The following is a 71,854-nucleotide window of genomic DNA, read 5'->3' as shown; positions in this document are numbered from 1 at the left end:
AGGGAAATTAGGTAATAAACAAAGTCTTTGAAAAAAAGACAATTTCATGGAGTAGCAGTTCCATCTTATGGTCTTTTAGTATATTGCAGCTCAATACTTTTAATGTCATGTTGTTTTCGTGGCCATAGGCCAGTATATTTTTGTATTTCCCCTATTGACCAGACATAAGGTTAGGGGCTAAATCTTCCCAATAGACCAGAGATTTACAACCCTTAACATAGATGATTGGGCTCGGCATAGTGGTAAATGCCTATAATCCCTGCTATTGGGCATACTGAGGCTTGTGGATCCCTCAAGGTGTGATTTCTGAGCAGGAGGCTAAACAGATTGGATAGATGCACCGAGTCTAGCACCAATATGGTGAATCTGTAACAGTAAGGAGATCTTTTTAAACCTTCCTGATTGATTCATTATCACACTCACCACAGTGACGATTATAAACGTTTTCATCTCTCCTCAAATCCCCCTCTGCCACTTCAGTTGAAGACCTTGTCTCATTCTTCACCCAAAAAATGGAGTCCATTTGTCAAGAGCTCCCTCCTATCTCCTCCTCAGCTTACAGGACTGAGATGTCTTCCTTAACTACCTCCACCTTCATTTCATCCTTCTCTTACAAAGAAGTGGCCCTTCTCCTTGTCAAAGCTAACCCATCTACCTGTACCATTGACTGACTTTTCATGCCATCTTCTCCAGCAAATTGTCCCCTTTCTCATTTTCACACTCTAATTTTCAGGGTTTTTTTTCCTCTCTACTGGCTGTTTCCCTGATGCCTACAATATACCCATGGGTGCCCCCATCCTTAAAAAGCCCTTAGATGCTCCAACCATACCCTCCAGATATCATCCTATATCTTTCTTTTTCACTAAAATCCTTAAGAAAGTCATCTAATAGGTGTTTCTACTTTTATAGATGAGAGACTATCCAGGAGAAAAGGGTTTTCAACATCATCAAATGCTGCAGAGAATTTGAAAAGGATGAAGACCGAGGAAAGGCCATTGGGTTTGGCAATCATGAGATCATTGTTAATGTTGAAAAGTTTCAAGTGAGTGATAAAGTCAGAAGCCAGAATGCAAGGCATTAAGAAGTTAAATGAGAGGAGAGGATGTGGGAGCAATGGGTATGAAAAGGTATTTAGGAGTTTGGCTGGGAAAGAAAGAGGTATAGGATGATAGCTTAAGGAGATTGGTCGGGTTAAATGAGGATTTGTCAAGGATCAAGAAGACATATTTTTAGACAGGTGAGAAGGAGGAAGTAGCTAGGGAAAGATTGGAAAATTAGAGAAAGGGATTGATTGTAGGGACAATCTATGAGAGCAGATGGGAAGGGATGGCATCAAGAGCACAAGTAGTAGGGTTGGCTTTGGCAAAGAGACTAGAGTAAAGGAGAAGGGAATGGGAGGTGTTGTCGAGGGGCTTTGAGAGCTCAAATAGAGGAGAAGACATCAAATTGCCTCCATTTTCTCAATAAAATATGAGGTGAAGTCCTTTCCATACTATGCCACCTGCAGCTCCAGCCTCCCCTCTGCCTCCTCCTGGAACCCGAATTTCCACACCTGTGATCCAGGGTTTGGTTTGGTTTGGTTAGCTTTTGTTTTATCTAATCTTGATCTCAGGCCTAGCATGCCACTTTTGGGCCATCTCCATGCTATGCTTTGCTACACGTACCCCTAAGCCACTTTCCATTTTTAGCTATAGACCATAAGCTCTTTGAAGGCATGACAATCTTACTTGCTTGTATGTATTGTTGTTTGTCCTTCATTTCTGAAGAGGACCTATGACACCATGGGGTGATGTCTTGACTTGTGTGTGAATTGGATTTAAGTGAGGCAGAGTTGCACAGTCACCAGCCTGACTCTTCCAGAGTCATCGAAGTCCAGTAGCAAGACAAAAGCAAAGACATCCACGATGGCCAGAATAAAGGCTGGGATGCACCTTGGTGTCTTTGATGTCAAGCTTTAAGTGTTCCATGACACAATATGGGGCATTCAAGGAGGACCAGCACCTATGGTGTGAAGGCTTGCCAAGCCCTTTTCATCCACCTTTGGTATCCACCTGCCACCAGCTCTCAACTGTGACTCCAAGAAGCTTGTAGCATGCCCATTGGCCATATACTGCTAAAACCACATCAGCAGACAGGCTAAACCAAGTTGAGCATAACCAACAGGCCTCAAATCTGTCTGTGAGTTTGTCTACTCAAGCATGTGAAGACTTCCCCCAGTGCAATGGAATAGGTTTGTGTTTGTATAATCAATACTTAGCACAGAGCCTGGCACATGGCCAGCACTTAATAAATACTTTTTTATTCTTTCATTTTGCTGAGATAATAGGAAAAGGGTGTGTTGTAGGGGACTTGAGGAGAGAAGAGATGGTGTGCAACAGCTTCTTTGGAGAATACAGTAGAGAATCAGTTAAGATTAAGTTAAAGGATTGTCTTGAAGGACTGGGGGCTCAGTTGAATTTATACCACATATATGGTCACTATGCTAGCTCAGGTCCTTAGCACCTTTTCCCTGGACTCTCTTCATTAGTCCCTCTTCCTCTAGTGTCTCTATTCTCTAATCTATTCGTCAGAGTGGCCAAATAGGTGTTCCTAAAGCACAGGTCTGACCGTGTCACTCAAGAGGTAAAGAAGTTCTAGTGGCTTTCATTTACCTCCAGGATATCATCCAAAGTCCTTTGTTGTATGTTTAAAGTCCATCATACTGCGGCTTCAGCTTGTCTTTGCCCTCCCTCCTCACTGCCACCTTGTCCAATCCCTGGCTTCCTTCAAGGTTTTGCTAAATGCCATCTCTATTGCAATAACAGTCTGGATCATTAAATTGCTTCTGCCTTCTCCTACCCCCAAGATAGTACTTTTATTTTCTTTTGGTGTACACATATCTGTGTATCTTAAAAGACTGTTTACAACAGATGTCTCCACTTTCTCTTTTCTCACTTTCTTCTTAACCTCTTACAATCTGGCTTCTGACCTTATTCCACTGAACCTGCTCTCTAGTGATCTCTTAGTTGCCAAATCCAATGACCTTTTCTCTGACCTCCTTCTCCTCGACCTCTCTGCAACCTTTGACATTGTTGATCATTCTCTCCTCCTTGATGCTCTTTCATTTCTCAGTTTTCCAGATGCTACTCTCTCTTGGCTCTCCCCTTACCTATCTGGCTGTTCTTTCTCAGTCTCCTCTGCTACATTCTCATCTGGACCATGCCCTCTAACTTTAGGTGTCCCTAAGGGTTCTGTCCTGGGCCCTCATCAGCTCACCAATCACCATCTATGTAATGGCAGTTCTCAACTCTTCTGTGACCTTCAATTTTACATCTCCAGGTGCCTTTCAGATATCTCAAACTGGATATCCACTCGACATCTTAAACTCGATTTGTCCAAAATGGAACTCATTATCTTTCTCCCTAAACCCTTTTCCTTCCTACCTTCCCTATTACTGTCAAGGGCAACATCGTTCTCTCAGTCCCTCAGGCTAACAACTTAGGAGTCATCTTGGACTTCTCCCTGTCTCTGACCTTCCATTTCCAACCTGTAGCTGAGGCCTGTCAGTTTGACCTTTGCACTGTCTCTTGGATATGGACCCTTCTCTCCTCCAACACTGCCCCCACTGTGGTGCACATCCTCATCACCTCCCGCCTTGGTTATGACAATAGCCTGGTGGTTGGCCTCCCCCAAGTCTCTCCTTACTCCAATCCATCCTTCACTAAAGTAATTTTCCTAAAGCTCAGGTCCAACCATGTCACCTTTCTTCTCAATAAACTGCAGTTACTCTTGACTGCCTCCAGGATCAAATACTAAATGTTCTGTTAGGCATCAAAAGCCCTTTATATACCCTAGCTCCTTCCTACCCAGACACCTACTATTCCATCCTGAGACTTTGGCTGTTTCAGGAACAAGATATTTTATCTCTTAGCTCAGAGCTTGCCTGGAACACTCACTCTCCCTGTTCTACTCTGCCTACTGACCTCCCTAGCTTCCTTTTAAACCTAATCAAAATCCTTTCTTTTACTGGAAGCTTTTCCCAAACCTTCTTAATTCTAGTGACTTTCCTCTATTAATTACTTCCTATTTATCCTGAACATAGCTTCCATGTCATCTCTCCCATGAGATTATAAGCTCTTTGAGGGCAAGGACTGTCTTTTGACTCTTTTTCTGTATCCCCAGTGCTTAACATGTGCTTTGCATATAGTAGGCCCTTAATAAATACTGATTGATTGATAGTGTGTACAATGTGTATGTATATACATATACACAAATATTTATGTGTGTATGTGTATGTGTATGTGTGTTTATAATCCCTGTCCCACAGTTCCCTTCTCCTGGAGAGGAATGCCCTACCCTTAGTGAGCGGAGATTGTAGTTGGAGAAAGGTGAGAGAGCTCCAGCCTTATCTAGTCCCTTTTGGAACTCCTGGAGCCCCAGTCTTCTTCAGGACTTTTCAAGCAAAGAGTCACTTTGGGTGCTTCTGCCTTCCAGCTTTGAGAGAGAAGATGGAAGAGATCAACCCCATTTCAGGTTACTGGAGGAAAGAGTGCTGGGAAGACATGAGAGGAGTAGTTGGGCTCCATCATGTCCCTATTCCCAACTAGCTATAGTAGAAACTTCGGGGAGTTTCCCCTTGGGTGGGTGAGATCTAGGACACTCTCTTGGTTGAGCTGAGTTATCTCACATCTAATGGGAGTGTTCTTTCACTCTGTATTATTTGGTATATATTCTCCTATATGCCTTCTCTGATTCCTGTTTTGCCACTGATTTGGATAAATGAGCATCTTTGCTATTCTCTCTGTGTGGAGATTGGAGACGTAGTTCCATGTATGAGGAAGAGAGAGATGACCAGTTTAGCTAGACCATACAGAATGGGGGAGAGGGAGTAATGCTCAACGAATCTGGAAATATAGATTGGGCCCAGATTGTGAAGGATTTTAAAAGCTAAATAGAGATGTTTATCTTTGATCCTACAGGCAACAGGGAACCACTGGAATTTATTGAGTAGGGAAGTGACGTGGTCAGATATGTGCATAAAGAGAATTGACTTTAGCAGCAATGTGGAGGACGCACTGAAGTGGGAAGAGGTGAGCTAGGGAGACAAATTATGAAGCTGTTGCAATAATTTACGTGAGGGGTGATAAATGCTTGAACTAAGGTAGTAGCTCTGTGAGTGCAGAGAGAGGGACAAATGCAAGAGATAAAGATATAGAAATGGCAAGATTTGGTTTTGAGGGTGAGAGAGAATTGAGGAGTTGAAGATAACACTATAAACATGGGAGACTGGAAAGAATGATGGTATTTTCCATAGAAGTGGGGAACTTTGGAAGAGGGGTGGGCTTGTAGAGAAAGATAATTAATTTAAAAATGTTAAGTTTAATATATTTAATATTTTATTTTCTCCAGTTACATGTAAAAACAATTTTTAACATCCATTTAAATTTTTTTTTGTTTCAAGTTCTCTCCCTCCCTCCCTCACCTTCCCCTCATTGAGAGGGAAAGCAATTTGATATAGGTTATACATGTACAGTCATGTAAAACATATTTCCATATTAGTCAGAATATGTTAAGTTTAAAATGTATTTCTCATACCTATTCTGATACCAATAAACAATTGGTGATAGTAGATTGAAGCTCAGAAGACAGACCTGAGCTGAATATGTAGATCTGTAAGTCACTGGCAAAGAGATGAAAATAAAACCTATGGGCACTGATGATGTCACCAAGACAAGGAGTATAGAGAGAATAGGGACCTATGATAGAGTCTTGGGCAACACCCACAATTAGGAGGCATGGTATGGATGCTGAACTGAAAAAGGAGATGGAAATAATAATCCAACAGGTAAGAAGAGAACCAGGTGAGGGTAGTATCATTGAAAATCCATAAAGGAAAGAGTTTCCAAAAAGGATGAAGTGGTCAGCATTGACAAATGCAGCAGAAAGGTCAGGGATGAGAACTGAAAAAAAAAAAAGATCATCAGATTTGGCAATTAAGAGATCATTTGTAGCTTTGGAGAAAGCATACCACAGGAGAAACAATGCATTTCAATAAGCCAAAGATGATAAATTACTTATAGAAAATTTCCTATTTGACAAAAATTGCTGGAAAAGCTGCAAAGAAGTTTGGTAGAAATTAAATTAGGCTACTAACTTATACCACAATAAACTCAAAGTGGATAATTAACCTAAATAATGAAAGTCATAAGAAATTTAAAAGTGAACCACATCAGATACCTTTCACAGGGTAAATTCTTCACTAAACAAGAGATAGAAGTGATCATAAAACACACCATGGATAATTTGGATTTCATGAAATTGAAAGACAACCGTAGGAAAAAAACTGTCTTAAATCACTAATAATTAGATGAATGCAAACCAAAATAACTTTGAGGCTTTACCTCACAACCAACAAATTGTCAAAGATGACAAATGATGGGAAGTAGTCAGTATTTCGGGAGATGTGGGAAGACAAGCACCCTAATGCATTTTGGTGGAGCTATGAATTAATCCAACTATTATGGAAAGCAATTCACAATAATGTGAAGAAAATGACTAAAATGTCCATGCTCTTTGACTCAGAAATTCCACTAGTAGGCATATGTCACAAGGAGGTCTATGACAAAGAAAAAAAAAATTCTTATCTACACCAAAATATTTATAGCATCACTTTTTGGAATAAGCAAAGAATTGGAAACAATGTGGACAGATGTCCACTGAGGAAAAGCTAAACAAATTGTGGCACGTGAATATAATGGAATATTACTACATTGTTAAACATGATGAATACAGGGAAAACATAAACTGATTCACAATGGAGTGAACAGAACAAAGAGAAGTTAGGAAAACAATATACATAATGATTGCAACAAAATAAAAAGAAAAACAAAATGTGAAACTGTAACAAAAGATAAAAAGTGATACTGAAAAGCATTTGCAAGAATAAAATTAATGTAATTAATATATACAAAAGGATACTGTCAATTGAGAAAGATTCTTTATATCACATATATCTATTAATTATATCCAAACTATAGGCAACTAACAATTATGTAAGACCAGCAGCCAACCTCTTTATATAATTGGTCAAAAGGAATATGAGCAAATCATTTTCAAAAAAAAGAATAAAAAAGCTATTACCAATCATTTGGGAAAATGGGAAATGTAGGAGATATAAATACAAAAGATATCAATAAAATTTATTTTTACAACAAAGATGATCACTTGGAACGATTCCTCCAAGTTACCAAACTGCATATCCTTTGACCATTATTAGGCCTGTACCCCAAAGAGATCAAAGAAAGAGGAAAAGGACCCATATGTATGAACATATTTATAGCAGCTCTGCATGGTAGTCCCAAAATGGAAACAAAAGGGGTCTGCCTATTAAGCAAAAGTAAAGTAATTCTATTATATCATAAGAAATGATGAAATGAACAGTTTCAGAGGAAACTGGACAGATTTGTATGAATTGCAGAGTGACGTTAGTAGAACTATTAAGAACAATTTTTGTACAGTGACAACATTACAAAGGAAAACAACTTTGAAAGACTTTAGGACTGTGATCAATGCAATGTAAAATACAAGTACAAAGGACTAAATATGAAATGTGCTACTCACCTCCTGCCAGAGAGGTGATGGACTTAAAATTCAGAACAAGCATACATTTTTGAACACGGCCAATGTGAGGATTTGTTTTGATGGATTATGCATACTTGTTGTCAAGGTTTTATTTTGCTTTTTCATTGTCTAATTGAATGAACAGTGGGATGGAGACATAACACACTTGTATAAATAAATGTAAAAAGAAAAAAGTGATTTTCAGGAATTTTTCATGCATTTATTATATCTAAAAGCACCAACTACCTGAGTAATGGGGGAAAGGGCTCCCTCTGCTGTCCAAGTTTAGATAATCGTAATTGTACTGAAACCTCTTGGGCAAATGAAAGAGAAAGATGTCCACCTGCATCGTCACACATGAACCCTCCTTATTTTTAGGAGTTTAGGGTGACAGCGTCCTTTGATCTCAGTTTCTTTGGGCTCATAGGAAGGTCATGGGTTGATTCAAGATGAAACCACAGATCTCTCTGGTGAAAGAAATAGCCCAAAGAGAGTAAAAGTGACTACAGGGAGAAAGAATCTGTCACAGGGACGACCGAAGAGGGAGGTTGTGGGTAATAGTCGTAGTAGTTCTCATGAATGGACATTTCTTTACATCAAGGTTAAAACTGCTCCACCCCTACTTCTACTCTACTTGGCCCTTGGGCGAAGCCGAACAAATCTAATCTCTCCCACAAGAAAACCTTTTAAACACTTGAAGATCTCTCTTCTCTAGGTTAAACATCCCCCTCAGTTCCTTTAAATGATCCTTATGTAGAATCCTCGAGACCCAGAGGTATATTCTCTCTCTCTGAGGGGCTTCAGCCGCGGGGCTCACATGGATCAAGATCATATACTGAGGAGGGAGAACCAGATCCAAAAGGGGAGTCAGACTTTGTTTCCTCTTGAGTCATCTGTTTTTTTATGCCTCTATCCTGCCCCCAGGCAGAATCCAAGGTTCAGGCTCAGTCCTATCTGGACAAACACTAGTTTTTCCTGCCACGTATAAATGGCCACTAGGTGGGGAGAGAATTCTCTCCGGGGAAGTCTGAGGAAGAAACCCACTTTGTTGATTGAGGAGGAGAGAACAAGAGTGCAAGTTGTCTCTTAATTGTCTCTTCCGATTTGAAATTTTGTGATTAAGTTGAGAATTTACTTAATATCCTGTTTTACTCCTCATCTTCCACTATTCAATGAAAATATACATCTACAGCCAGGCCATAGAAATAAAGTATACAAGAAAGCAATTTGACTCCCCTTGTTTATTTTAACTCTTTGGTCACATTTCCTATCCCTGCCCCGCTGCTTTAAATTTCATTTTAGCCTTTCACCTGCATAAAAATGTTGGAGGGGACATTGATTTGGCGTGTTTCTGTCCCTGAACACAGGTGAACAAATATAAATCTTGAGTTCAATGTTTGTTTCTGGTCTCATTATTTAGCTTAAGAGTTCAAGACGCCGAGAGTTCCTGGGTGAAGGTGATAACAGAGGATATGTCCTGCTACTACAACTTCTCGGAGACGAAGGTGATCACTGACAGGAGGATGGGTCATACACAATTGGCAGAACAGGAGATAGGGGGTTTTGAGTGAGTTGGTCGGACAGTGTAGTTTTGAGGCAAAGATATTAAATGCCATGAAGTGTTTCATATTTTCACCTCATGGGAGACTATGAGGCATTATGCATCACGGTGTCATATTTTAAATGTTTTTCAATGTGCTCTTATGAGTCTTTCGGTTTTAATCATTTCTTTTGTGGTAGAAGAAATAAATAACTGAAATAAATACGTGACCTACTTTGTACATCGAGTACCCTTCTAGAAGGGATTCTGTCAGTCCCTTTTGGAAAGGTGCTGGAAATCAGTCAAACCTAAAGAGATTTTCCCTGGGAGTCTGGGAGGAAAGAGGAAGGTTCAAAGGGTTGTTCTGCACCCATGGCAGCATCACCGTTAGGGAATCAGGAGGGAATTCAGACCTCTAGCTCTAAGGAACCGACCAGGGAGGGACCAGTTGAGCTACGGAAATGCAAAACAAATGGCTAGCCCTGTTGCTTCAATGCTTAAGTTCACCAAGAAGTTTGTCTTGTAATCTCTAGCTAACAGTTTCCCCCATCCCTGTCTCGTCCACCCAGCCGTGACCCCTACCCACGGCTCCCTTTCTGGAGTTCCAAGGACTGCTGCAGCCTGAGTTCCACGGTAGGTTCCAGCGTCAGGACTCACTGGAAGGGCAGAGAATTTCCTCAGGTTTTCTTTCGAAGCCACGCAGCTCCAGGCAGGCGAGAATTTGACGGGAGAGCTCTGAGCTTTGGAGCAAAAACTTCTCTTTGGTGTTACTCTGAGCTGAAAAAATATAGATCTAATACATATAAAAAGAAATCCTGCTGTATTCATGCTACCAGAATGATATAAGAGAAGAAGCTATCGTCTTCCCTGGTGGTCTAGTGGTTAGGATTCGGCGCTCTCACCGCCGCGGCCCGGGTTCGATTCCCGGTCAGGGAAACCGCTTTTTAAGTAACTTTTTCTATCTCAAAGGCCTTCCTGCACTGAATGAGGGAGACTAGGTAGAGGCATTACGAGTATTTCTTCAACTTGCTGAACACAGCACACCAGCAACAAAGTTTCCTAGATGGTACTTTCGATGAACGCTGCCGGAAGGAATCACGGAAAATTAAGTAGTCTCAATTTCTGGCAAGACATTACGGCCTTAGTGGAGCCTGACACCTCACTCTTGAAATTTGGGGGGAACCCAAGCCATAACCCGCTAGGTAGTGATACTGGAGAAGACAGGCAGATCACATACAGGAAAATCTCTTTTTTTTTCATTCTTTCCGGAGCTACAGAAGCAATCGGGGCCGGAGGAGAAATTTTGGACAGCCTGCGGCAACATCTGCCAGACTCCCGAGGAAAGAAGTGTCTCTGAGAGAAGCCTGAGAAAGGGGATGCTGAAGTAAGCTGAAGAAGCTATTTCATACGTAATTATATCCCACCTAGAAAAGGGGGCAGCGTAACCCATAGCCAGTTGAATAGAACGCTTCAATACTAGGGCATCTAATCAGTTCCTCTAGCCTCTGCTGAGTGTCAGATCTACGCTGTTTCGAAGGAGAGGTAGCCTCTGCTGATTCTTCCTCGTCTGTAGGATCAAATACAGACTTCTCAGTTTGACATTGCATTCCCATAACAGTTAGGCGCCAGCCTGTCCTTTTGGACAGCCCCCTCATACACCTCCCATTCCAGTCAAACTAGCTTAGCTCTCCTAAAACTGCACCTCCCGTTTCTGTACCTTTGAGTGCGTAGAACTGTACTCTTAGAATCTTCCCTTCTGGGAAAATTCTTTACTGATACCCCTAGCTGTTAGTACTTTCTTCCTCCTCAAATGATGATGTATCTGTTTAACGGTTTACATATTATGTCTGCCAGTAGAATGTAAGTTATTTGAGGGTGAAGCTTGAGGTTTTTTTAAATTTCTATTTTTGTCCTTTGTCTTCCTTCCTAGAATATAGAAAGTACTTAATGAATGTTCAGTCAAGGATTTATCAAGCTTTTAATATTAGACTGGGCATTGTGCTGTAAGCATTGACATTACAAAGTAAGGCAAAAATCTAATGCTATCTTCAAGCAGCATACTTTTTAAAATTAAAATTTATTTTATTTTATTTTTTTACCAAGAAGATTTTATTTTCTCTCTTGTCCACCTCAACTGGAACAAATAGAAAAAAAAAAGAAAACTTTTGTAACAAATATGCATCCATAAGTAAAACAAATGCCCACATTGGCCTGTGTCCGAAAATGCATGTCTCATTGGGCCCATTTAGTCTATCACCTCGATGTCATGAAATGGGTAGCATTTTTCATTGTCATTCCTCTGAAAACATGGTTGACCATTGCTTTGATGTGAGTTCTTAAGTTGTTCATTTTTACAATGTTATTATCACAGAATATACATTGTTCTCCTGGTTCAGTTTACTTTACTCTTGTTAGTTACCAAGGTTTCTCTGAAACCACACTGTTCCATTGTTTCTTCTCTCTTTTTTTTAAATTAATTTATTTTGATTTACCAACAATCACTTCTGTGATTACCACTTTGAATCACTTCCAAAAGTTAGTGGGACAGATCCAATGGCTCAGGGCCCGCACACCCATTCCTCCTGCTGTAATGCAGCCTTTATATGATATCTTAAAAGGAAATTCAGATTTAAACTCCCCTCGGGCATGGACTCCTGCTGCTAAGGCAGCAGTGTCCCAAATATTCTCACTTGCTGCCCAGGCCCAGACCGCCAGATGGGACCCCAAAGGTAGAATAGAGGTCTCCTTGGTCAATCAACAGAGTCCTTTTTGTGTTATACACCAAGGTCCCAAATTATTAGAATTTGTATATGCAAAGAAGGCTCACAAGGTACTGCCAAATTATTATGAGATGTTAGGGGAACTAGCCTTAGCTGCAGTACAAAGGGCTGTCCACTTGTCTGGACAGCGACCTTTACTTTACTCGAATTTTGAACCTGGACAGCGAGAAGCCATTATGCAAACCTATTGGTCTTGGGCACATTGCTCCCAATGGGCTGAGATAAGTCCTCATTCCTCCTGTCTGCTTCTCCCTATGCTAGAGCAAATAACCTTAGTACCACCCCAACGAAAGGTTATGGGAGAACCTGTTCAAGGCTCAAATGTTTTCACTGATGCTACAAAAAACTATAAGGCCTCTATTTATCATGAGGCCTCCAAGGAAATAACAGTATTAGAAACCCCCTATGACTCTACCCAGAAAAATGAGCTCTTTGCCATCCTCCAGGCTTGCCGTAAATATCCTGAGCCTATAAACTTAATCTCTGATAGTCTATATGCAGTAAAGGTTCTTAAATGCATAGAGGTCGCTGTCCTCCAACCTCAGAAGTCCACCACATCCTCTCTCCTGAGGGAATTACAGCAAATTTTGTTGCAGCGAAAAAACCCCCTTTACATTCTTCATGTTTATTCTCATCAGTCCACCTCAGGAGGCATTTTTGAAGGCAATGATGTAGCGGATCGTGCTTTACAGTGCTCCCTACTGCCAGTCCTCACCCCTCCTGAACAAGCCCATGAATTTTTACACCTACCAGCGAGCTCCCTGAGACGCCTGTACGGTTTAACTCGTGAACAGGCTCGACAAATTGTGAGGCGATGTGTGCGCTGTGTTCCTTTTCTCCCCCCTCCACCCAGTAAGGGAATTAACCCACGAGGTCTTTTTCCCAATGACTTGTGGCAAATGGATGTCACTCATCTTGGCCGTGTCACTATCCATGTCTGCACTGATACTTTTTCCAAATTTATAATGGCCACTGTATCCAGTAAGGAGAACACCCCATCAGTTATTAAGCATCTGTACCATTGTTTTGCCTCTGTGGGGATCCCTCATGTCATTAAAACTGACAATGGGCCTGCCTATTTATCTACACAAATGACTGCCTTTTTTACATCCTTTGGCATTAAGCATGTTACAGGGATCCCCTATAACCCCACAGGTCAGGCTATTGTTGAGCGAGCCCATTGTACCTTGAAAGCTACCCTCAGTAAACAAAAAGGGGGAGTAGGAGGTCGGGGCTCAGGGCGGTGGCCTACCCAAGCAGATGTGGATAAAGCTTTATATACATACAATTTTCTCTGTCTAGATAGAGACACGGGCCTATCCCCTAGCATGCTACAGCTAATAACACCACCCACTTGTAATTCATCTGGCCCTTTAAAAACAGCACTACATGCACCATCCCTTAACCAGAAAGTCCTCTGGAAGGACGATGAAGGAAACTGGCAAGGCCCATCTGTAGTGTTGTGGAGAGGGCCGAGGTATTTATGTCTTACAGATTCTGATGGCCAGAGCCGCTGGGTACCAGAAAGAAGAACAAAATGAGTTGAAGAAGCCCCGGGAGAGACAACAAGGATGGGAGAAGAAACACAGTCAACAGAAAATTCAAAGAGAGCAGAAAGAAAAGACAGTTAGGATGTCTAATCTGAGTAAAACTGTTTTCATTTTGCGCGATCAGGACTTCGCCACAGGTTGCGTCAGCTCCAGTGCCCTGGGACACGAGAGAATGGCTGGGGCACTTGGAGTTGGCAGCATCCATCTTCGAGGAGTTCCAGATACAGGACTTATATAGTGGACAGCAATTGTTTGCCTCAAAAATAGAGGAACTGGCCAATAAATTCGTCCAAGCCCTCCAAGTGCAGGCTGATATTGATCAGCAGCTGGAGGAGCAGATTCAAAAAAGTAGCATTGGCTACTCAGGACATTGGGAATGAACTTATGTGGCTGGGAATTGAGACAGCAGTTGCCATGCGATGGCTGATATTGATCCATTTGTGTAACACCCTTAAACCATAACGCCACTTGCGACACCGTTTCACAAAGTATATGACACTCTCCTTTCTTTTCTATTTGATGTAATGTTACCTGTGCCTTTTCCCAGATCTAGGCTACAAATCTTTCCTCTGTACTCCAGGCTTTACGGGTGTTAATTAGACTGGCACGGAACATATCTGATACTTGGCACCAACACGAGACTGATGATATTGTTCATCACCTTAGCGATTGGATTAAGCATACGTCTTTCCCCATCCCCTCCTTTGTAACCCATTGGGCATTTATAACTCTTTTTGCATTTATACTGTTATTGTTACTACCCACTATTTTAGGAGGTTTTCTTAGGATTCTTAGAGGTTTTGTAGAGGCACTCAGTACCGAAGGCCTAGTATGGAGACCCCGTCTCCACCCCTCTATTAAACAAAAAGGGGGAATTGTGAGGGACTGTCTGATGTTGGCAGCTACCAGGTTGGGTACTGTGGCAAGGGTAGGGTAAGACCTGGGTATTTTGGAAGTCGAGGCAGGGACTGTGGTAGGCAGAGTCGTGTGCACTGGGATGGGCTGGATACAGAGAAGCCCTGAGGCAATTGGGCAGTGCTCTGTGACATAAGCTGGGTACAAGGAAGTAGTAGGGGCCTGAGCTCCTGAGGCAAGGGGCGGTGCCACGTGGGAGTGGGATGGCAGAGGACTGAGTTCCCTCTGCTTAGTCCCCTCCCTATATGCAACGTCATCCCCAGATGCCTCTTGTGACCTTCCTGACCTCCGGGTCCCTTTGTGCAGCACTGACCCAGTCCCCTCCTGAGTCTGACTTCCTAGGTCACGTACTCTTGTCCATGCGTGTGCTCTCCCCTGGCTCCTGCCCTGTTGCTCTGGCCTTGCTGCTTGGGCTTGCTATGATGGTTTGCTGTGTTGGCCTCTGAATAAAGCTCTGGTGTTGGTGCCTCCCGATGGCTCGTCTCTGTGTGGTGATCTGTCTCAGAACCGAAGACCCAGGCGTGGGTAAGACTCTGGTGGTGTACTTCTTTTAAGAGAAGTGGGTACTGGCGCATGACTAGCAGAGGGTCGGCGTGCGGCCCGTATACACTTCCATATGCTTTTGAGTTTAAAATTTTTCTCCCCTTTCCTCCCCACCACCCTCCCCAAGACAGAGCACGATCTCTATACATATACATTCCTATTAAACATATTTTCACACTACTGATGTTGTAAGAATTAGAACCAATAGGAGGAACCACCAGAAAGAGGAAACAAAACCCAACAGAAGAAAATAAAAATAGCAAATAGTATACTTTGATCTGCATTCAAACTCCATAGTTCTTTCTCTGGATGTGGATAGAATTTTCCATCATGAGGCCTTTGGAGATGTCTTAGATCTTTGTATTACTGGGAAGGGTTAAGTTTATCAATATTAGTCATCGCACAACATGGCTATTATTGTACACGATGTTCTCCTGGTTCTGCTCACTTCACTCAGCATCAGACCATACAAGTCTTCCCAGGTTTTTCTGAAGTCGGCCTGTTCATCATTTCTTATAGAACAATAGTATTCCATCACATTCATATATAACAACTTGATCAGCCATTCCCCAATTGATGGACATCCTCTCAATTTTCTTCCATTGTTTCTTAGAGCAGGATAGCATTCCATTATATTCATATACCATACTTTCTCTGGTCATTCCCCAGTTAATGAGTATTCCCTTAGTTACCAATTCTTTGGCACTACAAAAAGAGCTGCCAACAAACATATTTGTACACACTCATCCTTTTCTTCTTTCTTTGATCTCTTTGGGGTATATGACTGGTATTGGTATTTGCTGGTTCAAAGCATATGCACAGGTTAGTAGCTTTTTTTTTTTTTAAGCATAGTTCCAAATTGCTTTGCAGATGGCTGAACCAATTCACAGCTCTACCAATAGTGCATTGGTGTGCCTGTTGTCCTGCAGCCCCTCTAACATATCATTTTCCTTTTTTGTCAGTTTTGCTAATCTTACCCTATGAGGTGTAATTTCACAGTTGCTTTAATTTGCATTTCCTCTAATTACTAGTGATTTGGAGTATTTTTTTTTCATGTAGACATTGATAGCCTAGATTTCTTCCCTTGAGAATTGCCTGTTCATATGAGCTTTTGACTATCATTTGGGAAATGGATTTTTTTTTTATAAATTTGAATTAATTCCATGTATCTTGGAAATGAGACTTTTATTTGAGAAACTTGCAACAAATATTTTCCCCCATTAACTGTTTCCCTTCTCATCTTTGCTGCTTTGGTTTTGCTTGTACAAAAACTTTCTAATTTTATGTAGCGAGAATTGTCCATTTTACCTTCGGTGATCCTCCCTTGTGTGGCCATGAATTCTTTCCCTATCTATAGATCTGAAAGATAATTTCTTCCTTGCTAAGAGCTTAAATGCTAATGAGGAAGATGAAGAGGAGATAAAACTATCCTTATTTGCTGATGATATGATGGTGTATATAGAAAATCTTAAGGAATCAGCAAAGATACTAATTGAGACAGCTACTAGCTTTGGCAAAGTTGCAGGGTACAAAACAAACCTTCAAAAATCAATAGCATTTCTATATAATAATAATAAAATCCAAGAAGCAGTATTAAAAAGGGAAACCTTATTCCAAAGAACTACAAAATGCATAAAATATCAGATCAAACTACCAAAGTACACAAAAGGCTTGTATAGATTTAATTACAAGGTACCCTTAAAGAAATAAAGAACAACATTCTAATGAGGAAAGACAACATGTAAATAAATAGGTACATTCAATATTTGTATAAAGTAGATGGAAAATATTTCTTTGCTATTTGGTGAAAGAATAAGGCTGCAGCAGCAGATGGCGCCATACCTGGAGATTAGAAATACTCCAATGCTGAAATGGATTTGTGATCACACTGGTATGAGTACACTCTCTAAAGATGCAGATTCCAAACCCTCCATGCTTACCTGATCTGTGCAGCTCTCCTCTATGTCCTCCCATAATTTCCCTAAAGGGATTTCACCCAACAGTTTGGGAAACTTCCTCTTGTTTTCTTGGGATTTTGAGGATATCAGTGGAGGACAGGGGCATTCCTTCCTCTTGCTGTATTCTACTAGCCTATCTTTTCACTCATTTGGGTCAGAAACTGGACCAACAGCAGACAGTGCCTCCAGCTGGGAGCAGGAATAAGGGGACAAAGTCAGGGATAAAACATCATGCTGGGAGCAACAGTTACCTGAGGAGAGGCAGCTGTAGGGAGAGTGTCCCTCATGGCAGAGAGAAGCGATGGCTAAATACTTTACAAAGGCATGAACAACACGCAGAGTCCATCAGAGAGTTAAACCTAAAGGGGAACTTCCTGAAGACTTTAAGAAGGGAGAAAAGAAGTCCGATAACTAGAAGCTGTGAGTTATCATTTTGACCACGTGTGTTCTTTATATGGATGCCTCACTCCACTGTCTTTGTACTTTAAGATTGTACCCACTTTCCACACAGACTGAGTATGTATTTGTTTGAGAGGATTAGACTTCAGAGGGGAAGAGAATATTTTTTTTTAGCTACTGTTCTAACTATACCTTCTTAGTAAATGTCCTTGCTAAAAGCTAACTAAGTTTACTGGATGATTATCATTGGAAAGTGTATCCATGTTGGCCTGTGAATGACAGTACTAGAAACCCCCTGGAACTTTGAGAGTAGTAATGAGTTGCACCTGGTTACTTAGCTGACAATGAGTTAGAGCTGGGGAAGTAGCCTTGGAAGGGGTCCTGCATATATATTTACTTATTTATGATAAATACATATGATACTTTACTGATAATTGTGGTTTTTTTCCTGCAAAACTCACACATACAATGTGGCCTCTTATTTGTTGTGGGGGCTTCTGGGAAGTATAATGTTTTTCTAACTGGAAGGAGATATTGAAGATTCCAGAAAAGTTAAATCGGGGTACTGAGGAACTTTGTAGCTCTATAGGGAGGGGCACTGTCAGTGGTGGGAGCCAAATGCAAGTGTAAGGCACTGCTACTCTGATTGATTATAAAATTAAATAATGTATATAATAATGATATTAAACAATGAATACATTTAAATAACATAATATAACAAATAATAACATAATTATGAGTTTTTGGAACCTTATTTGGATTGTTGATCTGCTTAAGGGGTAATTTGCCTTTATAGAAACTGCTTTTAGCCTGAATGTGCCTGCTGCTATAATCTGGTGAATTTATTCATTTTCTACTTCCTCTCTCTCTTTCTCTCTCTTTCCCCCCTCCCCCTCCCCATCAATGCCTGGAGTACTCCAATCTTTTACTCTTTGAGAGTTTCCGGCCCTTCAGAAATCTTGTTTGTTTGTTTGTTTTGTCTGTAACTTTATAATGAGTTTTTTTCCTCCAGATAAAGAAAATCTGTCTTTGTTACATTTTAAGCAAGTGTTTTTGATAGTGGAGTGGGAAGGAGAAACACAGTGGCTGGTGGAGATTGTTTTTTCAAAGGTGTTTTAGAACAGAGAGGCCAGTATCAGCTAGGTCAATAGGGAGGGGAAATATTTCTCCCCTAGTTTGGGGGTTCTGAGCTTACAGAAGTTTGTAAATCATCATAATTAGGTTCCTGAAATATCAGAGGAAAAGTACAAAAGTAAACCATGAGATCAGAAAATGCTCAAGTCTTTGGCAATATAAAGAGGGAGGAAAGATTTTGAAAAACATTTTTAAAGGTTAAGAGAGAGATATTAGATTTCAGATTTAATAGAGAGCCACTGTAGTTTATTAAGTAGGGGAGCAACATGGTTAGACCTAAGCTTTTAGGAAAAATTACTTTGACAACTGTGTGGAGGACAGATTGGAAAAAAGGAATACTTGATTTGGAAAGATCAATTAGAAGGTTATAGCAGTAGTCCAGGTGAGAGGTGATGAGGGCCTGAACTTGGTTGCTGTTGGTGTGAGCAGAAAGAAGGGGACAAATGGGATAGATATGGAAGCAGATTGACAATTGATTAGATATGTAGGGTATGCTAGAGTGAGAAGTCAAAGGTGAGACAGAGACTGTGAACCTGGATGATTGGAAAGATTGTAGTGCCCTTCACGGTAATGGGAAAGTTTGAAAAGTGTGTTTGAATGGAAAGATAATGTAATGAATTCTGTGACTGATCACAAACCCATCCATGCCTACTCACCTTGTACCACTCGCTCTGTCCCACCCAAAATGAAAAGAAAGATGTTGGACTCTTACTTATCCATCAGTGCTACAGAGTATTGCCTGCCCTATGAGGGATATCTGCCATGATCACCAAGTGGGGAGGCAGGGTATGGATATGCTGGACTCTGTACCTGTATGTATATGTAATTTTCCTAAGAGCACCTGAGGTGTTACTACTGTGGGTACCTGATCCTGGTTAGGTTACAAATGTTCTAAAGGCCTATGCCTGACAAAGAAGGGAGTGGGGGGAAAAGGGGAAGAAGTTGGTAGCTTGAATGGAGGAATGGGAATAAGGGGGGCAAAATGTTGGGAGATACAAGTAGTTGTGTCATGAACAAGTCCCATTATTAGCCATCTTGGGGAAGGTGGAATGTGACCCCTACTTCCACTCTCTAATTGGTTAATTACACAACTCTTTGAGATCAGATCATGGTAACCAGGGGACTCTGGTCCTCCACTGGCCTGAGGTGTCTGAGGCCAGGTCAGAACAGCACTAGGACTTTTTCTGAATTTCTAGGCTTTTAGTTTCTAGGTGTGGCATCTGAGGCCTGACCCCAGAGCAGTACTGGATAGATGAGAGGGAGTTAAAGAATCATGGGATCCTAGATTTAGAAATGGAAGGGACTTTCAAAGTCACCTAGTCTGACAATTTTACAGGTGGGGAAACTGAAGCTAAGAGAAGCTTCAGTCACAGCAGAGATGTACCATGCATGTAAAAGTGGGATTGATCAGGGTAATTCCTTGATGAAATTGATGAGTTCTCTCTCCCCTCATGAGCTGTCATAGCTTGAGCCTTTGTGTGGGGGTATCTGGTGACCATCTTCCCATGAAGAGTGTGGGCATGCCCATTAGAACCTGGTTTGGAGGACCGGGGGCACATAACCCCTGATTTCTAGTGACTGGAGCTGCTGCCAAGATGTTTGATCAATTTGCACCTAGGAGGACAGATTTGAATTGGAGAAACCACCCTATGTTGGGCATCCTATAAAAGCGAGCAGATAGACCATTCTCTTTCAACCTTTCTGTTTTCAGATGACTAAGCTGTGCAGCAGAGGACCTGAGTGGGGGCAAGGAGGCAGGGTGGGGAAGTCTCTATGTTCACCCAGCATCCTTCCTCCAGGAAATAGAAATGCCTGGCTTAGGTCCAGAGGACATTGGTGTTATATATGCTTTCATTCTCATAGATTTCTTCTTCACTGTGCCAGAGAGATTTCCTGAGAATGGTCTTTCCCAACCCAAGAAACAGCAACTGAGGCAATGATAGCATTCCTGAAAGACATCCATGTCAGAAACAAAGGTGCTTGTCCATGAGGGAGTTCACCTACGATGTTTTAAAAAGTACTTGCTTGGGCTACACATAATCAATGTTTCTGAACCTCAGCTTCTAGAATAGAGGAGCTGAAGTGATTGTGGTGATGGTGGTGGTCTGAGGTTCTTACATATGACGGATTAAATGCTGGTGAAAGAAGAGTCAGGAAAACCTATTGGGAGACTTGCAATATTCCCAATCAGTAACTGTCGGGATCTGTTTCAGAGTAGTGGCTGTGAGGAGAGACATATGGAAGAAATGTTGCCAAGGCAGGATCAACAGGATTTGATAATTGATTGGATTTAAGAAGAGAGGCAAAATGACTTGTGGATAGAGAGCCTGCCTCTCAAGTCAAGAAAATCTGGGTTTCAATCCAGCCTCTGACACATACATACTGGTTGTGTGACCCTGGGCAAGTCACTTAAGCTCTTAATGCCCCCAAGAAACACTAAGAAACACTAATTTACTAGAGGAAATCCCTTAATTCCATGAAATCATAGACTTTTTTTAAGTGAGGAAATGGGATGAATGAAAGTAAGCCCTAAAGTTTTGAACATGGGAGGCTTTGTGAAAAAATGAATGAATGAAATGAATGGTGTTACTTTAAACATAAAGTCAAGAAGAGTAGTAGTCCCCATGATTAGGAATACAGACGTTAGACAGACCAATTATTTTGACAAGATTCTCCTGAGAGGACCAGGCCTCCATTGGCATCAAATTGTTTAAATGTATTCTCTCTGCTTTCATACAACTGAACTACAAGTCACACACACAGCCCTCTTCTTGGTCGCCCTCCACTCCTCTAGTCAACAGACCCAGAGATTACAAACTCACTGAGCACAATGCTCTTCTGGGTGGACTTTCATCACAATGGCAAAGTGGGTTGGCTCAAGATTCTACTTTCCTTTCTTGGCTCCTGTTTCTGAAACCTACAAAATGGAGACTGATTTGAAACTGAAAATGCCTTACAGAGTCTGGATCTCAAGACTTCTACATTACTGAATATAACTTAGAATGAGGTTTTCGCCGTAGCGTTGGTGGTATAGTGGTGAGCATAGCTGCCTTCCAAGCAGTTGACCCGGGTTCGATTCCCGGCCAACGCAACGAGTAATTTTAAAATTTTAGTTTTGTTCTCTCGGCAGAGTTGGCGCCACAGAGAAAGGGATAATCTTGTAGTTTTTAGTAGTTTTAGGGCTTAAGAGAGAGTTTAGGAAGAGGAAATGCCTACGTAGTGTTCCCAGCCGAAGAACGGTGTGGTGGCGTCCCCGCATGTAGTTAGCCAGAGACCTCGCCTTCTAAAAGACAGCAATAAACCGAGCAGAACCTCCTTGGGTTGGTATGTGAAAGAAGGCCTTACTCGGACGCCTGCAAAAAAGAAACAAATGGGATGTATTTTTTAAACTGAACGGAGGCTGGTTGATACAGTTTTCAAATAAGATTGAGAGTCCAAGAAAAGGAAAGTGCACCATCAGGTCCTGAGAAAACAGTGTGTAGAACGCAGGGCCAGCATCCAGCGAGCTGCTCCCTCCACGAGTGCAAATCGCAACCCCTCTGACACTTAGTAGGCTGTCTTCCAATATCTCTGGCTGAACAATTAATCATCTCGTAGTCAATTTGGTGATAAATCTCTCTGAATTTAGCTAAGCTGTCTTCCGTTGCTGGTACGTTTCCAGCTTGGTAGAATCTTCCAAGGGGTAGCACACGTGGCTGTAGTTTTATAGAAGTTAGGGACATTTACACTCTGCTATGAGGTGTTGGAATAGTTTAGAAAACTCCTTTTTTCCCTTTCAGGTGATTTTTGGATATTTAGGAAGGGAAAATATGTGAGTCAAAAGGTAAAACATTGACAAAGTGCATTATCCTCAAGCGGTAACCGTTCATTCATTCAGGGAGAACGGAGTGAAGGCGGATTTCTGCTTCTTCCATTGGGGAAAGTCGGATTTTCTAATTAGTGTTGAATCATAACATCATTCGAGGAGTCTTATTTCTTCTTAACCTGTCCCAGATCAAAAGAATATAGAGAATGAAATATTGCTATGTACTGGAAGAGAGAAAAGAGAGAACCTGACACATCAATCACGTTAGTTTTCAGTGAAAGAATTCTAAGTCTATCACGAGATTAAAATTGCCAAGCCCTGACTCTACCCAAGACGAGAGCCGAGGTGTGGAATTCAGATGGGAGCCAGGGTCTGAACCAGAGAGGAACTGCCGGCTGGAAAGCAGAAGGGAGTCCATTCTGGGCTGGTGAAAAGGACAGTTTAGGTCTTAGTTCAGGGTCAGACAGGTCAATGATCTAGCTCCTCCCTTTGCGCAGTCGTCTGGAAGCCAAAGTCGGTACTGTGCACGGGATTTTAGCAGACTTTTGGGTGTTGTAGGAAGAAAAAAATCTCTCTCTTTTTTTTTTTTTACAAGATAGCCTTTATACATGGTCTTTAGAAAAAGATTTCGTGATAGAAACCGAAGAAGGAAAGAGCAGGGACAATTGAAGAAAGAACACTTTTTTTTTTAAAGGGGCCGCCTTAAATCATGGAGAAAGACTATCTTTGCAGAACTTTTGCTCGTCTCCTCCGTGGCGAGCCGTGATCGTATAGTGGTCAGTACTCTGCGTTGTGGCCGCAGCAACCTCGGTTCGAATCCGAGTCACGGCAGGGGGACTCCTACGTTTTACGTATTTGCAAAGGGCCATAATCTTCGTCTTTTCCCAGTGTGTACTCAATCACATTTTTATCCACCCCATAGATACATTGGGTACATGTATCTTACAGTGAAGAGGAAGCTGTCCCCATAGCCTCAAGATTTTAGAATGTGGTTAGGAATAATTTTTTTTTTACACTTTTACCCTGTCTTAGGGTTTATTACACGACCAATACACTGGGAGAAAAGCAAAGAAAAATATAAGACGGAAGTTGTTTGGGGTTCGGGTGGAGTGAGACGGGTGGCATGGGATTCAGAGGGGTAAGGAGTTACAGTAAACTAATACGCAATTATATTCGGGGTGACTGCAATGACGGAGTTGGTTTTTGCAGATTCATTTAGCTTTTGAGTTCCCTGTCTTTCTTTTTTTGCTTGTTTTTGTATCGAAGCACGGAGCACGATGCCTGGTACGTGGTCAGCGTTTAATAAATGCTTGTTTCCTTGCTACCTGCCTGCTCTGGGAACCGCTTCCATGAAAGAACCTTTAAAAAGGTAGTAGAAAGCTTTGGGTTATTTTGATGACAATTAGCGCCACGAGGGAGAATCCTCACCAGTGAGAAACTCCATTTTCCTTTGGTAAATTAGAAACTTGACTTGTGGTTGGGCCCAGGAATTTCCGCTACCTACATTCTTCTTTCGGGGTCTCTCAACTCTTTTAGCCTACGGAAGCAGTGCCCCCTCCTTAGTTCCCAAGTGCTTATTCAATGGTAACTGACACATAACTAAGAAGTGAGCCTAGACCAGGCTAAGCAGAATTATTTGGGAGACTCAGGCCCCAGGGCTTTGTGTCGGTATTTCCTGTCTCATTAGCCCCGTTGCAAGGAATGTTTGGCCAGACCGGGACCCTGGAGAAGAACGAGTATCTTTGAAGGTCGATGTCTTTCGTAGGGGTGAAGCATGCGAGGACTCAGAGCCCTTCAGGACGCTGGCCAGTTTTCCCCGAGCCCTTAGCTCCTCCTTCCTGCGTTTGGCTAGCGATCTGGCACAGAAATGCGAGTTAGCTTAGGAGTAAGGGGTGCAGTGAGTGACCCACGTCCGGGTAACGGCAAAACTTCCCATTTCATTCACCACGAGAAAGGCCAATCGCGTCAGCCCTTCTCCAGTACTCCCTCCTCCCAAGAAGAGGCCCCCCGGGCAGCGCTACAGGGTTTTAACGCCCAATTTTAGTGCCTGAGAATCGGCGGAAAGAGGAAGTGAGGTTGGTGATCGCTGCGGGAACTGGCAAGAAAAAATAATGAGGCAGAACGAACCCATCTATACAGAATTGATAAGTATGGGATGTAGAACCGTCCTTTATCCCAGGTTCAGCGCTCCTTCCTCCCTGGACCGAAGCGCTCCTCTCTCCTCCTCCTCAGAGACTTTGGTTCATTAAAGTGCGAAGGCACAGGAAATCCTATTGGGATCTTCCATAATCAGGAAACATGACAATCGAGGCCTGCACGGACCGGTATCATTCACTTAACTTCTTATTTCATTTCAGTTGTTTAAAAAAGTTGTCATCAAGTGGAAGCACTGTCCCGTGCTTTTTTTTTCCTTCATGAACTGTGAAGTAGGAGCCTTATCAGCTTATCGCCCGGCTAGCTCAGTCGGTAGAGCATGAGACTCTTAATCTCAGGGTCGTGGGTTCGAGCCCCACGTTGGGCGTAGTACTTATTTTTTTCCAAAACAAGTTTTCTTTTGTGTTTGCACCAGTTGAATGCAACTTAAGGGTCTACTAGCGCAAGGAATCGTGCTAGGAGCTGAGGATACCTCGAAGGGTCCGTGAGGCCCTGTATTGGGCACCCCCTCCAGTGATTCAGATTACAAGTGATCCATGTCCTCTCATTCTGTGCGCCCTTTGTTTCGGTGCTCCCATAAAACCTCTCAGTGCTGGACAGTGGAAGCTTTCTCTTGTACCTGCATGAATAATAAGGCTCTGCGTCAACAAAGACAAAATCAGACTCTGTCATTAAGTTCCTTACATGAGACTTGGGGATGGGGAAAGACACAGGATGTACTTGTAGAAAAGAAAGACTTGGCTGAGAACGTGCACTTGGACCGAGACTTGAAGAAAGATTTTTGCTGGTGGGGAGTTTTTCTCTTTCGTAGTTACTGGGAGATGTCAACTCGGAAAATGAAAGCAGTCTCGGAGGACTGGAAGGAGGGGTCATGTTTACTTACTTCGGGCTAAGCTGCAATCACACTTAGAGAAAGGAGTTTTGTGGGAGCGGGCTAAGGACAGGAGAGGTTTGAGGGCTCTGCAATAAACCCATAGTAGACTATGGCCACTGGGCGGTGCTGTCAACCTTTCTCTTCTCGAGAATTCAGCTCCTCACCTTCTGGCCAATGGAATGAAGAGGAAACAGGAAGTCGGGAAAAACAGGGTGCAGTCTCAGGGCTAATCAGGACTTTATCAGCCTGGGGTATTTGGAAGTGTTTTGGGGACCTACCAGGCCCTAGCTAGAAGTCCCACCTCGCCATCACAATTTATATTTGTATGAACCCCGCGTTATTCTTTCCGGGATTTTATTTCTACAAAATTTCTGCACATGGGTCTAGGTTAGGGGAGCACAGGGTTGAAGGAAGCCAGGGAAGAAAGAAGGCAACAAACTGAATTTGAAAGAATTGTAAGCAATGATTTTCCACAGTTGAAAGTTCTGCGCCTGTCCAGGCTCAGTGACTCTCGACTGTTACTGTATCCTAAAATACATTTGATGCTATTCTGAGAATATTAAGAAATCCCAGTTTCTATGGGTAGCCTTTTTTTTTTTTTAATGATCAGAATATAGAAATGAGTCTTATAAGTGACACCAGGGCTTTTTACAAGGTGGTACAGTGGGTAGAGCGAAGGTCATAGTCAGAAAGATGTAAATTCCAATTCAGCTTCAGACACAAGCTGTGTGATTCCACATAGAAATCTCAGTTTTCTCATCTGTAAAATGGGGATATAATAATGGCACTTATCTCCCAGGTTTCTTGTGAAGATAATATGTATATCCCTATGTAGCTATCTATGTTTTTTTTCCCCCTTGGGGTTGATTCTCATTTTGAAAGGTTACATTTGTAAGAGGAACAACTTTTTATCCAGCTTCAGTACCCGCTACAAACCCTGTTCGAGTAAGATAATCAACTTTGTGATTTTTTTTCTTTTCTTTATAAGTGCCCAGAGTGAGTTGAAAGCAAAGTCTCTTTGTGTTGACCCATGTGATTTGTAGTGCATTTTTGGTCTGTTTCTTAAGCCCATGGGCACCAAACGTTTTTGATCCCCGAACTCCTGCCAGTTAAGAAGAAATTCAGATCTCGTGTCTGGTCTAGTCTCCTAACTTGATACTTAAACTCATGGGTTTGATGGAGGAAGGCCTCAGCCTGTTTCTCTTTTTAGTGTGCTTCTGTAAGAGTCATATTCTTACAGCTCATGAGTACTGACCAATGTGTTTCATATGAATAATCAGTCAGGAGAAATAATTAGCTTAGGGCAAGGGCATTTTCTAAAATGGCACAGTAAAAACTGTAGCTACAGATACTCTTTCCCATAAATTTGGGTACACTCTCCCATCAATACATGCTATATCTTTGGGAAGAACAGGCACAAACTCATACCACGGTAGTAATGAAGCACACAGATGACCCCACATTCCTCTTGCCCTGGCAGGCCTTGAAGACCTTTCTCTCTAATGTAGTACTGTCTGTAGTCTTACTCTTGAGTGCAAGGACTAGCTCTCTCCTGAGTAGATGGCTGTTCTCTCAGCTGCCAGAGGTCATGCTTCTTGAGGGAGATTCTAGCTTCAAATAACTATCTCTCTGTATCTTTGTCTGTCTGGAAAATATGTCTCTGCTGGGATCTCTCCTGCCTGGACCCTTTTAAGCTCTCAGACTGGTAGATGGAGTACCTTCTGGGTGAATAGCTCCATTGCTAGAGTCCATATCTGAAGAAGATAAGGAGGTAAGAAAATTCACATCCCTCCTCCCAGGTGAAGAGTTGGGTTCTTCCTGTACGGCTGACTTTGATAGTCAATAAACATTTATTAAGTGCACCCTATCTACCAGCCATTGTGCTAATTGTTAAGGATACAAAGAGAGACAAAAGACAGACCCTGCTCTTGAGTACCTCACAATCTAACAGAAGAGACAATGTACAAACTACTATGTGCAAACAAACTCTCTCTCCCTCTCCCCCATATATGTGTGCATATGTATAACTATATGTTTCCAAGTATTGACCCCTTCCACCAAAGAGCTAGCTGTTTTGCAAATGAGAATGTCTATTAGACAAGACAGAGTGAATGAGCTTTCCAATCGGGAACACAATAACTCAGTTCAATCAAGAGTCCTAGATGTTATCCAAGTGGAAATTCTCTACCAAAGTATAACAGATTAGCTGACATATTAACTATATGTAACGATAGCCAAATCATATAATCTTTCAATGTCCCAGATAATTGCCTAAAAGTAACGAAAAGTGTTGAGGTTGATCAGAGAAGATACTTTCAAGAGAACCTTTTGTCAGGCAGGTAGTCGTGGCCGAGTGGTTAAGGCGATGGACTAGAAATCCATTGGGGTCTCCCCGCGCAGGTTCGAATCCTGCCGACTACGGGGTCGTTTGCTCCTTCTTTAGAACAAAATTGTATTTTGAAAAAATATTATTTGGAACTTCACTCCAAAATAGGCACTCAATGAGGTCTTATTTAATTGAATAGTCTCTAGCCAGGTAAAATTAAGGTCACCACCTTCTGGAAAGAGTGAGAAAGAGAAGATAAAGCTATTAAAATATTATCTTTCTTTCACCAGCTTTGAGGGATCCATAAGACTGAATGTCCTGATTCTCAACTAATGCTTGCAATTATTATCAGACTATAACAGTAGTTACTTTGCTGCTTATTCAAGTTTTTCTGTCAGTGTACATTTGTGGGGTGTGTGTGTGTGTGTGTGTGTGTGTGTGTGTGTGTAGAGGAAATAAATAGATCTACATTGAACACTGACTTTCCATTTACTCCTCTCTTTTTCAGAGCCAAATCAAAACTTGAAGTGATTCTCCCCAGAGACCCAGGGTTGCAGGTAAAAAACACAAACAAACAAAACAACAGAGACAACAAAACTAAAACAAAAACAGACACCTTATTTCCTCAGAAGCCAAGCTCACCCAGTATTGACCCTGGTCCATTCTGATGTGGGTCTAGAGCTGGTGGGGTAGCAGAAGGCAAATGCCCAGGATCCACTTCGCCCAGCAGTGATAGTAAGTCATTGTTGCATAAATAATCTATACACATACTCTGTGGCAATAATGGAAACAAAGATGGGAAGAAAGGGGAAACAATCAGACTGGGTCAATGTAAGAGGAAATCCTTGTTGGAATCGGAACACTTGAAGGGATAGGACCAGATGTGTGATTTCACTGACACAGAGAACTTTTCGATTAACTAACTCTCTACCAACACAGGTCAGCATCTTCTCTGCAACTTATAGTCTTAAAGAGCTGTCTAAAGCGCTGAGAAATTAAGTGACTTGCTCTCAGGGTCACATAGCCACAGAGGCAACACTACAACCAACCTTGTTTGTCTGAGTCTCCCTCTCCCTTCCCCCCACCCCCCATAGATGTGTGTATGTGTAGCCACCAGGGGGAGTGCCTGAGCAAAGACTGGGCAGGAGCCGGAGCCCTTACTACCAGTCAGCTGTGGCCTGCATGAAACACAAAGCTCAGTCTTCTGAAAATTGCTTCACCTCTGGTGTCCCTGATCTATCAAGTTAAACAGCTCCAAGGGAAGCTTGTAGCCTCAATATACATTCAGGCAAATTCAGATTTCCATCTTCCTGTTTATGTAGGTTCTTCTAGGTTTGTCTAATGTTTAAATAATATTGAATATATTTGCTAATAAATTGCTAAAGCTCTCTCCACTCCCAGACTGCATTGAGGACAAAATGCCTCTTCTTCCTTTAAGGATTTTTTCCTGTGTGTCCCTCCCCTCATCCCTTTCAGTAAGTAAATGGATCTGGTTGATGCTAGCAAGTTTTTATAACAATAAAATAGAAAAGAAATTGAAAATAAACAGTGAGAAAATAACTTGCCCAAAAGAAAGGAGACACCCCCCCCCCCCATTCTTTTGAATTGAGTGGGGAAAAGTAGAAAGTGATTGACTGGCAGATGGGATAATGTTCTGTTCTGGAGAAATGGGGGAAAATGTCAAAGGTGTCATTAACTGTACTGTTGTTCTTCATCAGCCCCATGGCCTGTTGTCCACTGTCTGCTTTTCCTAGAATGTACCTGATCACAGCCTTGTCCCTCTTGGCTTGTGATTTTATCTGTCCATGTCACTCTGCTTTGCTTGCCTCCTTGCCTTGGTTCCACATGTCCCAATGTGTTCTTTGCTCAGAACATCCCAGATGCAGTCTTGGCTTTTTAGGTTCTATCCCAGTTATTGGTTTTTCCACTATGGCTGCTGCTCCTTGCTCAACTTCCTTCACTGGCAAAATAGTCTGCACCCAGTATGCTACCTGTTAGCTTCTTTTTGGAAGTCTGTCCATGGTCAAGAGCATAACCAAAAGAAGTTGAGCATTATCTGTCTGGCCTCCAGGCAGATACTAATGGTCATGACTCTGGGGAAAGTGCAAGGACAGGGCTATCAGAGAAGGCCAGAGGTAAGGAGCCCCTTAATTGATCCACCAAAGAGTACTAACTTCTTTCTTAATATCCTGAAGGAATTAGGATGATTCACATAAGAGGAGGAGGCAACTAGGCTCAGTAGTTAAGAGCAATGAGCCTGGAGTCAGGAAGACCCTAGTTCAAATCTAGCTTCAGACACTTACTAGCTGTGTGACCCTGAGCAAGTCACTTAACCTCTGGTCCCCTTATTCTACTGGAGAAAGAAATGGCAAACCACTCCATATCTTTCCCAAGGAAAACCCCATGGATCCATGCAGTCATGAAGAGTTGGACATGACTGAATAACAGCATAGAGGTTTGATTACAGAGAATCCTTGAAGGGAGTGGTCAAAGAGGGATTGAATGACTTCAAGAAAAACAATTCTCCAAGGGTTGGAAGAAAGTTAAGTGACTATTGTTCTATTTAATGAAGCAAACTTTTAATGAAATCATTACCCAAACTCTGGGCTCTCAATCAGTCTTGACTATGAAATATTCCTTGTTCAAAAATCCTATAAAGTAGTTCTTCAAAATGATGTATGTGGAGAGATATCTGAGGGTGTGGGAGTGCTCTGTCAGTTCAGATAGTTCCCTCTCTGATCAGAATAAGGCTTGGATTACAATAACAATAAATTAATTTTTAAAAGTAGCCTTCTACCTACAACAGAGTACAGTATTAATACCTTTCTTTGGGGGAAGGAGAATAAGCATTAACATAGTACCTTTTATATGCCAGGCACTTTACATATATTATCTCATTTGATTTTTCACAACAACCCTGCATAGGTAGGTGCTATTATTATCCTCATTTTACAGTTGAGAAAACTGAGGTATAGACAGAGGTGAAGTGACTTGCCCAGGGACAAACAGATAGTAAATGCCTCAGAGTGGATTTGAACTCAAGTTTTCCTGACTCCAGGTCTAGCAAATTATATGCATTGTACCACCTAGCTGCCACCATATCCAAGTGTAATGGGAGTCTGGTGCATATGCAAACTCCATCAGCTTGTCTGGATGATGCAACTACTCCAAGAGGATGGTGCTGGGGAGATATTTTGAGGAAAATCATGATGATGTATGATGAGTTTGTATCATCCGAACTGAAAGTGTTTGTGCATGTGCCAGTCTCCCACTATATATATATACATGTGTATAATATGTATACATACATGTGTTGGATTAACACTCAAAAGATGCAACCAACATAGGATTTGTGTGATGCATTACACTAAGTGACAATCATATCAGACTCCCATCTTTCAGGCTATATATAACTGGACTCTCTCATCTTATTCACTCCTACTTCCAGATTAAAGCAGTCAAGGCATATACTATTATATTTCCTCATAAATTACTAAAAATGGCAACATGTCTTTCAATAATTAATCAATTAGCTTTGAATTACACTGGTTTATTAAGCATAAAATGAACTGAAGAGACAAAACTTTTGTTTATCTCTCTATAAAACCCCTTAATCTCCTAGGTTTAAATAAACGTTAAAGTCTATACAATTCATTATAACATAATATGATATATGGTATATATAATAATATAATATAATAAACAATAAGACATAATTATTTACACTGTTGCCCCTGTGAGAGAGATAACAACCAGTTACCTCTTGCCATTACTGCTAATGCTGATTTCTCAATTCTAGAAATGCAATCCTACCACTAAACTCTCTCAGTATGCTAGTTGTCTTTTCTCAAGAATTCTCATCATGTGGAAAATGCTATTCCAGAGAAAGAACTGTGTAGTCTGAATGCAGATCGAAGCATACTATTTTCTCTCTTTCTTTTTTTTTCTTTTTCATGTTTTTTTCCTTTGGTTATGATTCTTCTTTACAATATGACTAATGTGGAAATATGTTTAATATGATTTTACATGTATAGCTTATTGCATGCCATCTTGGGGAGAGGGGAGGAGAGGGAAGGGGAAAATTTAGAACTCAAAATCTTATAAAATCTTATAAAAGTGAATGTTGAAAAATAAAAATAAAAATAAATAATTTTTAAAAAAAATAATTCTCATCATGTTTCTTCAAAAGATAATAGTTAAATCGTTTCTCTCAGGAAAGTTTTGTCTCCTTGTTCCTCATTTACTATCTCTTCAGTCATAGAACAACATTTAAAGTTCTAGTGTCCTTACGGACTCTACATAGATTAAACTGTAATTTCTCCAAATTCCCTTCCCACTTAAACATATAGTAATGGCATCCAGTCTCTGCTACATTACATATGTACGTATTTGTATAGACACTTTGCACATAGCGATTCACTCAATGAACAATGAATGTTTGTTGAAGGTGAAGAAAGAGAATGAGCCAGGGATGTTATGGAGCCAGCTTGAAGAGCCTTTCCAGCCGATGTTTAAAATTCAGGGTGAATATTTCCATCTCTGAAAAAAAGCAAACAAACGTGCTACAAATGAAGTCTTGATTTATTGTTTTGTGGATTATCTAGAATTAAGAAAGTGATGGAGAAAATGTTAGTAATGCAAGTCACACTTAAAAGTACGTCGTTCCTAAATTCTGCCCTCCCCAACCCCCGCCCCCTATACACCTTGTTAAACATTTGTTATGAATATCCCTGAAAATGACAACTCTTGGAGCTGCTACTCTCACCGTTAGTTGTGAGCAGGCCTGGGTTTGAAATCTATTCTTACTTCTTTGATTCTTTTTCTGGAATCACTTTTATAATCATCTCCCTTGCCCACGCTCCCTACCTCACCTGTAGAGTTTACAAAAAAACTTTGGCAAACTAGTTCGGTTCTTTTTATATCTATAAGATAGATATTACAAGAATTATTGTTTCCATTTTCTAGATGAGCAAAGTGGAGCTAAACTGAAGGGTAAATGAACATAAAAGAACAGAAGGAAGGTTCGAAAGAAGCCCAGATAAGCAGGACAGCTTTGAAAAGTGCAGACTGTATTTAGATATTTAAAAGGAAAACTGTACATAACAGAGATCTTGAGTTTTATGTGCAACCCTCTTTTTCTGGTTTACTCTGTATACGGAAACGCCCATTTTATTTAGCGTTTGTTAAGATCGGAATAAAAACACATTTAAAATAATTTAAGTGGGGTCAAGGGAACGCTATGCTTCCTCTGAGATAGGGAAGCCTGAGGAGCAGCGAGACGGGAATCCAAATTTCCTGAAATTAGGAGAATCCTTCTGATTCCGGAACTCCAAAAGAAGTGGCCCGTACGGGGATCGAACCCGCGACCTTGGCGTTATTAGCACCACGCTCTAACCAACTGAGCTAACCGGCCCCCGCCAAATCTTAAAGTTGAATATAAAGAGGACATTTCCGCCCCAACACGTATAACTGTGTATTATTATTCTCCATAAAATCAGCTGAACACACATAGAAGAACACTTTGGGACTCGTCACCTCCAGGCTCGGATAGGCACAGCACTGTTCCAAGAAGCGCCTCTGAAACCAGAAGCCTCTCCAGCTTGGATTCCAGCTGCTTTCCAGACGGGTCCCTGCCCTGCCTTAGGGGAGCAGCCAACGTGGTCTTGAAGCCGAATCGCCCCCATTCCACACCCACCTCATGCGCTTCTAACAGCTTCGCCCTCCATGCACACTTGCACAAAACACCACACCAATCTCCAGCCCGAGACCAATCACGCTCTCGCCCGGAGGCCACCTCTTCCTGGGCACTGGGCACCCCACCCCCACCTCCCTCACCCCGACTCTCGCCAGCCTTGAGCACTCTAAGCCAGTCCCATCACCTCCGCTGCCGAGCTCAAGTAGACACTGGCTGCTCCAGCCCCCCTGGGTTGAAGTCAAGGGCGAGGCCCAGGAAATGTGCGAGAACACAGATTTTAGAGGAGAGTGGCCGTGAAATTAGAGAGAGAGACAGAGACAGCGAAAGGGAGAGAGACAGGCAGAGACAGAGGCAGAGAGAAAGGGCTCTTAAATCAAAGGGGAGCCCTGGGAAATGTTCAAGAATACAGATTTTAAGGGAGAGGTGACCGTGAAATGAAAGAAAGAGACCGAGACAGAAAGACAGACACAGAAAGGGAAAGAGACAGAGACAGACACAGACACAGACACAGAGACAGACAGACAGAAACAGACACAATCAGACAGAGACAGAGACAAAGACAGAGACAAAGACAGAGAGAACTAGACAGAGATAGAGTGAGAGACAAGGAGAAAGAGAGAGACAGGGAGAAAGAGAGAGACAGAGACAGATATACAGAGACAGAGAAAGAGATAGAGACAAAGAGACAGAGAAAGAACATACACAGAGAGAGAGAGAGAGACAGAGAGAGTGTGTGTGTCATATATGGCCTGACGCTGGATTTGTGACCCTGGGTGAATCATTTAACTTGTTTGCCTCAGTTTCCTCAACTGTAAAATGGGGATCATAAAAACATCTACCTCCTAGGATTGCTGTGAGATAAAGTTTGTAAAGATAATGTTTGGAACATAGTGGGCGATTTAATAAATGCTTATTCCCTCCTTTCCTCTCCTCTTCACTTCCTAGATGATGGAGAAAGGTCTAAGGGGCTTGCTGCCTTTCATAGACTCTCTTCTACTCAACCCATGCACCATATGATTATGATGCACAATGCCTTCTCTGTTTCTGTCTGTTGTGTGCATTCTTTCTAGATTTCAGATGAAAGAACAGCAGAGATGGAATGGATTAAATTTGGACAAGCCACTAGAAGTCCATCAACTGGAATACATAACCATCTTCAGATAATCAAAACAGCTAAGCTTAGTGAAGAGCCAGACCACTTTGACTTAGCCCATTAATAAATCAATCCAACATCCAAGACATGAGTGATTGAGGGACTTATCTACTACACAGATGCCACTCAGAACTGGACTTGGGGGAAATTTTGTAATCACCACTTTAAAATCAGGTCCACACTCCCAAGGACCACCTTGGGAAAATGGTGTATGTCTTGGTTTGAGGTAATTTTGGGGTATTTTTGTTCTTGATATACATTTAGTAAATATCTCTTTGTAAAAGCTAGTTGGGGCAGCTTGGTGGCAGCAGATAGAGAACTGGCCCTAGGATCAGGAGGACCTGAGTTCAAATCTCTCCCCAGGCACTTGACACTTACTAGCTGTGTGACCCTGGGCAAGTCACTTAACCCCTATTGCCTCGCCAATAAATAAATAAATAAATAAAAGCTAGTTGATGTAAATTGGTTAATGATATTGGAGCAATATTAACTGGTGATTGATATTGGAGAAAACACACCCAAATGGGAACTTGTAAGTGATAATGTCAGAATACCCCTCAGGGTTAGAAGCTCAGGAGATGATGTAAGTGGGATTAGAAGAGTGAGCAACAGAGCCTATGCATATATGGAGGCTCCTATGATGTAAACGTTGAGCCCTTTACACCTAGACTGCTGGAGGGATTCTCATAATTATTTTCCCTAGCTTTCAGAATGAGTTAGAGGGGGAAAAAACTGTCCATTTTCCCACCTGTCTTTAAGTTACAATTTTACAATCAGTTTTCCACGTCTTTCTTTATAAGTCTAACCAATCCAATCCAATAAACATATATTAAACACCTACTATGTGCCAGTCACTGTGATAAGTGCTGAGGATACAATTAATGAAATATGATCATTGGAGAAAGTTTTTCTGATGGCCTAGAAAGCCTGAATTGTCAAGACCAGGTGCCTTTATCTCTTTTGGGAGACTCCCAAATGTCCATGACTTGGTGAATCCTTACTTGATAAATCCTTACTTGATTTCTCCTAAAACTGAGCCTACTTGTCTTATTGTAGGGAGAGTTTGAAATTTAATTCAAACTACTTTGGCAGTGGTAGGCATTCTTTTGGGAAGTTTTGGGTGCCTTTTAGTATAAGGACAAATAGGAAAATTTCCTGGAACTCCAAGGGGATTGTCCATGGCATAATGACCTCTGGAGAAATTTTGGTGTGCCCTATGTAGAAAGCAATATATCTGAACATTTGGCAGGATTTCTTTTGGGTTTCAGAGATCTCTGGAAACAATTTTGAGTGTCTTGTGCTATTTGAAGTACCCAGAGGATTTTGCTGTGCCTTATGAGGAGAGGAACACCTTGAGATTTTGTCCAGCTCATTAGTTGGATTCCCTATATGTTTTAGGGATTCTTGGAGAAAAAATATCATGCCCTCTGTGGTTGCAAGACCCCAGAGGAACTTTATAACTCTAAACCCAATTTGTGAGTATGGTTGGGATTGGGGGAGGAGTGGTGGGTTGCCCTTAGTTGAAAAGGCAGAGGGTAAATGCCCTAATCATCAACTAGCTGACCAGTGTTGTGTTAATTTTCTCAATGGCAGACTTGTCCCTGCCAATAAGCCAGCACAGCAGACAGACACAGGAACAGCTGCAGTTTATCACTCTTGGAGCAAAGCCTACACTGAATGATAACCAATAGGTCAATGAGTCCAGAGAACCAGTTTCAGCTACCTCATACAGGATCTGAATACAAAAGCAGAACAGGTACAGTGGAATTTTACAGAGACATGTGTGGGAAGATAAGGATTTCCATATCAGAAAAGAGATGGCAGAAGGAGAAGATAAGGATGGCCATATCAGGAAACAGGCCATATCAGAAAACAGCAGAAAGGGAAGGTACTGATATGTCTATGAAGAAGAGCAGGGAACTAGCTAGTTACAACAGGAGCTGAGGGTCATATCTCAGTCTTGATACTGCAGACTTCAGTAAGGTATGTGATATGCTTATCTTAAGCAGATGGCAGTAGGAAGATCAAGATGAAATCCTAGTGAGAAATTTTCTCACCTCTCCTGAGTCACAGTGTATAAATCTAGAACTAGCACAATTGAGCCCAGAGAGTGAAGTAGGAACAGGGCAATAAATCTACTGGTCAGTTAATCTGCAGCTATTTTTCTTCACAATCTCCTTCTGGTTTACTCCTGTGCTTGGAGAACCATATCTTGGACCAATCCCCTGGGACCTCAACACCTGCTACAAGATTAGACCTTAAGGGAGGAACATGAACAGTTTAATCACCTGTCTCCTTCAATGGACCTCTTTCTAATCATGGATATTCTGCTGGATTCATTCCTTATTGGTTAACTTATCCCCACACCTTCATACTGTCTCCATCCCAGTGATTTGGAATAAACCTAACATTCATACCTTTGCTCCCTCATGATGACACAGCACCCCAGATCACATTTTCAGTATTGGTTGGATTTTCACTCATACTGGTCATGATGAGGAAATCGGCATATTCCTTGCTTCCTATGATCGATTCTAGGCACTTCCTCTACTACCATCACTCAGAAAACATCACTTCCTTTGATGTTTATGCAACATAGATTTATCATTCAATCCAATTCTGAATGGTAATTATCTATCCATCTCTAGCAAATTCTCCTTCCTCAACTATTTCAGTTGGATCACAGTCTTTCCTGTCCACCTCAACTCCTACCTTCATATTAGGAGACTTCAACATATCAACACACACATATACACACATACATATATGTATATGTGTGCTTGCATGTGTGTATACATACATACATACATACATACATATATCTTAACCTTGATCTTAACATTGCCCATTAGATTGTGAGCTCCTTGAGGGAAAGAACTGTCTTTTGCCCTTCTTTGTATCCTCAGTGCCTGGCACAAAATAGACATTCAATAAATGCCTATTGACTGACTGACTCACAAGTTTTACAATCTGTTCATAAACTCTGAAATTCCTTTATCTGATCCTAATCTTTTATCATTCCATATTTCCCTGTGCTTTATGATTCCTAATCCTGTTTTTCATCCTCATAATCTCTAGTGCCTTCAACCCTCCATTATTTCCCATGTCTGCATCATTTTGCTGGCTACACTTTCCTACCTTCCTTACCTTGACCACTTATTGAATCAATTCAACTCTACAGACAAATTCCTTGCTCACTTGTCCTACTGCCAGTTACAACTAGCTAACTCCCAATCTTAGATTATTTCATCTGCCCTTTTTTTTTTAGGCAGTTAGGGTTAAGTGACTTGTCCAGGGTCACACAGCTAGTACGTGTCAAGTGTTTGGTGCTAGGCCAGATTTGAACTCATGTCCTCCTGACGTCAGGGCCGGTGCTCTATCTCATCTGCCTTCTTTAATGGACCTCTTAACAACTATTGAACTTTCTCCTGTTGCTGAAGGAAGTTGGAAAAAATCATGAGCCTGTGCTGACTGAGTAGGCTACAAATTGAAGTTACATAATTTCAAGTAAGACCTCAGTGTGCTAAGGTAATTTCATACCTCCCTAATTGATTTTCCATCTCACCCCAGCAGTCATTTCAAATCTTTTCATCTTTCCTCAAGTTTTTCATGGTAACCCCTCCCTCACCCTTTAAACAGAACTTTGATACATCAATCTTTCCCTCTTGTGTCCTCTTCATCTCCTATCACTCTAATATCTTCCCTCACTGTCTTTTTCTTCATCTTGCTTTACATGAAGATCTAGCTCTCTTTCTTGCAAAAGCAAACCACTTGCTCCCATCCTCTCCCATCTTTGCCAGGAGATTGTTCCCTTTATCATCCCAACCCCACTCCATCTCTCTAATCTTCAATCACTTCCCATCAACTGGTTTACACCATAACCAATTTTGTTAGGAATAATAGAAGAAACTCATCTTTGTATATTGCTTTAAGATTTATAAAACAAGACACAAGTGAAGCAATTAAAGGCCAATACCAGACAGTAGATTGGAGAACAGAGATGGTGAAATGAATCATTGTAAACCATTATCTAATAACTTTGTTTACTGAAATGACGGAATTGGTTTTTGCGTGGAGGTAATTATGTTTGGATGTCATGAAGTAACCAACTTAGTTATGAAACTTGGAAAGTGTAGCAGAGATTTCAGGGTTAGTTCATGATATTAGCCTCAAAATTTTGCTGTGACCTTCACCTAGCATTGCTTGGAGAGATGGAAACAGAGGAATCCAGATCTAAGCACCTCTTCTCTTTGGTTCTTGTTTGTGGCGATTTGACTCATTAAGAAATAATCGGACCCACATGTACAAAAATATTTACAGCAGCTCTTTTTGTGGTAGCAAAGAATTGGAAATTGAGGAGATGTCCGTCAATTGGGGAACTGCTGAACAAGTTGTGGTATATGAATGTCATGGAATACTATTGTGCTATAAGAAATGATAAACAGGTGGACTTCAGGAAAACCTGAAAAGACTTGTATGGACTGATGTTGAGTGAAGTGAGCAGAACCAAGAGAACATTGTACACAGTAACAGCCACATTATTTGATGACTAACTTTGATAGACTTGGCTCTTCTCAGCAATGCATGGATCTAAGACAACTCCAAAAGACTCACTATAGAAAAGGCTATCCACATCCAGAGAAAGAACTATGGAGTCTGAATGCAGATAGAGGCATAATAGTTGATCCCCTTTTGTTTTGTTTTGTTTCTTCTTTCTTGTGGTTTCTCCCATCAGTTCTAATTCTTCTTTACATCATGACTAATGGGAAAATATGCTTAATATGAATGTATAAGTAGAGCCTGTATCAGATAGCTTGCCATCTTGGGGAGGCATGGTGAGAGAGAGGGGGAGAAAATTTAAAACTCAAAATTTTACCAAAGTGAATGTTGAAAACTAAAAATAAACAAATTAATTATAAAAAAAAGAAATAATTGGTCCAGAGGAACTCAGGTTCAGATTATAAAGCATCCTCGATGGTCTTTATTTCTCTTGCTCATAATTTTTTGTTCAATTTAGAAAGTACTGACAACTAGCTCTGTAAGGTTGTTAAGTTTGGAGAACAAACACAGACATTGGAAATGAGGCAACCAGTGATTTTTTGATTGCAGGGAGCAAAAAGGGTCTTTGTGCTTAGCAATGCAGGCCTGGAAAGCTAATCAGCTGCCCTCTACATTCAGAACTGAGGGAAGGGAGAAGTCTCTGAGGGAGACTCTTAACTAAATTGAATTCAGTTCATGCCACAATAGAGTGGCCACAAGTCCCACAGCAGCAATTTCCTAATCTATAGTTTTAGTTGTCTTTCTCGGAGCAAGTATAGACAAAAAAAACCCCACAAATCATCAATTTTTGTAAATAATATAATGATGCACTTAGGAAGAAACAAAATTGTTGCTTCTTTTTAAAATTTTTTTTTTAAAAGATAATATAGAGGGCAGCTAGGTGGCATAGTAGATAGAGCTCCGGCTTTGGAGTCAGGAAGACCTGAGTTTAAATCCGACCTCAGACACATGACACTTACTAGCTGTGTGACCCTGGACTAGTCACTTAACCCTGAAAGACTTGCTGTTAAAAAAGTAACTTGTAAATGTAATGTAAAAACAAAATACATCAATAAGACTTAAAAAAGAGTACCTTAGGGAATCAACCAACATAGATGGTGAAAGGATATGAATAAGCAATTTCAAGGCAAGAAATCCTAGCTAGCTATAGTCATAAGAAAAAATGTTTCAAATAATTAGAAAAATGCAAATTAAAGTAGCTAAGAGATTTCATCTCAAACCCCTTTGTGATTGGCAAAGTTGACAAAAAAAATAAAATGACACATGTTGGAGGGGCTGTGGGGAAACAGCCACCCTGATAAACTGTAGGTGAAACTGTGAATTGGTAATAGGCATTCTTTTGTCACGATGCCCACAAAACGTACTAAACTATGCATACACTTTAACTCAGCTATACTACTACTAGGACTGTGCATAGAGATCAAAGAAAGAGAAAAAAGTCTTATATGTACAAAATTATTTATTTGTTTTTTAAAGGATATTTTATTTTTCCCAATTACATTTGAAGACAGTTTTTGACATTCATTTTTTACAAGATTTTGAGTTTCAAATTTTCTCCCTCCCTCACCTCCCCTCTTTATAAAATGGTAGGCAATTTGACATAGGTTATAGATATGCAATTATGTAAAACATATTTCCATGAATCACAGTTGTGAAAGAAGAAATAGATCAAAAGAAAAAATATGAAAAAAATCAAGTAAGTGAAAAAAGTGTGTTTCCATCTGCATTCAGAGCCCATCAGTTCTTTATCTGGACGTGGATAGCATTTTCCTTCATGAGTCCTTTGTATTTGTCTCAGATCATTGTGAGGCTGAGAAGAGCGAAGTCGTTTAAAGTTGAGCATCACACAATGTTGCTGATACTGTATACAAAGTTTTCTTGGTTCTGCTTATTTCACTTTACAACAGTTCATATGAGTCTTTCCAGATTTTTCTGAAATCTGCCTGCTCATCATTTCTTATTGCACAATAGTATTCCATTATGTTCGAGTACCACAATAGTATTCCATTATGTTCAAGTAGCCATTCCCCAATTGATGGACATCCCCTCCATTTCCAATATTTTACCACCAGAAAAAGGGCTGCTAAAATATTTTTGCACAGGTAGGTTTTCCCCCCTTTTTTATGATCTCTTTGGGATACCGACCTAGTAGTGGTATTGCTGGTCAAAAGGGTATGGACAGTTTGGTTGCTCTTTGGGCATAGTTCCAAAATGCTCTTCAGAATGGTTGGATCACAACTCCACCAACAGTGCATTAGTGTCCCACTTTTCCCACATCCTCTCCAACATTTATCATTTTCCTTTTTTGTCGTATTAGCCAATCTGATAGGTATGTGGTGGTAGAGTTGTTTTGATTTGTATGTCTCTAATCAAAAGTGATTTAGAAAATTAGATACTCCCTACTCAAAAATAGGCAAGCTGAAAAATAGAATTGCCTATTCAAAAGAGTACTTCTTCATGATTTCTTTATCTGAAAACTGCTTGTTCATATCCTTTGACCATTTATTAATTGGGTTATGGCTTGTATTTTTATAAATTTAACTCAGTTCTCTATATATTTGAGAAATCAGGCCTTTATCAGAGACACTGACTGTAAAGATTGTTTCCCAGCCTTCTGCTTTCCTTCTAATCTTAGTTGCATTGGTTTGGCTTGTGCAAAAGCTTTTTAATTTAACATAATCAAAATTATCTATTTTATATTTTGTAATGCTCTTTGTCTCTTGTTTGGTCATGAATTCTTCCTTTCTCTATAGATCTGACAGGTAGACTATTCCTTGAGCTCCTAATTTGTTTATGGTGCCACCCTTTATGTCTAAATCATGTACTCATTTTGACCTTATCTTGGTATTTGGTGTGAGATGTTGGTCTATATCTAGTTTGTGCCCTATTGTTTTCAAGTTTTCCCAGCATTTTTTGTCAAATAATGAGTTCTTATCCCAAAGGCTGTGGTCTTTGGGTTTATCAAACACTAGGTTATTGTGGTCATTTACTACTGTGTCTTGTGAACCTAATCTATTCCACTGATCCACCACTCTGTTTCTTAGCCAGTACAGATAGTGTACAAAAATATTTGTAGCAACTCTTTTGTAAACTAAATTGGTGCCTATCAACTGAAAAATGGATGAAAAAATTATGGTATATAAATATAGTGGATAAGATAGCTAAGTGGTGCAGAGGATAGAGTGTTGTGCCTAAAATCAGCAAGATCTGAATTAAAATTCACCCTCAGACAATTACCACTTGTGTGATCTTAGGCAAGTCATTTACCTTCTGTTTGCCTCAGTTTCCTCAATTGTAAAATAGAGATAATTATGGTACCTATTTCCCAGGGTTTTTGTGAAGATCAAAGGAGGTAATATTTGTAAAGTGCCTGGTACATAGTAGGTGCTGTGTAAATGCTAGCTAGTATTATTATTATTGTGCTATTAAACTATATTTAACTATTCTACTATATTATTAGTATTATACTAATAGAGATTATGAAAGAAATGGTCTCAAGGAAACCTGAAAGATTTCTGTAAATAGATGCAGAAAGAAGTGAACAAAACCAGGAGAATCATTTATACAATAAACAACATTGCACAAACCAACAACTTTGAAACACTTGAGAACTCCAATCAACAAAATAATCAATCATGATTTCACAGAACTAATGATGAAACTACCTACCTCCTGACTTTGAAATGGTAAACTAACATGCAAAATGAGATGCATATTTTTGGAAATGGTCAATATGAGATTTGTTTTGCTGGACTATACTTATTTGTTACAATGCTTTTTTTTTTTCGTTTTTCTTTTTTCTTGTCCCAGTTTTTTTGGAGGGGGTGGTTGAAATGGAAAGGAACAAAATACTTGATAATCAGATGTCATTTGCAAAAAAAAGAGAGAAATATTTATTGTAAAAAATAAGTAGATAGGGAGGGAGGTACATAGATAGACAGACATACATATATAAAATGAGAAAGTTGTATTAGATCACTTTCAGTTCCTGTAATTCTACTATTGCCGGGTCCCCCTCCAGCTCTAAGTGATCCTATAATTTTTGCCTGAATATGCATCAGAGTATTTTCTTTAATAGGGAAATAATTGAAAGACAACCAGCAGTGAACATCATGAAAAATTAAATTAACTACATCTTTAACAACAACAACAACAAAACGATTAATTTCGGAATCAGCCGTCTGTCTGCAGTCGGACTTGTTAACTGTCAGCTGAGAGAGGCCCAGACTCCGGAAAGCAGTTGCAACTGTAAGTGAGAGGGTTCTGTTTTACTGGTACTTCCTGACTTCGTGATTTGTGAATAGAGTGTTGTGTTGAGAGACAGCTGAGAGAGGTCTAAGGAATCGCAGAGCATATCCTTAGCTACGGAAATAACTTTATCTGAGGCAACAATGAATACATAGTTTTAACTGTCATATTGAAATTTCTTTATAGTACTCTTAATAAGACGTAGAAAGTAGCTTGTAAGGCGGCCGGTTAGCTCAGTTGGTTAGAGCGTGGTGCTAATAACGCCAAGGTCGCGGGTTCGATCCCCGTACGGGCCACTTAGTTTTAAAGCCCTCCTGCACGATTTGTTCGAAAGCCATATGTTGTGTCTCGATGTACTCGCGTTTTAAGCTCGCATTTCGTATCAACTGGCTTCAGTCTATGGGAAATTGGGAATGCAATCTTTTCCCCGCCTTATTCATCTGGGGTATTGGACTTTGTTCTTATTTTACTTATGGTGCAGAAGAAAACAGAATGATACCATTTGAGCAAACCTTTGGGGGACAATAAATCTATTAAGGAAGAACTTTCTAACAATTCTAGGTACTCAAATACAGTAGTGGGTGACGACTCTTCCAGTATTTTGGTGGGAGGCTTCTTGTTCAAGTAGAGGTTAATTGGATTGTGTAGCCTCTGAAGTCACTTTCAATTCAGACTCAGTGACTGTGATTGAGTGTTGTGGAGAAGGAAATGAAAGTATTATCAGAAAAATATAGCTATATTTGTATTCAATTTCTTCTTTTGAACAGTGTCTTGAAGTCAGGATGAAGCTGAAGTCCAGATAAACCCTTTGATACCAGCTGTGTGCTTTATTTCTGTCAGTTTTAAAATGGGAATCCTAATAGCACCTATCTCCCAGGTGTCTTGTGAGAATCAAGCAAGATAACATTTTTAAAAGGAAGGTACATGACACATTTATTATTTGGTCGAGTCTAACTCTTCCTGAAAACATTTGGGGTTGGCAAAGATAATGGAGTGGTTTGTCACTCACTTTACAGATGAGGAAACTGAGGCAAACAAGGTTAAATGACTTGTCCAGGGTCATACTGAGGCCATATTTGAACTCAGGTTTTCCTGACTCTAGGTTAGGCACTCTATCCACTCCGTTGCTCCCACTTGACACATAGTAGGACCTTCATAAATAAATGCTTGTTTCCTTTCTTAGTGACCATCCTTGCTTCGTCAGAGTAGGCCACCATGCCTCAGTTGCAGTCTCCTTGCTCTGCTCCTGTGGACCCTTTCTCCACTTGCAAAATTCTTCCTGGAACCTCAGTTTTGAGGGAAGGTCTTGACTAGCCATCCCTCACATTCTGGGCTTAGTTGCCATGCCCCCATACAGCATCTTCCTTTCTCCCTCCTCCTCCTTTTACAGCTCCCCTTTTATAAATCATCTTCTCTTATTAGACTGTAAGCTACTTGGGAGCATTGGCTTTTCTTTTTGCTTTTATTTGTGTCACCAGCGCTTAGCACAGTAACTGGAACATAGGAAGCTCTCAATAAATGCTTGATTTTCTGACTGAGTCTACAATGAGTGTAGCCTGAGAGTGACTTGGACTGTAGACAAGAATGGCTGATGTGACCAGAGTTTCTGAAGTGCTTGCTTGTGCATTGGCTCTGGGAAGTTCCCAGAAGCTGTAGTAGCCAAGGCCAGATTTCAGTCTGTCCTGATTGAAAACTGCATGATTGGGGAAGGATGGACACATCCTAGTACACTCTCTGTTTTTAGACTCTTCCCTTTGGCAAGCTATTCGTGGGGCTGAGACATCTTGGCCTTTCTCATACAGGAAGCCTGAGTTTCTTTTTGGCAGGACTCGAGAGAGGTGTGGGGGTTTTCCAGAGACAACAGGAATAGGAGGTGGGTGAGGCTGTGGATGAGAATAGAGAGATGGAGAAGAAAGAGGTAGCTCTTGAAGGTGAACCCGAAGAAAGACTCTCCAGAACAATGGATTTTAAGTCCGGGTCTGCTCACAACAGTGGGGGTGGGAGGTGGTGGTGGCATCCAGAAGTATGCTGGAACCATTCACCGACTAGAGGGAACCAATTGTTAAATTTTCGGTGTGAGCATTTACATCTCGAAATCACCAAATGATAGAAATCAGCGCTTGATTTTTTTTTTTTTTTGTTTTACTGATTGTCTAGACAATGAAGTGTTGGAGAAAATGGTAATAATGCAGGTTAAGCTTAATTGCATACATTAATTAATTAATTAAGCTTAATTGCATACATTCCCCCACCTTCCCCCAGCCCGTTGTCAAACCTTTATCAGCACACCAAGAGTTATGTTATTTCTCTTTCTTCATCATCAACGATCATTGAGCGATTTTTTTTTTTTTTTGCAAAGGAGAGTCACTAAGCATAGACAGAGGAGCAAGAGAAAGCATCTGCCATCTTAGAAGGCCTTCCAGTCTATTTGGGGTTGGAGGGGGCGGGACGTTTTCCTAAAATGACAACAATAGGAACGAACACCATCTCGGTGGGTATCGAGATTTCTGCTCCCCTGTGGGAGGCAACAGTTTTGTAACCTGGAAAACTCTGGTCCGAGGCAGAGAGACTTGGAGCAAGTCCATAGCTGGGAAGTCTCAGCCAGCACCGTCCTGTATCAGGGATGGGATGATTATGTAGAGTAACGGGTGGTGGTCTGAGAAATGTATCCTGGAAAGTGGCTGAAGAAGAAGCTTCAGGAGAAACCGCCAGAGAGGCAGAGAACTGGACGGGCGTGGAGAGGGGAGCAGAACAGAGCGAAAGTTTCAGGGGCAAGCAAGAGCTAAACGAAAGAGCTTTCTTCGTGTCTGAGATGGAGCTTCAAGTGTGAGGCTTTCGCTCACGGGCGATGTTTCTTGGAGCCAGTGGTGACAATACTGTACAGTTTAGTGTTCAATATACTATGTTTTCCATATTTACAACTCCCGTAGTTATATTTACATATAAATATGTACATTTCCCACGGAAGTGAATTTTTAAGGGGTAATAGTCCTCCTGTAGTAGGTGGTTTCCGTAGTGTAGTGGTTATCACGTTCGCCTCACACGCGAAAGGTCCCCGGTTCGAAACCGGGCGGAAACAGTCGTAAACTTTTATTCCTTGCCCGACCCCATAGAGCGCCACTGCACCTTCGCCAGGCAAAAATAGCAAAGGAATAACGCTTTGTTGCATCCCCGTATGGGAGGCAGACATGCTTCTCTCATCCCTCAAACTGTATCTAAATGTACCTTTGTATCATTTCAGTAAATTGTAAGATAAAAATAGAGATAAATGTCAGTGTGTGTATATTGTTGTTTGTCCGTTTTTGAAGAGGACCGGTGACATCATGGGTGATTTCTTGACTTGCTCGTAAATTGGGTTTAAGTGAGGCAGCATTTGAGTAATGTCATCAGCCTCACTCTCCCTTCATCAAGGAAGTCCAATGGCAGGACAAAATTCAAGACGACTGTTGATAGCCCAGGATACAGCGGACGACCTTGCCATCTTCGATGTCTAACCAAGCTCTAAGCGATCCACAGTGCCTGCTTCAGCTGCATTCATGGCCGTTGGAACAAATTGTTCTCATCTGTCCATTCCGCCGGGGGAAGTCTTCATGTGTTTGGGGTAGACATCCCTCTAACTTACCAACAGGCCTGAGGTCCCTCAGTTACTCTCAATCTGGTTTAGCCCATCTGCCGAGACTGTCGTACGGGGTGTGGCCACTGCGCAGGCCACCGTTTCTTGGAGCCACAGGTGAGAGCTGGATGACAGGTGGGCACCAAAGGTAGATGAGCAGCCTTGAATAGGGCTTGGCAAACCCTCAAGTCAGAGGAACACCCCAAGTATGGGGGGAGTGAGATCCACACACATACATATACATACATATACATATGTATGTATACATGTATGCATACTAGGTGATACATAACCTACCAGACTGAAGGGGCAAACTGCCATGCCCATCTTTGTATTGAAGGAGTTTGCCCCTTTTTTCTGGAGGGATAGGAAGATGAACTAATTGCGACAAACGTTGTCCTCTTGAATCTTGTTCCTCCTTCCTCTAGACTTGGTCTAGTGTCTTTAAAAAAGATTTTTAAAAATTATTCACATATAATATTTCTTAACCAGATCACAATTCAGTTTGTATCTTATTTTGAACACTTCCACTAACGGTGCTGCCTGAGTAAGGATAAATAACTATCTCTTACTCCTTTTAGTGTTCTAGGAGGTACCCATGAGGGCTTGGTATACACTGCAAATCCTGTCAGTTGGGGCCTCCATTCCAGTGTGTTTTGCCCAATAGCAGTCACCGAGTGGCAGTTAATATCTAACTTATATCATCAATAGACTCAGTGATTAGCATAGTAGTATCATTTAATCAATTAACATCAGTTACTTTTTACAAAGGGATACTTACAAAGAAGATAGAATAAGAATAGAAATACAAATCCCTCAACACCAGGGAGCACATTCTCCCATACCTCCTCAGTCCCTGGGGAAATGACTCAAACTTAAGTTTACTTCCATATCATAAGCAGCATAGTCAATGGACAAAGTCACTTCTTTGTTTCAAGACACCAGTAGTTTCATTGCTGATTCACTGATGGGCTGGATTAGGTCAGGGAACTTTAAATCTTCAAGGGACTTGACAGTTTACTCTGACGAGTGCCCTAGTACCTGGCGCTTTCCTGACCTTTCCAAGATCACAAAGCCAGTCTAATTCTTCAATCTCCAATATTCCACCTAAGGCAGAAAAGAATAGATACCACTTGTTCAATATGATTGTACATGTTGAGAAAGGAATTTGTAATTTTCATATTAATCAATATAATACATGTAATGAATATCCTAATAACTTAGTTTTCTCAAGCCTCTCTGGCTTAGGAATCTGAGGTCATAATGCAGCTTAGACTGATTATTCAAAACTCTGACAAGGTTCACAATCACTGGACCCTACATGAAGCGAATCAAAGATTGAAGAACCTGTTCCCCTCCCTGAACTCTGGTTCTGTACTTTAGGGGAGGTGATCACAACCCCCAAAGACTTGACTCCAGAATTGTTGTACTGTGAGACCTAGGGGTTTCTCTTGGGAAACCACTAATTGACTGAATCCACCCCCCCACCCCTTCCCCAGTTGTGATTTAAGTATATAACCTGTGCTTTTACTTCAGCTAAAAGAACATTCCTCACACTGAAATTGATTAATTAAACTACTTGATTGCTGGCACTCCAGTCTCTAGGCCTGCTTTGTGAGGCTCCCAGCATTCTCAGGTTAGAGATTGGCTCAGTAAAAATCTGGCTAACCATGTATATATATAGCCTATATCGAATTGCTTGCAGTCTTGGGGAGGGGGGAGGAGAGGGAGAAAAAAACCTGGAACTCAAAATCTTATAAAAGTGAATGCTGAAAACTATCTTTACATGTAATTAGAAAAAATAAGATACGATTAAGTGAGGAAAAAAAAGAATAGATACCACAGGGAAAGAAGCAATAACAGGGCCATGTGTTCATGGCTTCAGGTGGATCTGGGTAGTAAGAGTAGACTGTTGTCGCCTTCCTACTCGGCTTACAGCAGTAATCGCTTCTTTGTTAAAATGAAGCCAGACAAGAAAAATGAGAGATGAGACAGTAACAGACAGAGAGCGCAAGAGACCCACAGAGAGATACGAAATGAAAGAGACACAGAAAGAGACAGAGGTAGAGACACAGACACAGGAAGAGAAAGACGGAGGATGACACACAGAGACAGAGGAATTTTCTCCGTCTCCCTCTCCCCCACTCTCCCTCTCCCCTTCCCCCTCCCTCTCTCTGTCTGTCCCTGTCTCTGTCTCTCGTGCCCTTTGTCTCTGTTTCCACCATAATCCCGTTCTCCCCTCCTCTCCACTTCTGTTCAAAAATCACAGACACGTTGCTCTCCAATCTCTAGGTCACTTCTCTAAAATTTCTTCTCTCGCCCATTTCCCGGCTTTCCCCAATAGGTTTCCCTTTGATTTCTCGAGTTGGCTGTGACTGAGGCCGGGGCCAAAGGCGATCCAATCAAAAGGGAAGTGAGCTTCCCTCCGGGGGGTCTGCGGATTAGAAAAGAATGCTAATGAGGTGAAAACAACACAGAAAGGCAGCGAAGAGTTGGCTCTGAAGTGCTGCCTCATTAGTTTCATCCATCTCTCTCTGCTAAGACCCTGTTTGGTCATTGGCGTTCTGCCTCGCAGGCTCCCGGGTAATCGGTCAGAACCCAAACAACTCCCAGCTGGTGCTCAAGAGTGGATGGAGGGTGGAAGAGAGAGTGGCCTCTGGGCGAGAGCGTGAGTGGGCGCGGGCTGGAGATTGGTGCTGTGTTTTGTGCAAGCGTGCATGGGGCGAGGCTGTTAGAAGCGCATGAGGTGGGAGTGGAATGCGGGTGATTCGGCTTCCAGACCAAGTTGTCTGTTCCCCTAAGGCAGGGCAGGGACAGAGTCCGGAAAGCAGTTGTAAATCCACTACAAAATGTAAGTAAACAGCAAAAGAGCGAGAAACTCCGGGTGTCGGACACATGTCTTGCAGTAAATTCTGAGCAAAGTTCTGTTCAGTTGCCGGTGGAGAGGGAAAGCAGAAATCCGATGTTGTTCTCTCAAGTTTTTCCGGGCTTTGTATCCTAAACGTCCAGCCAAAATGTTTTTCCTTTTAATGTAATTTTCATAGAAGAATTACGTATGTTGGCCGGTTAGCTCAGTTGGTTAGAGCGTGGTGCTAATAACGCCAAGGTCGCGGGTTCGATCCCCGTACGGGCCAAGATGTTTTGGAGCTCGCTGGGTAGCTGACTGAGGTTTTCATGAAGAAACTCAAACGAAGTCATTCAAGCAGTTTCTTATGAACCTCTAAATGTACTTGGAATACTAAGAGTCCTCGTTAACCATGTGCTTATGTGTGTTGTCTTGCACGTGTAGGGACCGGAGTATATCTCATACGTCTATATTCCTAATGGATCTGGGCTTCTTGAGTGCAGATACTTATCCAACGAAAGAAGGCAGTCTACAGTGGACGGTTATAGGAGCGTGTTTTTTACCTTATACATCTCAACAATTTTATCATAACACCGAAAATAGTATGCCTTTCATATTTCCAGGTGATAGCCAAAATACATTTATTAAAAATTGTGTACCAATAACGTGCTAAGCACTTGGGATAAGAAGAAAAGAAGAAAAAAAATCCTACTCTCAAGTTTATATTCCAACGTGTAAATAACTAAGAACATGATATATACAGAGTAGATGCAAGATCATTTCAAAGAGGAAGGCATTAGGACCTGGGGGGAGGAGGGAACCAGGAAAAGCATCCTATTGGAAAGTGGGATTGGAGCTGAGTCTTGAAGAAAGCCAGGTAAACCAAGCCTCAGAGTTGAAGAAGAAATCATTCCAGTTATGGGAGACAGCCAGTACAAAGGGACCACAAAGTAAGCAGAGTGGCCAATTTGAGGAACGGTAAGGAAGCCAGTGGAGGGCACAAACTATGAAGAGCTTTAAATGTGAAAGATAGGAACTTATATTTTATCCTGGAGGTAACAAGGATCTGCTGGAGTTGATTGAATAGGAGGATGACATGGTCAGATCAGAAATTTAGGAAAATCACTTTGGCAGCTGAATGGAGGGGGGATGGGATCGGGGGGAGAATTGAGGCCTTTGCATTAATTAAATAGCGATTGCTGTTGTGCAGGTGAGAGGTGATGAAGATCTGAACAAGCGTGTCGGATTGTGTGAGAGGAGAGAAGAGAGAGGGCTTCTGTGAGAGAGAACAGGCATAGACGTGATGAGATTTGGCAGTGTATTGGATATGTGAAGTTAATTAGGGTGAGGAGTTAAGGCTAATACCAGGTTGGGAGCCTGGGTACTGGGACAATAATAGTCCCCAAAACCATAACAGGGAAATTTGAAAGAAGATAAAGGTTTTGGGGAAAAGATGATGAATTCTATTTTTGCATGCTGAATTGGAGATGCCAGGAGACAACTTAGATGGCCAAGGCAGGATTCAGAAGGCTAACAGGCGAAATAAGAATAAGAACAGAAGGAAGTCAGATTCTTCAGCTCACTGGAGCGCTAAGTACCTTGGTGGAAGGAGTGTGGTAAGGAATCCTGAGACGTCCCAATACCAAGCTAGAAACTGGGACCTCAGACATCAGCTACTCTACAATGCCTGTTTCTTCCTCACCTTCAAGTATCCCAATCATTTCCAAGTGACTCCACACTATAGCACCTTACATCTCTCATATAGGGCATATTTACTCACTCCATTCTACTCTCACTCAGGGCTAATTTCTCAGAGAAGGATCATTACCACATGTTTACACCCAAACTCTCCCAGGGTCCTAGGGGTAACCTTATTGTCACATGTCCCTTACCACTTCAGCTTGGGAGCCCTGACTCATATCTTTTCATTTACTCAAAACCAGCTACTCACAGTAATGACAATTTTAGATCTTAAATATAACTGTTTACCTAACAAAATAATAATATCACAAGTACTTATATATTAAAGTAAATACAGAAATAGTAACTATAACATAATCCATGAATAAACTTGGATCACCTCTCTCACCAATGTTCTCAGTATCTGTCTATGTCTATGGAGATGGCTTAGTATACACAGAAATGTGCCAAGGAAACACATGGGTTAGGAAAACCTATTCGCTAGAGGGTAACTAACAGGTCCAGGACAATAAACCTCAGTGTTATCTTTCTGTCTCAGGAACAATTCATAAAATTCCTTGATGAACATAGCTTCTATGTTGAACAGATAGCTCCACTGCTAAACTGAGATGATCCATTCTGTGCTTACCTAACACTTCACTGAACATGATGGTCTCAGTCAAACTGGTCAATATACTAAGTGACTTCTCTGCTTTCAAATTACTCCCCTTACTTGAACTTATTTCTTAACAGCAACTGTAATATCCATCACTTCCAGCCTCAACCTTAACTGTTACAATTATGAAATCTGTTCTTTTACCTCTCTCTCCCCTCTTTCTGGATTCAAACTCTGGGTCCTCTCTCAGAATGGTCCAACTTTAGTTCATGATGAGTAATCAAATTCTCATTTTCTCTCTGTGATTAAATAGACATTTGTCCCAAAATTATAAAACAGGTAATAATGACATCCATATCACTCTTGCATACTACAGCTTGTCACAATCAAAAACAGTAACTATTTTCTTAGAATTCTAATCATATGAAAAGGGACATTAACTCACCTTAGGGAAGCAGCAGCGGGGAGGAGCAGAAGTGAGTTGTATGTAGAGTGATCTAGGCATTTTCTTCTCCCTGCCCCCCCAACCTGTTCCAGACAGCAAGAGGATGAACATGGTAGCTTTGTATAGCTTCCTAGCATCACCTGCTACTTCCCTATCCTCAAGCATCTCTTACCCCTTCTGCCTCTTTTCACATTCCCCAGTATTTAGCACAGTGCCTGGCACATAGTAGGTGCTTGATAAATGTTTATTGATGGATTGATTCTGTTGCTCCCTTTCTCCCACACTATTGTGTGTGAAGGGAAAGACCACTGTGGGTAAGCATTTCTTTGTTCTGGTAAACTTTGTTTTGCCTGCTTTCACCACTTCTTTTTTTCTTAGTAGAGGACACTGGCCCTCTGCAAACTCCTGTCTAGGGCTGGCCCTCACCTACTACAAATTTGAACAGAGTGTTTGGGGTTTCCTGTGCAAGACAGGAATGGTGGCAATGAAGAGAAGAGACTGATGAGCTGTGAAAGGTGTCAGACTTCTTCCAATTAGCTGCTTCACAGATCAAATGTGACCTAGATAGGACTTAGTTATCAAGAAAAATTAGTTTAAAAAAATGTAAATGTCAGGTGATTCACAGGGATGAACTCTTCTATGTACCAGGCCCTAATAAGAAAAAAGAAAGACAGTCCCTGCCCTCAAGGAGCTCTTATTCTAACAGAGGGAGGCCATATCCAAAAAGAAGCTGAAAAGCAGGGGCTGGGAGAATGCAAGAGGGTACCGGAGGCAGGTGCATGATGTTAATAGAGTGGAAACCAACCAAAGCAGCTGGTGGGAAATGTAGACGGGGCTGGAAATTCTGAGCTTTCAATAAAGGGAGGCCTTGGGGGTTTTTGCTCTGGCCTCCAGACCTCCAAACAAGAGGGGAGAGGCAACTGAGGGTGCTAAGGAGGTGTTGAGTACCAAAGCTGAAGCAATCCCCAGAATGAGGAGATTTCTGCTGATGAGCTTATCCTGGGGGAAGAATGGTGCCATAGAAACCAAGCAGAACAGCTGGTGCAAAGTAAAGCCGGAGATTACCTGTCAGTTTCTTTAAGGAGATGATCACCACTAGGAAGTTGCTGCAGGTAAAAGTGCTACGAAAGCCCAAGGCATGCCCTGCCTTGCCAACAGATCTGGGCTTGTGAATGTCACAGACAGGCACTTCAGATATGAAAGTGAAATACCTTTCCAGCACTTCCTCTAAAATTGCCTTTTCCTCCCCCAAAGCACATACCAGATGTGATGGGTTACTGTCGAAGGTTTTAAGGATTTCTTCATAACTCAGTTTGTGAGCATTTTGTGTGTAACAGGATGTTTAGGAAGACCTATGTCCATTGCCATATGGGAATTTATTAGTTGAGTTCCCAGACTGCCTTGCAACTCTGACTAATAGCCTCTATGCAGTCTGAAAGGAGAAGTGAGACCCTAGAGTGCAAATGTGGATTAAGGGTGAGACCCAGAAGTGAGCAGTCAGGTGTGTGTGTGTATGTGTGTGTGACATTAGACTAAATGGAAGAGTCACCCTGAGAGACAGATCCTCTGCACTGGTGGCCCTTGCCAAGGGACTGCAACCAAGCAATATCCCCCACTCTCACCACGAGTATTCCTTGATAACACTGTTAGAACTGGTAAGGAAGTAAAAGCTGAGATTAAAAACAAAAAAAGGGAGAGAGTGAAACTGAACTATGAAGTCACACAGAATTATTATAGTGTCTAGAGCTGTTCATGCTGCCTAAAACAGAACTGGTGAATTTTTGGTTTTCCATTCCTTTTTTTTTCCACAGGAATTTTCCGCTCTCCCTTTCTCTCAAGAGAAAAATAATATTGTTTCCCAATTCTTGTTTTTTTAAAAGTTTGTTTTGCTTTCTGTTTCAAGGTTTCTCTGAGATGAAGTGATTATCCACTGAATTGTGCACCCCTGTGTGTTTGAACAAAGACGGAGAGGGAAAGGCAGTAAGCAGAAAAGCATGAAAAGTGGAAGGGGTAGGACAGAAGGAGAGGAAGAGAAAGAAAGAAAGAGACACACAGAAAGACACACACAAACAGAGAGAGAGAGAGAGAGAATGTGAATTTGTATAACTCTTGAGACCTTCCTGACACCTCGGGGAGTCAGAGCAGTCCAATGCAGATCTGCACCTGCTGGGAGAGTAGTTCGCTCAGGAAAAGTTAAAGTGATCTGCCCAGGTCCAAGCAGGTGGTGTGATTTTAAGAATGGACTTGAACATTCAAATAGTTCTTATCTCCAGCCCGCTCCGGGCTGTGTTTTCTTCCCCGGTCAGTCACAGAGGCACTGACCGGGCGTGTCCTCTGGCTGTGTGGGCCGAGCCAGAGAGCCCAACTTTGACCAGGAGCTCAGCTCTGAAACCATGACTCAGCTGTGTGCGGTAATAGACTCATATTTGCGTATTCGGCCGAGGTCAGTGAGCTTGTGTCCCTTTTCTGTTATTTCCTTATGAATTTCATGTGCAACATGAATATGTCTTTAGTCGCTCCGCTCAGAGATTGTGACTATACCAGTAGACCAGAGTGTGTGTCTGGCCTGAGTTTCAGATTGCTATGGCAATGCCCACACACTGCAAGAGAGCGTGCTGGTGGTCTGAGGACAGTGGCCGCACTATTTTCCTGCAAGACGTTTCATACAGCGGATCCGGCTGTGTGTCTTTGATCCACTGACGCTCCAGAAAAAGGACGCTTTTCTTGGTGGCCAAGGAACTTTTGTATAATAGGGTGGGGCTCTCCAGACATATCCCTTTGCTTTCTGATTGGCGCCCCTAATCCTAACTCCTATATTCTTTCAACTTAGACATACACCTGGCACCCCTACGGACTCATATTTACCCAGTAGAAAACGTCTTTAAAACCCATTTCATAAAACCTACCTTTAAAACAGCAAAGGATTCCAACTCCGATTTATGTACCTTCGCTCGGCCTTTTGTTGCGTAGAAAGCTCCAGTGGCGCAATCGGTTAGCGCGCGGTACTTATAAGACAGTACAAGAGCGAGTAATGCCGAGGTTGTGAGTTCGATCCTCACCTGGAGCAGGTGTTTTTTCTCGTGCTTAAAAAACTGCTTGGATTTTTACTCCACAACAGCTATTGTGGGTGAATGGTGGGTTATAGATTTATGATAGGCTATTCGTTTTCTGTGGTTTATTGTTTTGGGTTGAGGAAGGTCTTTTGCAAACAGCAAGATAGACAGACATTAACTTATTAGAACTTTGTAAAATGGTATTGGTTTGTTAAATTGTATCACTATGTATTTGGAACTTTGGAAGAATGTGAGTTATCAAGTTTAATTGCCAACTGGGTCACGTGGACCTTTCCTAAGATTCTTTAGTTCAAGTATTCAAGAAGGCATTCAAAAAGAGATGTCCCAGTCACTAAAGAATATATAAGATTTGGGGCCCTGGATTTGGCAAACACACTTCAGATTTGCTAAGGACAGCAAATGTCAGACCTGGTGGGAGAATGGAAGAGTAGGATAATTGAATAAATCAATAATCACCCCACTAGTAAGTGATAAGATGCTCAATCAATCTCAGTCATAGTATTTAGACTGTGTGAAAAATCTTTGAAGGCCATTGGATTCTGCAATGAGTTTGCAGGTTTGCATTTAGGGATTTTGTAATGCTCTCTCTATCCTACATAAGAGCATAGAGTTAGCTGGAATTGGGGAGTTCCAGTCAGTTGCATGCTGGGGAAGAAAGTGAGAGAGTGTTTTCATCAAACCTGCAAGGAGGAACTTCCTAGGGTTGGTGGTAGGAGAGGGAAGAGAGGCTTTGACTTTATTTTTTTTCCCCTCACTCCTTGGGTTGGAGGAGGATCTTCAAAGGATCCAGAGGATGTTGGACTTCCTAGGGGCATCTCTGGTGTGACTGACAGGAGAGTCTGCATTGAGAGGCAAGGACATACTATACACAGATTCACAACCACACAAGGAGCTCAGCAAAGAAACTACAACATGGGTAAAGGGAACTTCTTCAGTAGGAGAATGAATAGAAGAAAAGGACTTCTAGCAATCAGGAGTTGGGTCATCCCTTTGCTTTCTAGGCTTTAAGACTGCTTTCCCCTGGACTCTGCACTTCTGTAAGACTATCAGAGACTTTTGGGGATGACACTTTGTATCTCCTGTTCTAATTATACCACTTTTGCAAATACTCCATTAGAAAAACAATTTTGTCTGCCTGACTAAATTAATTTGTAGCTGATAATCTTGGGTAGGAGGGAGGGGCGTTGGAAAGCACGCCAGTGGGATCTTGGGCCAAAGGCATAAGATAACCACTCTTAACTCCTCAGGGGGAACTCTAGAACTCTGAGACGGAGGCATAACCTTACTCTGGGACTCAACATTTGTCTATTTGAACTGAAATGAGTGGAGCATTTATTAAGTGTATGTCAGGAACTGTGCTAAACACTTAGAGATAAAAATACAATCAAGCAAGACAGTCCTTTTCTTCAAGAAGGTTGCAGTCTAATGGTGGAAGAAAACATACAAAGGAGCTAGGAAAAAGGTGTTGGTGAAGAAATAGCCAGAAAGAAGTAAACAAACTTCCACCCATCTATCAGTGTGACATTCCTACCTAAACCCACAAAACTGGCAGTTAAAGCCAGTGGGTCCAGTGTTAATATAATATAACATAGTTAGTATAATATAATGTAATATAATATGTAATATAATAAATGTTACTATGCACTAGAAACAAAGGAAGAGTCAGAGGGAAGACCTATGAGCTGATGCAAAGTGAAGTGAGTAGAAAAGAACAAACAATATACACAAGGACCTTAGCAGTGTAAATGGAAGGAACAACATCAAAACTGTGCATTGTACAATTATAATGACTGATATTGGAAATGAAGAGTAGATATGAGAATGTACCTGTCTTATGTCAAAGAGGAAGGGGACTAAATATGGAGGTAAAATTAATTTGTTTTGCTGAATTTCCTTCCCTCTCTTTATTTTTTATTTTATGTTGTGAAAGATGGCTCTCTGGATTGAGGAAAGGAGGGGATATATTTAGAAAAGATTATGTAAAAGCAAAAGGTATAAATTAATTTTTAGGAGTTAAAAGTAACCGACTACAGTTAAACAAATAAAATTCATTAATAAATATCTATTCCCTTGATGTTTCCTTTAACCCCAAAGGAAGAGCTGGGTTCTGAGAGATTGAAGGATTTCACTTTTCTAGTGTGCTGAAGAGCAGGCAAGAATGGCCCAGGTGGTGGAAGGTCATGATCCTAGGGAGACTTGGAATGGAGAGCAAATGGGGTGAAGCCAGGAAAGAGGCAGGGAATAGTTATCTGTAGTGAAAGGGGGATGTGGGAAAGGAAATGCAGATCATCAGCTGAGAAACACAGACAGAAGATACAATGAGTCAAATATGTTTACTAGGTGTCAAGTGGACTTATTAGAAAGTGGGGCAGTTAGGTGGCAAAGTGAATAGAGCACCAGGCCTGGAGTCAGGAAGATCTGAGTTCAAATGTAGCTTCAGACACTTACTAGCTGTGTGAACCTGGGCCACTTAACTCTGTTTGTCTCAATTTCCTCATCTGTAAAATGAACTGGAAAAGGAAATAGCATACTACTCCAGTATCTGCCAAGAAAGTCCCAAATGGGGTCACAAAGAGTCTGAAATGACTAAACAACAAGTAGAAAGAAGAGAGAATGCCTCATCGTCGTATTTCAATGGCTAGTCTTGACTTCAACACAAATGAAGTATGCTTTTTGACTGAAGAAGCTTCAGTTCAAACCCACATTCATTACCTAGAATGAAACTTTTTTCATTTCCCCTAGGGAGTCCTTGAATCGTATTAAGGAATGTGAAGGCAATCCTATTCAAGGAAACTAAAACAGAATCATCCTTACCATCAACAATTTAATGAGCATCAGCAGATGCAGTATGTTAAGGTGTATAAAATATGGTTCCTGAGCTCAAAGAGTTTGCTATTTGATTGATGAGCCAGGAGGTCAGCAGAAAAAGATAAAAAGCAAGGTCAGGTAGCATTTGCTACATCCCGCATGACAGGTCAGCACTGAAAATGAAGATTTTTGTAGAGTCATCTGTTCAAAGTTGTTGGTTACCCAAGAAGAGTGGATGGATTTTATTTGGAATGTTATTAAAATATGAAGGAATATTTGAACTGGTGAGACCAGTGAGTTTATGGGCTTTAAGTGCTACCTCTTATAGATGAAGCAACTCAGGTCCAAAGAAATAAAGTGGCAATCACTACTGATTAGCATTATGGTTGAACTAGGACTAAAGGCCTTATAATATTGGTCTCTATTGAGCAGATTAACTATCTGGGTCAGTAATATACTTGTACAATGCATTGCTGAGCAATATCTGAACACTCAGTTTAGCCAGGGAAGGGGGCAGATTCAACCCAAAAGTTTGCACCTTCTTCTCTCTTGATTTTTCAGGGTTTGCCATCAGTTGTATTGACTGACTAATTAAAGTTATCCTGTTAAGGGTATTCTACAAGTAGGACAAATCGTACTGGCAAATGGACCACAATGTTTGAAAGGATCAATTTTTTTTTTTTTGCCATGATCTCTATTTGGGGCAGCTAGGTGTCAAATAGATAGAGCACCTGGCCTGGAATCAGGAAGACTCTTCCTGAGTTCAAATATGGCCTCAGACACTTACTAGCTGTGTGACCCTGGGCTAGTCTCTTCACCCTGTTTGCCTCAGTTTCGTCATATGTCAAATGAGCTGGAGAAGGAAATGGCAAACCACTCCAGGATTTTTGACAAGAAAACCCCAAATGGGGTCACAAAAGTCAGACACGACTCAATAACAACTATCAAATTATAAAAGTTTAATGTGTCAAGAAATATAAGTGATATAAAATATAGGATATAAATAGATAAAAGAAATAAAAAGATAGACCTTTGTTTGGAAGGATCTGGTGATCAAAATAAAAAACAAAACCCCAGCAAACTGGACAATTAAAAAAATTGTGAAAACTAAGCTCCACAAGTCTAGGTGAAATACTTCAGCCAGGGATCAATAGAATGAGTGATCCCTGACTTTGAATTCCTGCTTATCTGAGTACACTTGTTGTAATTCTTTTTGTATTGATGTGACATCGGTGCCCATCAGCTACCTACTTGGTGGGCTTGTTGCCACACCTGGCTTGTTTCCCTTTTTTCTGCAACCTATAATAAATAGTAAGCTGTGACTTAACTAGCAAGTGCTCAAACTTTATAACTTGGCCTGATCCTCAAGCCACAGCCAAGTGGTTTCACCAAAGGCTAGTTAGCCACTTTACATGTGCTGACATTTCCAACAATAGGAGCAGGTTCTTTGGAAGATGGGACTGGTTCCTATTAAGTCTGTGTTCCAAAGGACTTTGCTTTCACGACTGCTCTCATCTCTAAGTGACCCTAACAGTGGACCCTTGTCCAGGGTGCCAGTCACTGTTCCAAGCATTCATATACGGGATAATGGTAGCAGAAATCTCACCTAAGAGTCTGGAGGCTGTGGATTGTAAAAGATGCACTTTCCCTGGGAGAGAACTATTGGCTTGTGGCAAAAATTAAACTAATTGTTATGCCGTGACTCGGATTCGAACCGAGGTTGCTGCGGCCACAACGCAGAGTACTAACCACTATACGATCACGGCTAGCCATGAAGCAAGACGTTACTGAGCTTTCTACTAGACTCTTCTAGAAGCATTTAAACCCGCCTTCTCAAGGAAATTACCATTTTAGAAGGTGGGGGTGGGGGTGGGGTGGGGTGGGAATTGTCCTACTTCTCTTCCCTTTTTGATGACACCTCCAATCCCTCTAATCTAAACTCGATTCCCAAGAATGGAGTTCAGTATGGAGAACACACTGTGAAACCACAACCCAAGGAGCAATTACAACACAGCTTCTACTTTCCATAGAATTATGGCACAGCCCATCTTCTCTTCATTCCCAAGGAGAAAAAAAAAGGCCAAGGTCTCCCACTGCATCTGGGGTCATCTCCAGCCTTCCTGACCTATATCTTGCCACTGGACTCAGATGACCCTGGAGGAGAGAGTGAGACTGATGACTGCATAGTCTTGCCTCACTTAAATCTAAATCTCTTGCAAGTCAAGACATCACCACCCTCCTGGTGTCATTGGCGCTCTTCCAACGAAGGACAAGTAACAACCCAAGGAAATACAACAGAAATACTTCCCATTCCACAACACTACACCCTCACACACCTCTCTCTGTTTCTGTCTTTCAGTCTCTCCCTTTTCCCACCTCCCTACATTTCATCTCCTAAAACTGACAGTTTCCATCTGACCAGAAGGAGAAGTCACTTTGCTTCAGCACACATTATAAAGTTGTCAAGGAACAGTAGAGATGCACACTAGATTTCCCAGGTGAGAGCCCAAGTGAATGTTTCTCCCTGTGACAGAAAAGGAAACCAGGAACCAATAAAATGGACTTGGAAGAAGAATGCAACTGGCTCTCGGTCTGCACAACTCTGCTCTTTCTTATCATTTCCTGAGTAAAGCATAATAGGTGGACAAAAATTAAAATACAAAAGAGTATGAAATCTGGATGCTCTAGAACAACCAAAGAAAAGTGATGGAGAGAAGGCTGGTTCATTCTGCTTCTATACAAACTCAATTCCTGATCAGCCATTCTTGTCACTAATACTTCCATCTCCAGAACCAATCACATCCTCACTCATGGCCTGAAACTGGCTCCCTAAAGTTTCCACAGGGTTAGATTGGAAGCAGGCAGAGACCATCTGTGTATGGTTCAAGGACTGGCCATCCCAGCCCTCAACCACCTTGTAATCATTTTGTACATATAATGCATATATTCATGCCACAGGGGTCTGACTTGGGAACTTGTGTGTTGAATGTGCCTATTTCTGGAAGTTCCTGAAGATGACATGGTATGAAGGGGTCTGGCCCTCTACTTCTTAACATGAACAGATATTCTATTTCCACTCAGCTTACCTCTTGATGAAGAAAAGCCCTTCACGGCCAGTTGTTGAACTAGAACTGTGAGGTAGACAAAATACTCCCATGGGAGAACAACTCCAGTCCTCATTTTTGCTTGACTGATCCCAGTAAGATAGGCTGTGAGCTTCTGGGTGAAAAGAGGCTTCAGGCCCTCCCTACCCATTCCCTACTCTGACTCGTCAACACAAGTCACTTTTATTTGCCCCTTTGTATTTATTTTTTTCTGGTCTTAAGGATAAGAAAGTTAGAATAAGCTTTGACCTTAGAAGCTTCCAAAATTTTGGAGTGGGAGTAGTCAAAAGTTAGGGAGTCCAGTGAGGACTGAAGTCCTCAGCACCAGAGTAGATCACAGGCAGGCAAGTGAGAGACTTGAAAGAGATAGTCTCTGAGATACCTTCTAATTTTCAAATCTTAGCATATTTGGATGCCTGGATCTATAACTGTACCTGCTATTTCATTCTTTGTCACGTTTGTGTTTTCCCCTGTTGCAGAAGGGCAAAGGGGGGAGAAAAACAAGGGATTTCTGAGGCAATAGATAAGAAACCTTTCTAACTAAGGAATAAGGAGTTTTCTCCTTGGCCTCCAGGGCAGTAGATTTAATCAACAATGAGCCAAAGATCAAGGAGAGACTAAACTTTTTTTTTTCTTCCTGGAAAATTGGCAACACAGAAATTTCAACATAAAGGGCATGTTTCTTCCTGGTTTCAAATTGCCTGTGAGGCAAAGGTAATAAACCCCTACAATACAGAAACAGCCTGTAGGGTGGACCTTTTGAGAGCAAGTCCCACATCTGGTACTATTGGGTAGGGACATCCTAACATTGTTTTATGGTTAACAAAGCTTCTGAACATTTTTCTTTCCCTCTGGCTGTTTCTAACCTGAAGGGCCAAATGGAAAAGTGGACCAGACTTGCTTTGGAGTCTGACGCATCTGGGTGCTTGGGAGAGGAGTGGGCTTGGATATTTTACACTGAGATATCTTCTTCTGGGGATTCCCAACACAAAGAGCGTTCTCTCTAAGCACAAACTTCTCTTATGTCTCCCCTCCCTGCTCACTCTTCATGGGAAAGCACCAGAGCCACAGTTCTTTGCTTGTTTCAAACTATTTTGCCCCAGTAGTGTAGTTTTCCTGCTTATCAAGGATTCTTGAGGATGTCACACCCTAAGCCCCAACAGATCATACCTGTTATTATCCACTGAGATTGTCTTTGGGGGTGTGGTTATCTGCTTTTTCATGCACAGACAACAACAAATATTGAGCTCCATCTAAGCACAAAATCCTGTACTAGGTGTTAGGGACACAGAGGTAAAAACCAGGCAGTGCCTAACCTCATTGAGCTTTACCTTCTCCTGGGGAAGTATAAATGCACATAAGTATGGGAACCTCAAGCATATACAAAGAAATGCAAAGAATTTCATGAGGCAGTAGGAGTGCTAATAACTGGGATCTATGAGCCAAGTGAGACATTTAGGTAGGAGAGGTCTTTCACAGGAGGTGACACAGGAGCTTTTCCTGGAGGGAAGCTGAGGATTCTGGGGTGCCTAGGTGAGGAGGGATTGCACTGTAGCCAAAGGGTACCATTTGTCAAATGCACAAAGACCAGAGATGGTCTGCTGTGTACATGGAACCTAGCAGGATAGATGGACTGGCGCAGGAGTAAGGGAAGGGGAAGGTAATACAAATATGATTGGAAAGGTGGGGTGGGTCAGACTTTGAGAAACTTAAAAGCTAGAGTGAGGGTTTTGTAGGCAATAGAGAGCCATGCTGGAGACATTGAAGAGTTTTGAGTAGAGAAGTTATAGGGCTTTGGCAGCTTTGTTGATAAAGTAGATGCCATATTGGACCTGTGTTTGGAGACGTGCTCAATCAGAGTCTCCAGGTGGATGTTCATGATCTCTGTCAATGGATGCTTTCTTAAAGATAACTGGCAACTGAAGAGGAAGAGTTGCCCACTTAGAAGGCTTAAAAGGAGAAATAACTTTTGCTCCAATTCTCTCTCTTCCTGGCACCTCCTATTCTGAACCACATGGGAACCCTATAAGCTTGACTTTGCATTTCTCTAGGTGGGTAGGGGGTGTAAGCAGAAGGTGTCTCCCCTCTCCCCATCTCCAGCAGCAGCTATCACATCCATCATTGCCTGACTTGAGAGGTAGGTAAGCCTGAGATCGGATCCCAAGCTGCTTTTTCTGCTTTGTATTTCTTTCATTGAGCATAAGTGGCCCAGCATTCAATATAAGGGAAATGATTCTTGACCTGGAGGTTACTGTCTGAGCTCCAGAGATCCAGGGCCATTGAAAACTCTGATTGCTGGTTGTCCAGGAGGAGGTCCTTATGCAGTTGTGACTTTCTCAGCATTGGTGACAGTGACTGTGCCTGCTGGGATAGTCACAAAATATGGACCTTCCTTGAGTTGTGGCTCCTACAAGAGAGACTGAGATAAAAATGATATTTTTTGAGAAGTCTTCAGATTCTCCCTGGAGTTTTTCTTACCTCTGTGGAGAATATAAAAGGAACGGTATGTGACAGTTTTTATAATAAGTATGCACAATTTTATCTATGAACCTCTTATGTTTTAAGCATTTCTTTTATGGTGGAGAAAATATATAACAACCCTATACCTGATATCTACTGTATAGATTGAGTAACTTTTCCAAAAAGCATGCTACTAACTCCCTTTTTGGGAGAGACTTAGACATGAGCCATACTTAAGCTTTGTTTGAGATTTTCCCGCCAGTTCTGCCCTTTGACAAGGGGCATAGTGAGCCAGGGAGTATGAGAAAAACCTGATTTCCTCTTTTAGAAGTCAGGATGCCCCAGGACTTAACCAAGGTTTGGAAGCCAGAGATGGGTGCCTTTGTTGGACAGGAGTCACACTCTAGGTAGTACATGACTTTTGAGGTTAGCTGCTGCTGGGTTGAGCCAAGGGAGAGTTGCTTAAGGAGAGCTGTCTGAGCCCCAAAATACAACCCTGCTGCCATGCACCCTTAAGTGACCTGCTATGATGGGAACTATGGAGAACAACTAGGAAATCCTGTTCTTGTGTCTTTTAGCAAGCAGCCAGAAGGAGAAGCCCCATGGAAAGGCCCATGACACAAGTTTAGCTCCAGGGGAAGTGTTTCAAACCAACAGATGGAGGTGGGGTTCCCTGATTTAACCCTGTTACATTGTCATAAAATAAAAAGAGTTTAAGCAGCACCAAAGGGGCTGACAACCAGGCAGGCTAAGTGAACAGCTTAATCTAATGTTGATCAAGCCCCTTTGGCTTAGCTGTCCTGGTTTCCAGGTACAGTCTCAATATGATTTGTTGTGCTTTTTAGCTTCCTTTAAGTTGCTGCACCAAGGGGCAGAAGATAATCCTTACCTTGCTGGGTTTTTAAAATTTTTACAAGCACAGATAATTCTTAATTCAATTCAACAAACATTTATTAAGCCCCTACTATGTGCCTAGTGATAAGCACTAGGGATACAAAAAAAAAAAGGCAAAATAGGCTCCCTGCCCTCAAAGACCTTACAATCTAACAGAAGAGACAACATACAAAGCAAGCTATATGCAAGATGAATAGAAATTAATTAACAGAGGGAAGGCACTAGAATTAAGAGGGGTTGGTGAAGGCTTCCACAGGAGGTAGAGTTTTAGTTGGACTTAAAGGAAGCCAGGCAGGTCAGTAGTCGGAGTGCATTCCAGGCATGAGGGACAGGTAGAGAGAATGCCCAGAGTCAAGAAATGGAATGTCTTGTTTGTGGAATAGCCAGGAGGCCAGTGTCATTGGATCAAACATTATGTGGGTTGGAGTAAGGTGTGAGAAGACTGGAAAAGTAAGAGGGGGCTAGGTTATGAAGGGCTCTGAATGCCAAACAGTGCATTTTGTATTTGTTTGCTAAGGCAATAGGAAGCCACTAGAGTTTACTGAGTGTGTGTGTGTGTGTGTGTGTGTGTGTGTGTGTGTGTGTGTGTGACATGATCAGAATTGTATTTTAGGAAAATCACTTTAGTAACTGAATGGAAAATGGATTGAATTGGGGAGAGACTTGAGAGAGGCAGACCCACCAGCAGGCTACTAGAGTAATCATGGTGTGAGGTGATGAGGCCCTGCACTAGAGTAGTGGCAGTGTCAGAGGAGAAGGTGGGGTGGGTATTCAGGAGACTTTGCAAAGCTGAAATTGGCAGGCCTTGGCAGCTGCTTGGATGGGGGTGGTGGTGGTAAGATATAGTGGAGAATCCAGGATGAGTCCTAGTTTGTGAACCTAAAGAACTGGATGGATGGTGTTGCAATTGACAGTAGTAGGGAAGGTGTGTGTGTGTATGGAGGGGGGAAGGTTTGAGGGAAAAGATAATGAATTCTGTTTTGGACATATTGAGTCTACTGGACCTCCAGTTCAAGATATTTGTAAGGCACTTGGAGATGGGAGATTGGAGGTCAGCATAGAGCTAGGGGCAAGATAGGTAGATTTGAGAGTCATTAACATAAATATGGTAATTAAATCCATGAGAGCTGATGAGATCACTAAGTGAAGTAGTATATAAAGAGAGAAGATAAGAAGACATAGGACAGAACTTGTTCAACCATTCCCCAATTGATGGGCATCCCACTGAGGGACACCTACAGTTAGAGGGCTTGATCTGGAAGAGTATCTAGCAAAGGAGGCAGAGAAAGATTGGTTGGATAGGTAGCAGACAAACCAGGGAGAGAGTGGTGTCCCAAAAGCTTAAAGAGAAGAGAGTATCAAGGAAGAGAGAGTCATCAGCAATGACAAAGGCTTCACAGAGGTCAAGGAGAAAGAGGATTGAGAAAAAGCCCATTGAATTTAACAGCTAAGAGATCATTAGTAACTTTAACTCTCTCTAGGTTCCAAGTTCCAACTGTCTCTCAATTTAAAAGAATTTCATAATTGCTTGGTCATCCTCACTGTCACTCCTTTACTTCTTATTTTTGCCTGGACTTCAGAGTCTGAATCAAAGTGTGATCTGCAGCTGTGAGGTTGAAGTGGCTGATCTTTGGTATCCTCTTGAAGTGTATTCTGTGTGAAAAAATGTAATTGAATGTTAAGAGTTAAGAGCTACTTCTAGGGCTGTATCCTTAAGAAATCATAAAAATGGGAAAAAGGACTCACATGTACAAAAAATATTTACAGCAGCTCTTTCTGTGGTGGCAAAGAATTGGAAATTGAGGGGATTCCCATCAATTGGGGAATGGCTGAACAAGTTGTGGTATATGAATGTCATGGAATACTGTTATGCTATAAAAAATGATGAGCAGGTGGACTTCAGAAAAACCTGGAAAGACTTGTATGGATTGATGCTGAGTGAAGTGAGCAGAACCAGGAGAACATTGTACACAGTAACAGCCAAATTATTTGATGACTAACTTTGATAAGACTTAACTCTTCTCAGCAATGCAAGGATCCAAGACAACTCCAAAAGACTCATACTGGAAAGTGCTGTCCACATCCAGAGAGGGAACTGTGGAGTCTGAATGCAGATAGAAGCATGCTATTTGCTCTTTTTCTTCCTTCTGTTTGGTTTTGTTTCTTCTTTCTTGTGGTTCCTCCTATTGGTTTTAATTCTTTAGAATTTAGAATTCTAATTCTTTAGAATTCTTTAAAACTGGGAACTCAAAAGCTTATGAAGGTGAATGTTGGAAACAAAAAATTAATTAATTAATTAATCAAAAATAAATTTTAAAAAAGAGTTAAGAGCTAGAGATGATTGTATCTAAAGGTGACTCTCCTGAAGGTGGTCCAGGTCAATCCTTATATTAGACTGAGCTATGGGCAAGCTTGAAGAAGGGTAAGGGCAGAGAGAATTAGAGGTTCATAGGTTTTGAGTTGTCAGAGTCTATAGAGGCTAACTGGTGTGAGTCCGTACTTGTGTAAATCAGAACTGTGATTCTCTGATATCATTCTATGATGCAGTCAATTTCCTTGCAAAAACAGGCTTCTGAGATACCTAGGTAGAAAAAGCTATGAGGCATTGGTGGTTCAGTGGTAGAATTCTCGCCTCCCATGCGGGAGACTCGGGTTCGATTCCCGGCCAATGCATTTGTGATTTATTCTTTCCTATTTTCTATCCCAAAGCACAGTTCCCGTGTCTATTGAATCTCACAACTTCCCTTCGAAAATGAACTTTCCTTTCATTTCATCTACCTCAGGACACTTCTCTTTGAATTCTGTAAATGATCTAGAGCAGTTGGCCCTTCCTTCTTGTCCTTCTTCCAGTCAATTAAGTTGCAATGAGAACCTGCTGGGTTTAGGACCTGTACATAGGATGAATCATTGACTCGCCTGGACTCTCGATAGAAGGGGGAAACCAAGAATTTGATTTGCTAAATCAAGAAACGGGGACAAAGAAGTAATACCATCTACACGCTTTCCCTGGACGTTCCAAACTACGTCCACCTCGTGTTCTTTGCCCCAGGCTTAAGATACAATGAGATCCAGAAAACATCGAATGAGAGCCTGCAATGTGAAAAGCACTGAACTGGGCTCTGAGCATACCAAGATAGAGGGGAAAGCTGTGCCCTCCAGAAGCATAATTACATCTGCAGGGACCTTCAGATTCGACTGTCACCAGAGTTAGCTCAGCTGGTGGGTGGGAACCTGCCCTGCCTTTGCAGGGCAAAAATACAGCTCTAAAAAAGGGATCAAGAACTCATGGGCCTACCTTGAACAGCAACCCAGCCAAGGAGAACCTCGACTAAAAGGTCCCACCAAGTTTTGGACTTGGATAGAAGGATTCAGAGTCCGGAGTGCTAACCATTACACCAAGAAACTACTCAGAGAGATGCCTTTTTCAAAGATTTTATAAGGCAAGTCTTTGCAGCACCCACATTTCATGCTTCTGTCAAGAAACGCTGGCCCAGGCCAAAAGAAACCCCAACGTGAGCTCTGGTGCAGACACACTTACTGCCACATGCACTTGTCCTCCCTCCACTATATCTCTTTACTTTGTCCTCAAACTCACACTCCAGCAGCTGAATAACAAGCTCGCCCAAGCGACACACCTTCTCTCCACTCACAAAGGGATCTCTCTTGGTCTTTCTGTCTCTTTGCCTCTGCATTTCTCTGTCTGTCTCTGTCTCTCTGTCCTTCTGTCTCTGTCTCTCTTCACTCACCTGTGGACACGCAAAAAACTTTCTCACCTTTCTCTGATCAATAGAATGGCCAATTATAATTGCAGAGGAAAGAAGTTTCTTACAGCTTCTAAAAGGGTTGGTGGACTAGAGGCAGACTCAGACATGTATCCTCAGTCACAGAGAATATGTGGACTTGTTTTGCTTGATTATATTTGATTGTTACAAGGGAGGTAACCTTCCAAAATTTATTTTTCTTGGGGATGGGGAGAACTGTGGCAGATAGAAGGTGAGTAGTGATTTTGATGAAAATCAGAAGAAAGACCAGAAGAAAAGAAGAAAGGGAGAGAGAGAGGGAGAAAGGAAAGAAGAAAAGAGGCAAAGAAGGAAGAAAGGAAGGAAAGAAGTAGTAAAATGAAAAACATTTTTTAAATACCTGGAAGAGAGCAGAAAGATGTTCAGAAGGGAACACACAAGCAGAGAAATTTTGTTATAGTCCTATGAAATTTAATATACACCTAAACAAACACTACTTCTAAAAAATTACAATTTCATATGCAACCTTTTTTTCCTGTTCTTTGTATATTGAAATGTTTGTGTTTGTTGGTGTTGGTTAAATTCATAATCTTAAATTGTTTAAAAGAGAACTACATCAAATAAATGAATGTTGTCTGTTTTCATGTTGAATATGATTTCTCTGCTATGGCTATGTAAATTTCCCTTTAATAACTGTTGGATGGACTGGGATATAGTTTAGAACATGAGTTATGAGACCAACCCAAATCAGACCCAGTGTACCTGTAACAACTTGGAAGTGAACCTGAGACTTTGGGTTTCCACCAGAGAATATACAATCAGTGAAAGAGAAGTGTGTTGTCTTGAACCAATCCTTCTGGCCTTAGTTGTCCTTGGGTAATTGACCCTGGGAGCAATTGTGTGATGAAGAGCTAAGTATGAGAAGCCTTTGAGAAAATTCCTAGAAACAGTGGTGAGACCACTGCAGACTGAAACTTCATTCCCCTAAGGGCAATCTGCTGTTGAAAGAATGACAGAAGTTAAAGCTATGTGACTAAGTGCTGTGCCAGTTTGTAATACATCCCACACATGGTATACTCAGAAGCAGTTGGGGTCAACCAAGGCATTTCACTCCATATCTTTGAAAGCAATGGCTTTTCCTACTTGGGTCAAGAGAAAAGACTCGAGTTGGTGAGAAACAGATTTTGTTGTGCCGGAACAGCAACTGATGTCTCTAGGAAGAACGAGACTTGTATTTGGTCTGACTGTAGGAGAATACTGTTGAATAGTACTGTGCATTTGGAGAGGATAAGCTCTTGGAAGCCTCTGGAGCTTTCATGTATAGCTATTTTATCTCCGAAAAGACATAGGAAAAAATGTAAGTATCCTAGTGGTGATAGGCTATTGCATCTGGTTTGCACATTTACAATTCCTAAGCAGTTGTGGGGAAAGAATTTATCTATCCATGGTTTCCTTCACTTAATACATTCTGAACAAAGTGGAAAAGTTGGAGAACAAATTGCTTAAAGGGATGTTGGCTTTAGTAGGAATCAAGAAGACTAGAACTGTAACTTACCACCTCAAGGAGACCCACAAGCTCAGCATTTCAATCACACATTATTCAGCACACACTGGGGTTGAATGCCTTTGAGAAAGTGAAAGAATATCAGGATTCAAGTTTGTTACAGTTTGGGAATAAATACAAAACCCATTTTTCTACTGCCTACTCTGAGAACTCTGGGTCAGAGACATTTTAATCATTTTCTTATCATAATTCCAAAATGCCTTCCAAAATGGTTGGACCAATGTTCAACTCTCCTAACAGTGCATTTGTTGTTATTGTTCAGTCATTTCTTACTCTTTGTGACCTCGTTTGTGGTTTTCTTGGCAAAGATAATGGAGTAGTTTGCCATTTCTTTCTCCAGCTCATTTTACAGATGAGGAAACTGAGGCAAACAAGGCTAAGTGACTTACCAGGGTCACACAAAGATTTGACTCCAGGCCCAGCATTTTATCTATCTACTTCACCACCTAGCTGCCCATCAGTTCATTACCATGTCTCTTTTCTCATGATTCTTCCAACATTGACTATTCCCATCTTTTGTTATCTTTACTACTTTGCTGGGTGTGATGTGAAAGGAACCTCAGAGTTGTTTTGATTTCTGTACTTGTAGTGATTTGGAGCAATATCGCACATGATTGTTAGTGATTTGCTTTTCTCTTTGGGGAATGGTTTTTGGACTTATATTATTTCTGTTAGGTGCCTATATATCTTAGATATTAGACTCTTATCAGTGATATTTGATATAGAAATTTCTTTGTCCATCAACTGCTTCCCTTCCCATTGTAGTTGCATTAATTCTGTTCTGAGAAAATGTTTTCATTTCATATAACTAAAAATATCTATTTCCTTTCTTATCAATCACCTCAGTTAAGATTTTTCCTCCTTCCCACCCATTCCCCCATAGTTGTGAAAGGTACTTGATCTGCTTCTCTTCCAATTTTCACATGTGGCATGACCTTTAATTTCAGGTCATTAATCCACTTTGAGAATATTGCATAAATAGTGTGAGATGTTGGGTTAATTTCTGGCCATCTGATTTCCAGATTTCCCAGAAATTCTTTTCAAATAGGCACTTCTTTCTCAGGCAATTTGTGCCTTGAAATTTATTGAACACCAAGTTATTCAGCTCATTTCCCCCATTTAATCTATTCCATGATGTTCTTCTCCATTAAAAAAAAAGCACAGTAAAATTATTTCAATGATTTGTTGTTGTTTAGTCATTCAGTCATGTCCACCTCTTTCACAGCACACCAGGCTCTTCTATCCTCCACTATCTCTCAAAGTCAGTCCAAATTCTATCCATCCAAAGGTTGGGTCTCTCCAAATTTGCCTTCAATCTTTCCCAACATCAGGGTGTTTTCCAATGAGTTCCATCTTCTCATCATATGGCCAAAGTATTTAAGTTTCAACTTCAGTATTTGACCTTCCAGTGAATAGCCTGAATTAATTTCCTTAAGTATTGATTGATTTGATCTCCTTGCTGTTCAAGTGACCCTCAAAATTCTTCTCCAGCACCACAATTCCAAAGCAGAGATTCTGAGAAGTTCAGCTTTCCTTATAGTCCAACTCTCACAGCCATACATTGCTACTGTAAAAACCATAGCTTTGACTACACAGACAAACACTATACAGACTTGTTGGCAAGGTGATGTCTCTGCTTTTTAGCAGGCTGTCCGGATTTGCCATAGCTTTCCTTCCAAGGAATAAGTGTCTTTTAATTTTGTGGCTGCAATCACCTGTCTCCAGTGATTTTTGAGCCCAAGGATATAAAATCTAACAGTACTTCCATTCCTTCTCCC

The 71,854-nt window shown here is 41.4% G+C and overlaps 12 non-coding genes across 12 annotated transcripts; 10 read left to right on the top strand and 2 right to left on the bottom strand.

Moving 5' to 3' along the window:
* Positions 1-10,003: 10,003 nt before the first annotated feature.
* TRNAE-CUC lies at positions 10,004-10,075 on the top strand. The gene has a single exon. It is a non-coding gene; the product is annotated as a tRNA-Glu (tRNA).
* An 11,362-nt stretch (positions 10,076-21,437) lies between these two features.
* Positions 21,438-21,509, top strand: TRNAG-UCC. Its single transcript has one exon. It is a non-coding gene; the product is annotated as a tRNA-Gly (tRNA).
* A 1,473-nt stretch (positions 21,510-22,982) lies between these two features.
* Positions 22,983-23,054, top strand: TRNAH-GUG. The gene has a single exon. It is a non-coding gene; the product is annotated as a tRNA-His (tRNA).
* Positions 23,055-24,671: 1,617 nt separating this feature from the next.
* On the top strand, positions 24,672-24,744 carry TRNAK-CUU. The gene has a single exon. It is a non-coding gene; the product is annotated as a tRNA-Lys (tRNA).
* A 2,846-nt stretch (positions 24,745-27,590) lies between these two features.
* Positions 27,591-27,672, top strand: TRNAS-AGA. Its single transcript has one exon. It is a non-coding gene; the product is annotated as a tRNA-Ser (tRNA).
* Positions 27,673-32,916: 5,244 nt separating this feature from the next.
* On the bottom strand, positions 32,917-32,990 carry TRNAI-AAU. Its single transcript has one exon. It is a non-coding gene; the product is annotated as a tRNA-Ile (tRNA).
* A 10,465-nt stretch (positions 32,991-43,455) lies between these two features.
* TRNAI-AAU lies at positions 43,456-43,529 on the top strand. Its single transcript has one exon. It is a non-coding gene; the product is annotated as a tRNA-Ile (tRNA).
* A 2,710-nt stretch (positions 43,530-46,239) lies between these two features.
* On the top strand, positions 46,240-46,312 carry TRNAV-CAC. The gene has a single exon. It is a non-coding gene; the product is annotated as a tRNA-Val (tRNA).
* Positions 46,313-49,906: 3,594 nt separating this feature from the next.
* On the top strand, positions 49,907-49,980 carry TRNAI-AAU. Its single transcript has one exon. It is a non-coding gene; the product is annotated as a tRNA-Ile (tRNA).
* A 5,425-nt stretch (positions 49,981-55,405) lies between these two features.
* On the top strand, positions 55,406-55,499 carry TRNAI-UAU. Its single transcript has 2 exons — positions 55,406-55,443; positions 55,464-55,499. It is a non-coding gene; the product is annotated as a tRNA-Ile (tRNA).
* A 4,509-nt stretch (positions 55,500-60,008) lies between these two features.
* Positions 60,009-60,080, bottom strand: TRNAH-GUG. The gene has a single exon. It is a non-coding gene; the product is annotated as a tRNA-His (tRNA).
* Positions 60,081-67,374: 7,294 nt separating this feature from the next.
* Positions 67,375-67,445, top strand: TRNAG-CCC. Its single transcript has one exon. It is a non-coding gene; the product is annotated as a tRNA-Gly (tRNA).
* Positions 67,446-71,854: the final 4,409 nt, after the last annotated feature.

This window comes from Vombatus ursinus, unplaced genomic scaffold, assembly GCF_900497805.2.
Source record: "Vombatus ursinus unplaced genomic scaffold, bare-nosed wombat genome assembly UNPS02014768.1, whole genome shotgun sequence".
Taxonomy (NCBI): Eukaryota; Metazoa; Chordata; class Mammalia; order Diprotodontia; family Vombatidae; genus Vombatus; species Vombatus ursinus.
This window is presented reverse-complemented; position numbering and strand designations above follow the sequence as displayed.